The following is a 72089-nucleotide window of genomic DNA, read 5'->3' on the forward strand; positions in this document are numbered from 1 at the left end:
GTTAGGCCTCCATCAACCGAATGAAGGCTTGACTGAGCCTTTCGTATGGACCGATGGTTCACCCGTCAACTACGCCTCATGGGTTCCCGACTCACAACCTGATTACTCCGATCCACTTAGCAACTGTGTGCATATGCATACAAATACGGCCGAGTCATGGCATGATCTCTCGTGTGAGGGATCCACCAACCCTTATGTCTGCAAGCTTGTTTTCAGTCTGTAATAATTTCATATCATTTCATTTATTTAAGCGACACTGAAAGGATGAATTTTCTGCCTATTTAGCGTACAGTTTATTGCAGAGCGCCATCTCATGGTCAACTTCCCAACAGTGCGTTACCCAAAACCATTTCCCACTTTGCCGACCAAGGACTTGATGCGAGAACCAATAGCACAACTAGAGAGACAGCGAGTAGCGGGACCACACTGCTACGGCTGACCTGAGATGGTGCTGGAGAGGATTGGCGGTAGTGCTTCTAGTTCAGTATGGCTTTAATTTCCACATTTTAATAAGTAAAAATATGTACAAAAAAGTATTATGATGATACAAGAGCTACAGTATAATGAGTAATTATTATAATAGACAGTGAATGCAATAACATTCATGCCTTTTATTAGTATCGATATATTGTGTTATTGCTTGGTGTGCTTTATGTTGTCTTTAGACTTGTATAAATGCTTCTAAAAAGTACTGGATCATGTACATAAGTTTTCGCTTTCCGGGTTTTCGCCTCCTTCTGTGATCAGGTTATTTACTGACCGCTATGTTTACCATAGTGTATCAATAATGATAAGAAATTAAAGGTGAATTTGTATTTCAAATTTAAATTCTTTGTCCTGGTCTACGTATGTTATAAGATATAGAAAGATAAAGATATGTATATATATATATAGAGAGAGAGAGAGAGAGAGAGAGAGGGATAAAAAGAGAGACATTGAGTGTTACCATGGTTACGAATATGATATGAAAGGTCATGACCCTTTCTGTTGTATACAATTTACGGGGTAAAACTTGCAAAGGGGGTAATGTCCGATCAACTTTAGGCATAAAAAACAAACAATTGGATGCTAACAATTTCCCGCATTTTAAAGTAAATATTCGTTATTCTGACCCTATTGAGACAATAAGTCTCCCAAGCTGGGTTAAAAGAATACCAAACGTACGGTGGGACCCCAAGGTACTCTCATGCTTGGCAACATTTGCCCATTTTTAAACGATTATAGGTTATCAACTTGTAATTACTTTGGGTATAAACATACACATAAACCCCCACAAAAAAAAAAAAAAAAAAAAACGAAGCAAAAAAAAAAAAAGATTTCAAGTGGCGTTCACAGCTAGAGGACTGTATCCCGCACCCCTATTAATAACGCGTCATAGGTCTCAAAGAGAGAGAGAGAGACACACACACACACACACACATAACGAGAGAAGGGAGAGGGGGAGAGGAGAGAGAGGGTGATTAGGAGGAAAGAGAGACAGAGAGGGAGGATGAATATATATTTGTTAATTACTAATTAATACAATATTTATAAAAAAAAATATTACATTGTTGAAAAAATGACTTTAACTATAACCGACTAAGGATAAAAATAACTTGTTGACGTCAATCTAATAATGTCATGATTAATGTCTTTACCGACTAAAAACATGTAATCTTAATTATGATAAGGAGTATCCGCTTACGTTTTAATCGAACTGGTCATCGTTACTATGTCCGCACCGCGCCCTTTTAAAGTTTTAACGTGATTGTTATCATGTGTTTGCTATTGGCAACAGCGCAGATGACCAACTGACCAACGCAATAGACCAATTTGTATAATCAAAGCGATTAAAACCATAAAACGATCCTTCATCTACGGCTACAGTCATTCGAAGCATACACGCGATTCGACGATACACATCACATCCGATTGCTGGTCTAAGTCAGTATTTGATAACTTTGTGAATTCCCCCAAGTCAAGGTAAGTTTCCTCCATTTCGTGCCGTAATTGTAATTTTTTCGGTCCATGAATATTACTGAAGTGTTCTTACATTTGGACGTTTTTCAATTACTGCGAGAAAATGAAATTGTATTTCGAGAAATGCGAGAGTTCAATGTTGATCGAAATATGCGGGAAAACGAAACAAAACAAAATAGTTTAGTAGGTGATGATTCCAAGAAGGTAGGTATAGAATTATTATTTATATAATAGCCTAAACGCACTTCTTGATATTGGTATAAATAAATATTTATGCTACTTTTTACCCTGTTGTAACAAGGAAAGAAATCGTTTTATAAGATGTAGACGCAATGTTAAAGAAACCTTTACTTTTTATCACAATTTTATATTTTCGTTAGAAATTATAACTTCATAATTGTATAACATTTATTATTCTTGATTCTTAAACATATATGTTTAAGAAACAAAAATGATCAAGATATTTTCGTAAATTAGTTTTGAAAAAGATTTTAAGATGTCATATTTCATGCAATCTGCCTGATGAGATTGCTTTGTAGGTTGGCTAGTAGCATATTAACATGTACATGTACATCCCTACGTGCACACTTACATGTACATAAAACACTCGATACATATACATTTGCAAAGTTTTATGGTACGTTTGGTTTATAAGTTCATATTTGGTTTGGTATTTGTATGGTTAAGTATAGTTGATCTGGCGTCAAAGTGTCGTATCAATCATTCTTATCGAGGATGACCGAAGGCTTTTGCACGTCGACAAATTCAAGGGCTTTGAGCAAATATTGGACTCATGGCGCTATAAACTTTGGTTAAACCATTTTACAACGGAACAGCCACAGGGAAATGGGCATTAAGAAATACTTTGGGAAAGAAAATCACATCATTTATTAATTGGGTGTATAGGAAGCGGGGGATCATGAAAAGCACATAAATGGCTTGTTAAGTTGAGTATAATACGGAAAGATATGAAAACTAACAGAGAAATATGGCTGGGCTTAGACAAAATATAATGATAGGAGTGGTTAAAGATAGAAAGGCAAAATAAATAAAATAAATAGTTTAAAACATACGGGACAGAATTGAGAGAGTTTGTATATGATGATTACTTGTTAAGTTAGGTACAGTGCTGAGATGTAGTTTCGGAATTCGTTAAATAACAGGGTTAGGGTTGCAAATGTATGGTGGCCCTGAAGGGACATCGCGAATAGACTAAATCGTGAAAAATATGCGATAAAATTCACGATATCGTCAATTTTATCGCATATTTTTCACGAAGAAATTCACGAAATTGACGATATCGTGAACTTTATCGTGAACTTTTCACGATGAAATTGACGATATCGTCAATTTTATCGTGTACTCTATCGTGTACTCTATCGTGTACTCTCCTTCGTAAACAAAACCAGCCCTAGCTGGGAGCTCCTCTCCCTTCTCTTTCCCTTTATGGCGGGAGGGGGGAGGGGGGAGGGGGAGGTAAGAGCCTTTCGCCCTTCCCCCGTTTCCCTCTTTCCGTCTTCTTCTTCTTTCTTTCCTTTTATATTTTCTTTCCCTTTCCCTTTCCCTTCTCTCTATCTCTCTCTCTCTCTCCTATTTATTTGTTGGCGCGGGAGGGGGGAGGAGGCAAGAGCCCTTCGCCCTTCCCCTGTTTCCCTCTTATTCCTCTTCTTTTCCTTTTTTATTCTCTTTCACTTTCCCTTCTCTCTCTCTCTCTCTTATTTATTTTTTGGGCGGGGGGATGCAAGAGCCCTTCGCCCCCGTTTCCCTCTTTTCTTCTTCTTCTTCCTCTTCTTTCTTTCCTTTTATCTTCTCTTTCCCTTTCCCTTTCCCTTCTCTCTCTATCTCTTATTTATTTTTTTGGCGGGGGGTGTGGAGGGAGGAGGCAAGAGCCCTTCGCCCTTCCCCCGTTTCCCTCTTTCCTTCTTATTCCTTTTCTTTCTTTCCTTTTATATTTTCTTTCCCTTTCCCTTCTCTCTCTTATTTATTTTTGGCGGGGGGGGGGGAGGAGGCAAGAGCCCTTCGCCCTTCCCCTGTTTCCCTCTTATTCCTCTTCTTTCTTTCCCTTTCCCTTCTCTCTCTCTCTCTCTCTCTCTCTCTCTCTCTCTCTTATTTATTTTTTTGGCGGGGGGGGGGGGGGGGGGAGGTAAGAGCCTTTCGCCCTTCCCCCGTTTCCCTCTTTCCTTCATCCTCTTCTTTCTTTCCTTTTATATTTTCTTTCCCTTTCCCTTTCCCTTCTCTCTCTCCTTATTTATTTTTTGGCGGGGGGGAGTGAGGAGGAGGCAAGAGCCCTTCGCCCCCCCCCCCCCGTTTCCCTCTTTTCTTCTTATTATTCTTTCTTTCCTTTTATCTTCTCTTTCCCTTTCCCTTTTTTCCTTCTCTCTGTCTCCCCCAGCTAGGGCTGGTTTTGTTTACGAAGCGCCCGTCAGGAGAGTACACGATAGAGTACACGATAGAGTACACGATAAAATTGACGATATCGTGAACTTTATATCGTGAACTTTTCACGATAAAATTCACGATATCGTCAATTTCATCGTGAAAAGTTCACGATAAAGTTCACGATATCGTCAATTTCGTGAATTTCTTCGTGAAAAATATGCGATAAAATTGACGATATCGTGAATTTTATCGCATATTTTTCACGATTTAGTCTATTCGCGATGTCCCTTCAGGGCCACCATACAAATGGGTTTCATGATAGGGGTTGGGTCAAGTTTGGTAAAGTGCTGTGCTGTGAATTTAGGGAGCCGTTAAATATACAGTGCGTCCCAGAAAAAATGAAACCGATACTTATCGATGTTTTATCATAACTTAATCACATTTATAATTGATAAATGACACGTATTTGGAAAGCTTAGATCCTCCTCTTTCATTTGATGCAACTCATATAATATATTTATCACGCATGAGTCATTGAAATGAATTTGAAGAGAGGAAACCTAAAAGTCATTTGGCGGACGGTATCTGAATTTTAAAATCGATAACAAAGCCTTCACTTCCCAATAAGGAAACATCATAGGTGAGAAATTATAAATTATACTTGGTGAAGAATATATAACAGGGGAACAAGTGTAAGTAATTCATTAAAACATACTGAAATATAGCAATTGACAAATCTATTTCATTATGAGAAACCTTCGCCCAGAGAACAGCAGAAAATTATTTATGCAATTTGCGTTCTGGCAATTGTAGTACCGCACAAAGGATAATAGCAGGTGAATGAAATACTTCATCACCACACACACCTGGGAAGGAATCATCCATAAATTTGAATACATTTACTTGATAAACGACTAAAACGACTTTACATATAGTACGTCACGTGATCAATAAAATGGCGATGCCCGTGTCGTGCTGAGAAACTGTGCATTATTCATGCTTTCTGCCTCTCTCGTACACTTGGTGCATGGAGTCTTGTAGATTAATGTGTAAGAATATAATACATCTCTCAGCATGGGCGTAGATCTGTAATTGATACCTATTGTTCAGGGGGGGGGGTGATCTATTCATTCATCCCCCTGAACAATAGGTATTACGTAAGGATCGACGCCCATGTCTCTCAGAATAAGTAAAGTTATTTCTTGGGGTGAGGTGAGGCTTAGGTATACTGCTGTGAAGTTATGAATTCGGTTAGTGTAGGATGATGAACGCAAAGCACTTGTCAGCAGAGCATGTGTTGAAGAACGATCAGGCTTAAACAAAGAATACCAATCTAATTGGTAATCAACTGATAATGAAGCTTGGTTATTAATTAACATGCTTTGTTAATGAAGCATCATCGATAATCCCTCAAGAATACATGATCTTATTGACAGACAAGGATTGGTATTTGGTGATTACGTAATCTTACAAGGGCGTGGTATAGTCTAAATCCTGGTTACCAATCATACAATCCTTCGTCACAAAACATTTCAGATGAATTATTTTGGAAACATATGGCATTCTACCTTTTTGCTAATGATTTCAAATTCTCTGCAGAACACACTGTTTATAATGCGACCAAAAACTCTGCCTAAGGTTTACCCGACACACAGTAAACACGAAAGAACAATAACAAAAGCTTTTAATGTTCCAACCAAAGGACGTTACCAAACATAACAAGTGAAATAGATATAATTAAAAATGTTATGTTCAAGAATTAAATACAATTCACGAAATAATACGCATTTATACTCTAAGAAGAAAGAAAATGTCGTGAAAATGAAACCAAATTAATTGATTGTAAGGTATGAAAAATGTCATGATTAATGAGACAATGTTCATTTAACTTAATTTGTAAAGTTTCCATAAGATCAGTGAAGAAACAGTCCGTATTAAAAAATATACTTTGCCCAGCGGTCTGATTATGAAGTGCAATATACTGCATCAATCATAATAAGGATTATTTCCCAGTAAAATCACTATGACATCATCGTGTCGGGTAGAGCCTAATATTTGAGCCTGTAAGTAAAGCCATAAAAGACTCATATGACATTGAATTCATGTTAATTATTAACCAATGCAGAGCCTTGTTTGCCTGAAACCCCCTGATGACGTCATGATTATTCATCACTCAGGGTGTGTTCATATGAAAGCTTTCTGGTACACATTGTATACCAAACCTCCGCTCATATGAAGCTAGACTAGTATGTGGAAACGATTGCACATATAATTTTTGTGAAATAACCGCTGTATCTGTGTATTTCATTGTTCTTCTTCTTCTTCTAGAGAAATAATTCAAAATGGTGGCTGGTTGTGGACCAAAGATTGCGAAGCTTTTCCTGTTCATATTGAACTTCTGCGTGTGGGTAAGTCCTTCATCTGCACACAACATACCCTTTCAATCTCATATACTTTTTTAAAGCTAAATACGTAATTTTTAAAGTATCCATTCGGATCCGTTCAGATAGCAAGGTGAAGTCAAGTTCCATAATAATACAGTCAAACTCGTCTTAGTGATCACTTTTCTTAAAAGCCATCTGTCTATAATGACCATGTATTTTGCCCCCCCCCCCCGAAAGATAAATATGTGTTGTAGATTCTGTCTAGAAATTTCAACTGTCCAGAGTGGCCAATGTCTCTGTTTCCCGTTGGTGCACTCAATAGACAGGTTTGACTGTATATTACAAATTGTTATTTATTACATATGATGTACCGGCCTAATTCCATAGTAAACTGCTTTCTACAAACAAATGAATCATCGACAAATTAAAACACCTCTACTGTTTATCTTGTGCATGAGATGATCACGAGTAACACTCTGATGAAACGTTTGCTTCTCTTGAAATAGTAAAGATTAATACAACACAAAAATAGTAAAGGTTTTTGATGTGCACACTGCATCTAATGATGTTACGTATAAATACCTATTACCATATGCCAATCTTGTCTTGAATCAGAACAGATCGTGTGACATGCTGATGATTATTGTTAGGCCTCTGTAGTAGTAGTAGTAGTATTTATTTTCGTATAAAAAACATAGTAAAAATGCATAAAATACGATGGATAGCCCACATTCAGCTAACCCGACATGGGAAAGCTGGTCTTCCGTGGGGTCCGGAACAATTACATAAACAAAACAAAACATAAATACATTATATGAACAACAGTAAATACATTTTGAAGAAAGAACAAAAAGAACTAATATAAAATAAAGGGATTTAAAAAAAAAAAAAAAAAAAAAAAAAAAAAAAAAAACATTTCATAAAAAACAAGTAATCATAACAAAATAAGGAGGGGGACCATGTGCTACTGTAACAGTTCTGCAATCTTAGATTTGAATGTATTAACACTAGGGGAAGATTTGATATGAGGAGGAAGTGTGTTGTAGGCCTTTGCGTTTCTATACTTGAATGATCTTTTGAGGTAATTTGTTCTCGGTTTGGGTAATTTTATTTGAGCTCCAATTCGGGAAGGGTAGGAATGGGTTCTCAACTCAAATTCATTTCTTAAATACTCGGGGGTTAGATTATTCATTATTTTATACATAAGAACAAGGGAATGATGATTTCTTCTTTTGTCCAAGAGTTGCCAATTAAGAGCGTTATGCATTTCCAAAACAGAGACATGAGATTCAGGTTTTATTTTAAGTATAATCCGGCCTGCCCTATTTTGCAATTTTTGAAGGCGATCTGTATATTTCCTGAAAGCTGCACTGTAAATAACATCACCATAATCAAAATACGGAAGGATCAGTGAGCTATATATTAATTTCAGTACCGATTCACTTAGGAATCGCCTTAGTCTTCCTAGAAAGCCTACCATTTGACCAATTTTCTTCAACATATTGTCTATATGTAAATTCCAGTTTAACTTTTCATCAACTAAGACGCCAAGGTACTTGACATGATGAACTTGATCTATGAAGATGTCATTCAATGAAACTCGGAGGACATTCTTTTTAGATATCATGTGGTTGCTTCCAATGAGCATACAAACTGTTTTTTGACAGTTGACACTTAATTTGTTTTGGCACATCCAGTAATACATATTTTCTAGGTCTGAGTTCAAAGCTAATTCAATTCTATCTATAGAAGGATGTGAGAAGTATAAAACAGTATCATCAGCATACAACTGAACTTGACAGGTTTTTATACATTTTACTAAATCATTTATATATACGATGAAGAGCAGTGGCCCTAGAAGGGAACCTTGGGGCACACCACACTCAATAACTGATTCGAAAGAAAGCTCTGCATTAATAAGTGTCCTACTGACTCTGTCTGACATGTAGCTTTTAAACCATGTACATGGAGTGCCAGAAATTCCTATGTTATTGAGTTTCTTAATAAGAATATCACAATTCACGGTATCGAAGGCCTTTCTTAAGTCCACAAATACAACCCCCGTATACTCTTTCTTATCAGTTGCGTGAAGCCAGTCATCAGTTACTTTTAGGAGAGTGGTAATAGTTGAGTGACGTGGCCTGAATCCAGATTGGGCGGCTGACAAGATATTGTTCTCATGTAGAAACTCCAAAACTTGTCTTTGGACAACCCGTTCCAGTATTTTAGATACGCAGGGCAAAATTGAGATGGGCCGATAATTTGAAGGAGAGCTCTTATCGCCACTTTTGTGAATTGGGATAATCTTGGACCTTTTCCATTGTTGAGGAAATTTACCGCTCAACAAAGAGCGGTTGATCAGGTTAGCAATACTCTGTGAAATCTCGGTAGCACATGCTTTTAAAACAAAAACTGATATTTTATCTACACCTACAGATTTAGTATTTTTCAATTTGTTTATAACTCCCAACACATCATTTTCGGTTACAAGGGTAAACTCAAAACTCTTGATTAATGGTATATTGTTTTCTATAGGGAGAGGCGTATCAGGAATTTCTTTTGCTAAATTACTTCCTACTTCAGCAAAGAAGGTATTGAAAAGATTAGCAGTATCAACATTACTTTCTGAATTAAGCGCAACTATTGGCGTGTCACGTTTCTTATTTGGAATGATAGATTTTAATGTCTTCCAAGTCTGTTTTGGATTAGCACTAGAAAGTGAGAATTTATCAGAGTAGTATTTTCTCTTTGCTTTTCTTACATCAGTAGTAACTTTATTACGTAGTACTCTATATTCACACATGAGTTTTTCATCTTTAAGTTTACACGCTCTCCGTTTCAGTTTGTCACGCTTTTTCATGAGTTTATAAATACTTGCATTCATCCACGGAGAGCCCCTAGTACTTATTCTTTTTGAACGATATGGCATGTGTTTGTCAACAACTTGTAACAACAGATTTTGCCATAATTCAACAGCTTCATCAATTGAATTGCACTGATTTATATACTCCCATTTCTGGTTGCGAATATCATTTCTAAACTCATTACCATTAAGTTTGCTGCAACTTCTAAAGTTAATAAATCTGGGGTGTGATGAAACATTGGCATTCCAAATTAAAAAACTAATAGAATGGTCACTCATTCCATTATGAAGTACTCCATAACTCTTTACGTTTGGGGAGTTATTCGTTAAGAGATGATCAATCAATGTAGCAGAAGCATTTGTAATTCTGGTTGCTTCATTTGTGTTAACTTGAACTAGAGAATACATATCATTGATATCCATATATTTCTTACTCATACTCGATAAAGGTTTGGCCAGTAGGTCACAGTTTACATCTCCTACTAAAATTGTGTCACAGTTCGTTATGTCAATAAAGCTAAGAAACAGCTCATATAAATTAAAGATTCCAACGTCTGAAGAGGGCGGTCTATACCAAGTGCATATACTATTCTTTGAAAGAGAGGAAGGATTACAGACAGAAAAGGATGACTATTTTTAATTAAACGCTTATATAGTTGTTGTTGTCTATGTTTATAGGCGTTTATCATTCAGAGGTGAATATTTACGCCTTTTCTATTAAGATTGTTTCCTTTCAACATCAGATTTACTTTACAGGTTTGGGTAAATTGGATTTTTAAACTGATCACGTATTAGAGCTAGTCTCGTCTCCATGAGTTTTATGTGATTATTCTTGACTTACAGGCAGCAGGCATTGTGCTGATTTCTATAGGATCATGGATAACCGCCCGGCAACAAGAATACACGGATCTCTTCGCGGAGGATACCATATTGATTGTGACTGGTATAACGATAGGGGTGGGGTGCTTCATCTTCCTGGTAGGTTTCTGTGGATGCTGTGGCGCCCTCAAGGAAGGAACGTTCCTCCTCAAACTGGTGAGTAGGGAAGATGTCTCCATGGCAACCATTGTTTGGGGATGATGATGGTGCCTTTGATGATGATGATGATGATGATGACGATTATAGCGATTAAGCTGATGATGGTTATGATTTTGTTGATGGGATGGATGGTGATGATGGTGATGATGGTGATGATGATGGTGATGATGGTGATGATGGTGATGATGATGATGATGGTGATGATGATGATGGTGATGATGATGATGGTGATGATGATGATGGTGATGATGATGGTGATGATGATGATGGTGATGATGATGATGGTGATATTGATGGTGATGATGATGATGATGGTGATGGCGATGATGATGGCGATGATGATGGTGAAAGTGATGATAATGACGATGGTGATGATGATGATAATAATGATGGTAATGATGGTGATGATGATGGGGATGATGATTGCGGTGGTGATGGTGATGGCGATGATGATGACGATGGTAGTGATGATGATGATGATGATATTAATGGTGACGATTATAGCGATTAAAGCTGATGATGATGGTGATGGCGGTATTGATGATGATTATGATTTTGTTGATGGGAAAGATGATGATGATGGTAATGACGGTGACGATGGTGGTGATGGTGATGTTGATGGTGATGTTGATGGTGATGGTGATGATGATGGTGATGTTGATGGTGATGGCGATGGTAATTATAATGATGGTGATTATGATGAAAGTAATAATGATGATGGTAATAATGATGATTTTAATTACGATCGCGTCGATTATGATATTCCTGATAATGACCCTAATGATGATGTTGATACCAGACTAATGTCTAGTGATAAACTATGTTTTCCTTCTCTTACTAGTATTTCTTCTTCATGGTTCTGATCATCTTACTGGAGATCACCGCCGGCATTCTCGCTTTCGTCTTCGATGATGAGGTATGATAGAAGATAGATCAAAGATGTGTGTGTGGGAGAGAGAGAGAGAGAGAGAGATACAGAGAGGGAGAGAGAGAGGGAGAGAAAGAGATACAGAGAGGGAGAGAGGGGGAGGGAAGGAGAAGTAGAGAAAGAGAAAGAGAGACAGGAGTGGGGGTGGTGGGGAGAAACGAAAGAAGGAGAAAGGGATGAGTTGGTTGAGGTGGGGGTAATGGAATAGAAGGAGAGAGAAAGAGAGACAGAGAGAAAGAGAGATATGGGAGTGGAGACTGAGAAGGACGGTTTGAGAGAGATGACTAGAAGGAGTGACAAGACAGATGGATAGTAAAAGAGAAGAGAGAGAGAGATAGAGAGGAAGAGAGAGAGAGAGAGAGAGAGAGAGCGTTGTGTGAAAGTAGATAGGTCGGGATTTGTAAATGAACCAACATTACTGACGAATTCATCATTATTTTTGAAATTCGAATGTCAGAAAATATTTAAATCATAGAAATAAAAACCTCGCTTGAGGATAAGAAGAAGAAAAACGTCAGGAAAGATACATATATTTTGTATTCATGGTTGTCACTCTTCCAAACAAATAATAAAATCCCTTGCTTTGTTTCTTTTTTATTCTCTTTCTACCCAGCTTGAGGCCAGTATGATTGAAGGAATGACATACACCATCACCAACACTTACCCAACAACAGACGCCTCCAAGGAATCTGTAGATGGTATTCAAAATTCAGTAAGCTTTGATTTTACGTTTGCTTAGTTCCCTGTATCTTTGCCTGCTATCCCCCAATCACTCAGACGAGACCGACACAAGACCAATTCGCAAAGCAAATCAAACAACTCGCCAAAAATTGTTGTACTACTTGAATGAATATTTCGTTTTTTTTTCATGTTTTTATTGTTCTATTTTGTAGTGCATGTCAAACAATTTTCAACTACATTGTAATATATGAATATTCTTTTTATGTGTGTGTGATTTTGTGTTACCATGTCGAATTGTTTATGTCTGTTATTTTTTGATACAGCACTCATATGCCTTCTAAGGCCGCCCGTCTGATGACGGGTGTGACTTTTTGATAAAGAAATACACTAAACTTAACTAAAACAAGACCGAAACAGATCTAACGAGCAATTACGTTAGCCGATTGCCCCCACTCGGTCGGTTGGGAGTCAGTGGGGAGTCAGTGACTGAGGTATTAGGGACTTTTAGATTTGCGTGGACTAATACGTGTGACGTCCATTCAAGGCAGTGCTTTAAAAGGACGTCGAGCGTAGCATAGACCTATTGTCTTCGTGCGAATCTAAAAGTCCCTATTATTATACCCAAGGCATACTGACGAAACCGAGAACAGACCGCCAGCAGGCCGAGAACATACCGAGAACAAACCAAAGACAGGCTGAAAAGCAGACCGATTAAACAGATTTCTAACACACGGACAAAAGGCCGACAATGAAAAGAGGAAGAAGAAGAAGAAGAAGAAGAAGAAGAAGAAGAAGAAGAAGAAGAAGAAGAAGAAGAACGCTTCTTACTGATGGCTTTAAAAATTCAAACAAACATAATTCACTCTCTTCTTTTCTTAATTTTGGAATAATACTGAACACATCAAGAATTATTCGCATTTGTTATTATGATTACAGGTGTATTTACGTATTTTTTTTTATTTTAAAGAATAAAATGTCACTACGCAGAAAACATAAGTATGTGTGCTAAACTAAAGGGCAGTTGTTCTCAAATAGACATTGCTCTCGGGTATGGTAAAGAAAGACTTTTCGTTTCGAAGACTTGTCAACATTTTCCTTGATAAATGTAGGCTAGCGTCATAAACCACTTGCGCTTTAAACTATGTACAGTATGGCAAATTCCATATGATTATGAGCGGGAACAGACTTACAGCGAACTGTTGACTATAGTTTTAATAGAAGAATATAAATAAATTATCATCAAATATGCTTAGAACTGTTCAAACATGGGTACTTTTACAAACATCGTGATGTAACGGTAAAAGAAGGCAATGGGGGGGGGGGGCGTATATCCTTGGCGAATACTACCACAGTATCACGAGGTTAGTAAAATCTCGATGTGTTGGGGCCGCATAGTTCAAACTGGGCTCTTGGTCGGTTTAAGAGGTTCGGGTAATTTACTTACTTGCTATGATATGAAAAAGCAAAGATATATATATATAAACTGTATATTGCACGAGGAAGGTTAATATAATAAACGAAAAACTGCTTTGAGGGACATGGTTAAGAGAATTTATTTAACTTTAGCTTCATGCATATCTCAATCATTTAGAATAAAATTTTGTGTTTATCATAGTCAGGAATATATATATATATTCTCTTGCTGTGTTGACATGGTAGGCCTATAAAGTAAAATGATTGATCTTGCTAAGAAACAGACGTACAAATGTGGCATGAAATATCAAGTTTAAAACAAGTTCACTGAACTCTTTAAAGTTGTTTCAAAGTTTAATCATGATAATAACATTCGGGGTTTGTATATGCGTCGATGAGATCTCTAAGTGATTAAGATATATAGTACACAAGGCGAGCACATTCTCCACTCCCTGGGGAGTATTCCAGTAGGGCGCAATTTCAAACAACGCTGTTCCATGTAAAATGACTTTCACATCCTACCGGCTACCCATTTAATCATAATGCAGTCAAACCTGCCTTAGTGACCACCTTTCTACAAAGACCACCTGTCTACAAACACCACATTTTTTGTTTCCCAAGAAAATAGTTTCTCATTGGATACGCCCTCATCGATCATTTTCTCTCTCTCTCTCTCTCTCTCTCTCTCTCTCTCTCTCTCTATCTCTCTCTCTCTCCCCCTCTCTCTCCCTCTCTCTCTCTCGTCTAGTTTGACTGCTGTGGTGCTACGGGGTACGCAGACTATGCAAACTCGTTGAACTTCCCCAGTAACCTGGCCGTGCCTGAATCGTGCTGTGTGGACGGAGCGAGTGTTTCACAGTGCCAGACCGGTACCAAGGGCAATCCGACCTTCCCCACCCTCGTCAACAGCCAGGTAGGAAACAACTTAGTAGCAAGTTCAAAGTTGGAACGGGCGTTGGAAGCATTAGGGACTTTTAGATTTGCACAACGACAATTAACGTGGATTGCAACGGTCGACGTCCTTTAAATACACTGCCTTGAAAGGACATCACACGTATCAGTCCACGCAAATCTAAATGTCCCTATTATTGATCACAGAACCCCGTTCAGAATCAGCTCATTATCAGTATTGTTGTTCATCTCTCTCTCTCTCTCTCTCTCTCCCTCTCTCTCTCTCTCTCTCTCTCTCTCTCTTTCATCTCTCTCTTTCTGTCTATCTTTTACTCTCTCCTGTAATGTAGTCATGGACGTAGATCTGTAATTGATACCTATTGTTCAGGGAGGGGGGGGATGATCTATTCATTCATTCCCCCCTGAACAATAGGTATTACGTAAGGATTGACGCCCATGAATGTAGTAGCATGTTGAAAGTAGTAAGCATTATTGATCACAGAACCCCATTCAGAATAAGCTTATAATCATTTTGTATTTATTGCTTTATCCTTTTAGAATTTTCTTTCATCTCTCTCTCTCTCTCTCTCTCTCTACCTCTCTCTCTCTCTCTCTACCTCTCTCTCTCTCTCTCTCTCTCTCTACCTCTCTCTTTATGTCTATCTGTTATTCTATCCTGTAATGTATGCTTGACGAATAATATCAATCAATCAATCATTCAATCAGAAAAAATAAGTAAATTCATGTACATGAATGCTTGGTTAATTAATGGAGTTACTAAAGTTTTAGTAACACCATGATTAATTTGATATAAATATACGTTCATCTATATACAGTTAACAACTGAAGTATTCATTCTCCTTGTGAATTTGATTTTTTTTTTTTTAATTAAAAAATCAAATTAGAGCCTTTTGTGAATACTTATAGATAGATGTTAGCTTTATCATGTCACATTCCAAGAAACAAAAATCGGGACAAATCATTGTTTTCACAAACTTAACAAATTACGAAACATGGGTAAGGATATGAATAATTTAGTTGTATATAGACGGAGTGATGGAAAAGATAGGAAATAAAGAGGACCACAAATCTAAAAAAGGAAAGTCTAAGGAAATGGCGGTGTTCTTTTTTTCAATGCAAGTAATAAGTAGTGAATGACTTATTTCGATTATCCTTGTAGATATACTGTCCACCTTACTTTTGATCCCATATTTAGATTTATTTGTAATGATTGGTTTCAGGTTTTATTGTTCAGGCTCTCTGTAAAAGCATGTATTTGAATTTAATAGTATCATTCACATGGTCTTTATTTTACAGTAGATAGTGATAATAATTATTGCAAATAATATTATTTATGTAATTGATTTTTCAAATTTCCCTCCTTTTGATTTTCAGGGATGTGTCGATGCGTCGATTGATGATATTCAAGATAATTATCTTATCATCGGAGCCGTCTGTCTTGCTCTTCTTGTGTTCGAGGTAAGATATCGACCAAACAACAATTAATCAATAAATTAACAAAACAAAAATAAGTAATCCATCAGGCAATCTAATAATTAACCAGAAGAGATATAATTAAGAAATGTAACATCCAGTCTGTCAGTCAGTCCATCAATCAATCAATCATTCAATCCTCAAATCTGTCAATCAATAAATAAAGTAATACAAAAGCTAAGCAACCAATTCAAGTGGTCAGTCAATCAATCAAAAAAAAAAAAAAAATCTTTCAATCGATAAATCAAATAATACAAAAACTAAGCGACCAATTCAAGTGATCAAGCATTCAATACAAAATGTATCAATTTTGTCAATCAATAATATTAATAGTCGAAACTATCAATTATTCAACAAATCACTCGATGTAGTAATCATCCAACCAACTAAACAAGTAATCAACTAAGTAATTAATGAATCAAGTAAACAATTCTTAATCAATTATTCAATTCAACATTGACTCATTCATCGATCAATCATGCAACCTATTTCCAATTCACAGTTTTGCTTCAGGTATTAACTGCTTGTCCCCTTCCCCTCCATTATCCCCTCTTTCTGCTCATGAACATATATTTGTAGATAAAAATTTACGTGAAACCATGGAGTTTTGTTTATTTAAAAGGTACATTAGTTTGGTTAATTAATTCAATGTTCATGGGTGTTTCAACCACGAACCAGAATTTTGAAAGGCAGGTATTGCTGGGTTTGTGTGCGTGTGTGCGTGCGTTGCGCGCGCGTGCGTGTGTGTTTGTGGGAGGGGCATCCAGTCTTGAAAAATTAGAATGGTATCTATTTCATTTAATTACGGTATGTCCGTTATACCCCTTCTTAAATTTGTCAATTCAAATTCAAACTTTATTGATTTCAATCCAAACAGATAGAATCCTTCACAAATTGTGTACAAATGATTGCGATTGTAATTTGTGTAGCTACTAAGGTGATCATAAGCTCCCCAGTTATATACTGCATATTGAGCTCTTGCTCATCTGCCCCTGGAAATCCCAAGCATCATAATCTTCTCGAATTATTCCCACAGATTCTCACCCTGGTGTTTACATGCTGCGTTATTAGCGAGATAGGCAATCAAGTAGAACCTTTTTAGGAAGAAAAAATATCTCGGTCAAATAAAAGGCAAGCTTTTCTCCTATCAATGGAATCATTTAACCCAGTTGCAATCACATTCATGCGTTTGCAGTGCTTCCATATAACTGTGTATATACTGTTCATTTCAATTCAAAATTTTGTATGCCTTGTTCGTCATTACAATTTAACAATTTGCCACAGATCATATTTCATCCATCCTAGCCCGGTCCCAACGTTCTAATAATAATAACGATAATTTATACCTAATACAGGAGAGGATCCAGGGTTTTCCAAAGGGGGGGGGGGGGGGGGGGGGGATGTACGAAATTGAGAGCGCAAAGCCTTTACGGCGAGGGGTAGGGGAATATGTCGAACCTTTAAATGCTCTATGGTACATATTGAGGCAATACTGAATGCGTAAACTGAACATTTACGTGAATATTTACTTGTATGTTAAGCGCTTAGAAACATTGTATTAAGCGCTTTATAAATGCAATTTATTATTATTATTATTATTAATATTTTTAAGCCTTTGTCCTGCTTTTTACTATAAAAGCGCTCCCCACGCACCCCCGGGATCCGCCTCTGTATTAAACAATTTATAGCTCGAAATTGGCAGTGCACATGGTATAGGCATTGGTTTTTTATCGGTGTTAAATGGTTTTAGTTTTTACCAGACTACGAAGAAAACATGCCTATGCTTGTAACTAAACAACCACAAGACCAACAGCTTTGTATCCTCTCCGAGGGACTTTGTAATGAGCATTAATGTCTTACCAAAGGGTGCATCGGTTTGGTTCCGAACCCGGGACCTCCCGGTTTTGAGACCACTGCTCTTCCACTAAGCCAGCATGTTTCAAACCCCATCTTTATGATGATATTAAACTTCCACTTTTGTGAAGATGCATTTATTAGAAAGGTAGGACCGGAGCTTATGAGCACAATGTTTAATTTGCCTCGCGTTCTGAAGAGATAATTCAGAAGCCGTATCATTTCGAAAAAAATGTCATACTACAGCCAAACCTGGTTAGAAAGACTACCTGTTTACAAAGACCACATTTGTGTTTCCCGTAAAAATGGTTTCTCACTTAAACATGTATAAAGAAAACTATACATAAATACCACCTGCTTGTAAAGACCGCTTGTTTCCCTCGGTGGTCTTTTAGACAGGTTTCACTGTATATGGACATGTTCATACGATTAAATCCTTTTCGTCATGATTTAATTAATTCATTGACCCTCACAAATATCCCTTTTCTTTCTCTTCCCCTTTTCCTTTTCTTCTTCCTCCGTTCACAGATTTTCACGATGGTGTTTGCCTGCTGTGTCATTAGTGGCATTGACAAAGGAGAATATGCATAAACATTGAGCGAATGAGGCATGTTGGGTATTACCCCTTCCCTACTTTTTCTTCATATTCATATTCACTACACGTTTCACTCAGACCCATCTATACACAGAGTTTGGCCAACTTGATTTCACTGGGTCACAACATGGCGCATATTCTTTTGTTTTCAGCTTGCCCAACAAAGTAGTAGTCGCCATATTGGCCCGAATTCAAAAAGGAGGTTTGTCGACAAACCGAGGTTTATGTACGTCATATGACGCGTTTTTTTTTACAAACCAGGGGGGTGTTTCACAAACATCATAAGTTGAACTTATCTCTAAGTTGGACTTAAAAAATATGGAAAGCCATTAGCATCTTTGAAAATATTTTGTAAAAGTTATTTTGAAAGGCATTCATTGTTTATTGAAATCATTCATATTTTCTATCATCAAGGAGATTTCATGTTCTGGATGTGGAATTAATAAAAAGTCTAAAATACTTGAATTTCTGCTTTTGAATATATTTCATTTAAAGACTCCAATGGCTGTCCATAATTTTTAAGTCCAACTTAGGGTTACGTTCTACTTAGGATCTTTGTGAAACACCCTCCTGGTTTGTAAAAACGCGTCGTATGACGCACGAAAACCAAGGTTTGTCGACAAACCTCCTTTGTGAATTCGGGCCATTGTGTCCAACTCGAACCGGGTTGGCCATAATATCCTAATCAATGGTTCTGGTTTTACTTGGAACACGACCCCAACTACAGTCGCAAAATCAACTCAAGGGCAATTTCAAAACACGATTGTATGTCCCATAGAAATCATGTTCAGATTACGTAATACCTCTTTGTCACGTTCACACATTTTAAAAGGTGACGCATAAGGCTATTGGATTTGTCTTATGTTGATTTGAAAATTTTATTTCCAAAAGGGCTTCATCCATTTGTGTAACTTCAGATAATTTTTTTAAAACCAGTTTGTGTACTGGGGCCCGTTTTACAAAGCCTTTTTCAATGACAAATGACAAAAATCAGTAACAAATCTGTTGATAACCAATCAGAAGCAATGATTTCAGTAGCTTATAACAATGACTGTCATTTGTCACTGATGACAAGTTTTGTGAAACGCCCCCCCCCCCCCCCCCCAGGCGTCTGTGGAAAGTGATATTAGAAGGTGCATTTCTTCACAATTGCTCCCAAAATTTAGGTAAATAATTTTGTTGAAAGACGGGTACTAAGTGAATAATATTCTGATATCAATAACTCGATTGTGGATTTAGCTCCTTTTGGAATTAAGCTCTTCATTTTCGAAAGTAGTGGCGATTTTGTGTTTCATATTTTCATTTATATATTTTTTTACGTGAAATACTATAAGAAAAATCAACTTAAAAATAAGGCAATTTATCAATCACTTTTTGAAATGCGAACATTACATTGACTTATTACGTAATCCAAGCATGATGTATCTGGGCTGTTTGATAGCTAGGCTATGTTGACATTGCCCCTTAAGTTGATTTTTTCGAAAGTAATTGCGATTCTGTTGTGGATAATTGTTGAATGATATATTAAAGTCCGTTCGTGTACATTTTAAAAATTGTATTCGAATTTGCGCAGGACATTTCTTTTCTTCATCTTCCAATTGTTTCTCATATGTTTTTCTGTATTTTCATATCGCAATGAACTTCATAATAATTAACTGAGTAAGTAGTGAGCTTATTGTACGATTAAGGCAATAGTTATTGATACAAAATATAAATGGGAAACCTTTATTTATTCTAATCTGTATTCATTGTGGAATAATTGATGATATCTGGTCATTTTGTTTTACTATTTTAAGTCTGGTGCTGGTTTCTCTGTCTCCGTATTGTATCCAATGTTTAATACACTGTCTTCTGTGATGTTTCCACTCATTCTCATTATAATTGTGGTGACACCAATGATCCTAATTAGCACATGTTATTGAAGAAAATCGGATAAGCACACTAACTTTATCTCACAAATGTTGGCAACACAATGACATAAATGTTTATGAACCTCACATTTTACTATAAAGATTATTTATTGTAGAACTAGTGGGCCCCGTTTCACAAAACTCGTCATCGATGACTGTCACAGATGACAATACAAGACATATAAGGAGTATAGACATTGGTGATGTGGTAATTTTTAATAATAAACTTATTCGATATAAAGGAAGTTGTATATACGATAAGAGGTTGTATGACAAAGGAATTTACAAATTAAAACATATTCTGGAAAACGATGGTAAACTAAAATGTGACAGGCATTTTATCGATTTAGGTGTTGAAGTAAATGAAATTGAAGAGATCAAGCACTTTTATGCCTGTTTACCAGTTTGTTGGAAAAATAATGTTAGAAAGGGAGAAGAAAAAAATAATTCTGGAACTGATTTCACTTTGGGGAAGAAAACAACTAATATAGCTGATCTAAAATCAAAACAAATTTATGTACAATTAATAAAGAAAGATGATTTTAAACCTTTGGTTTTTGAGAGAATTGGAAGGAACTATTGTTTTTCCTGTAAGGAAATAGAAAACATATTTTTAAGACTAAGACAGTGTACACTTAACAGTCGATTAAGAGAGTTTCAGTTCAAACTTATACATAATATATTATATACAAACCATCACCTCTTCCGTTTTGGTCTTGTCTCGACTAAGTTATGCTCATTTTGCGAAAAAGATGAAGAAACATATAAACATTTATTCTATATTTGTGAATTTGCACAATCAGTGTGGGGAATGTGCACGAGATTTTTAGACTTTGAAATACATAACTGTAGTTTGGAGGAAATTCTGTATGGGAAAGAGGAGAGTAATAAAGGAAAATATCAATTAATGAATCATGTTTTAATTCTTGTTAAATATCTGATTTATAGAAATAGAGAACTTAAAAAACCACCCTCTTTTAATGAAATAAAGAATAGTATAATAGGGGATAAAGTAGAAGAAAGGAAATTGGCAGCAATGAGGGGAACTCTCACTATTCATTTTTCTAAATGGGAAAACCTGAGTATTAGACAACAGTTGGAACCCAGAGCCAGTCGTCCACCGGTTAAGAGGGGGGGGGGGGGGGGGAGGGGAATAAGGGAGAGGTCGGGTAGGGTAGAGTTAACAAAAAGAGAAAACTTTTTTCTCAGGACAACAGTATAAAAGAAGTATAAGTTGCTACATTGTTAAAACAAAAATGTTGGATTATATAACTGCATATGTTTTCTTTGAAAATATGAATTTTTGTGTCGAATATGATGTATAGGAACTAACTATGTAAGTTTTCTTTGAAGCCGTTTGTAAGACAAAAATTTATACTGATTTATAATGTCATCACATTTGCAGTGAGCGTTACATATGATGATTGTAACTTGTACTATGATTATAATTTGTTTCAAGAGAGAAAAGAATAAAAACTGACCATAAAAAAAAAAAAGATGACTGTTCTTGTTATAAGCTATATAGAAATTAAATATTATTATTATTATTATTATAAGCTAGTGAAGTCCTTGGTTCTGATTGGTTATCAGCAAATTTGTCACTGATTTTTGTCATTTGTCAATTGCTATTGAAAAACGGCTTGGTGAAACGGATCCCACTTGTGTTTTTTTCCTTCTTCTTTTTGATCATTTACAAGCCAAATTCCTAGTCAACAAAAGTGTTTGATGTTAAAAAGCTTGTTTTATGCGTCATGCCTGTCATAATTGTAGTGACTCCGTTACGTTAAGGGTGCATATTATGTCAATCTGACCCTACAAAATTAAACAACGCTGTCGGCATTATGATTTAAAATGTAATTCAAACAAATTTCACTGGAGACAGATTGCAAGGCTTATAATATCCTTTTCGATTTTTCTTCCTTTTCTTTTACAGATATTAGCCATGTGGGTCACGTGCTGCGTAATTAGTGCCATCGACGTTTATTAAATGAGCAAGTGGGAGTGTCTTCAATCTGGGATTCGACCAATCATAGAGTCGTACCGAGCCACTTATGGAAAATGACGTACAATCTTTAAAGAACTATTAAACATTGAACAACGGAAGCAACAATTCATAAGGAAATGATCATATTTTAAAATACATCTTGTATTATTCCCAATGATATGTAAAAAGTACTATACCCAAATAGTTGTTCTTAAATTTCCTTTGCAAATGAATACATGTAGATTGCTTAATTACATTTTGATTACAAAATGCCTAAACACATATTTTTACATTTGTAAATACATCTGCATGCACTTTTGATATAATATTCGTTTATTTGTTTTCCTTTTATCAAGTTGGTTATTGTAATAGCAAACAATAATTAGATTGGATTACATCTTCCCTAAAAAAAAAAATCAACATTTGGTGGGTTGCATTTATCATGCTAAACTGATTTTATTGTATGTTTGCATTATTTAATTTACTTGGAAGTACACGTGATATTGAACAATAAACCTTTTGATAAAATCCACGTGTTCCAGCTAGGTTTTAAAAAGTCAACATTTAGTGAAATGCAGTTGTCATGGAAATACAAGCTTATTAATTTTGTGGTTTCGTATCTTAGTTACCTGGAAGTAAAAATATATAAAGCAATAAAAACAACTTCAACGTAGGCCTAGTGTTTTGTTTTTTTATTGTAGCGATAAGTTGTGTCCACCTACCTTCTGGATGATTGGCGGTTTAATACGTCTTTCTCTGGTGGGGAGCGGGAAGAAGAGATTTGTTTGTTTTATAATGTTTGTAAACATTATTTTCACTTTGATTTGTAGTAGAATTTGTTTGATTAATGACTGACAAAGCTCATGTATCGAATCGTCTCTAATGTACCACAATGTACTAAAATGATAAATAAAATTGATTATGAAAAACAAAGTTTGATATTTCAGATATTGGATGAGATTGCCAAGAGAGACATAGGTATATAGCTGAGGGAAAAATGAGAAAGACATGTAGGGAGAGAGGAGGGAGGGGCGTGGAGTGGGAGGGGGAGGGGGAGGGGGAGGGGGAGGTGGAGATCTAGACAGAGATACTAATGTCAGGCACAAGACGGAGTGAGACGGAAGAGAGAGGGAGGGACAGAGAGAGAGAGAGAGGGAGAGAGAGAACAAGTGGTAGGGATGATAAAAATTACACCAAACAAAACCAGAACACGAATAAAAGACACAACCAAGCTTCACATGTATGCAGTACCATTAGTGCTTTTAATATTAAAATTGCAAGAATGTGACAAAAAGACACTTCGTTTCACGATTTTTTTTTCTCCAATTGCATGATTGGATTCCCACCATGCCAACCAATGTAAATAGCATCAACCAATTAATTACCATTCATAAATTTAGGAAGATAATTTCACTGCACGATAAGATAGCAAAGAACAACATACACCCCATAGATTCTTAATGCATAATATTAATTAGTCCTGCACACATGATAAAACGGTGGAAAATTGAAAATATCGAGGAGAGTGTAGAACTTTTCTCAATCAAAAGCCAATAAATTATGACACCTCAAAAATGTAGCTCTCCTCAAAATCACACACAGTTATCAATGAGAAGACAGAATATAAATGTAAAGAATGAAAAATGACATGAGAAGTTATGGAAGTTATAATAATAGCAACAATCTTGAGTTATATAGTGCTTTAATACAAAATACCATCTCTATAAAGCGCTTTACAGATATTATTACCCGGTCATCGGATTCATTCACGCACAATGTGCACCATCTCCACTCCCTGGTGAGTATTCTTACCATATGGTCACCGTGAGGGCATATGGCAATTACTAACACAAATGCTTTCGTCATCCTACCATGTCTTCATATCTCTTGGGTATTGGCTTGCAAGTGTAGATTAATGCCTTGCCAAAGGACATTAGTACAGTTTCAGGATCGAACCCAAGACCTTTGAATTTCAAGTCAAGTACTTAAACCACTCGAGTATGACAATTCTACGATAAGTTATGTTGAGATGTTGAGAAGTCGTGCCAAAATATTCTGATACACAAACAATTCTTACACATGATTGTGTGATTGAAACAAACATCTCAAAGGTTACATAAACCACATTTAAATATTAACAAATACATTATATATTTAGGTTTGTAACGTGCTTAGTACATCAATAATGTCTGTGAGTGCTTTCCAGTAAAGAGAGTACGCACATCCCCACTCCCTGGGGAGCATTCCAAAGCTAAGGTTGAGTTCAAGAAATGAAAAGATCATGGAAATGAGACTGGAAAAATACAATCTTACTTTGTCCTGCATCAGTGAATACAGTGATGTGCAAAATATTTAGATGCCAAAATATTGAGTGAATTTTAAAAGGACAAAGTAAATCATATCACAGATTTTCTTTACTAATCATACGAACCTTAAAGGTAAAGACCAGTATTGGAAACGCCCCAATTTCAAAAAATGAAATGGAAGCTCTCATTACCAATCATGTGAAAGAATATGTTTTGACTAATACATGATGATAAAAAATTTGCCGGGAAACCGCCTACTAATTTATATATTTGGTAAATTTGTTTCTCTCATGGTCTGTGAGAGATATAGGGTAGTCCCATATACATCTTTCTTTGTATAGTGCTTGTAACTTTGCGAAGAATGGGCCAAATTTCTTATCATTTTGATGATTCCAGAATCTTGCAGATGCTAGATGCTAGATGATCAACCTTTTCTGATCGATTCCACAACGTTTCTTTCACAATGCAAACGCATGACCATAACTGGTCTTTACCTTTAACTGTATTTAATCTTACCGAACATACAGCATGCTTCAAACAGGAAATTCTCTTACATAAATCTAACAAATTGGAAAGAATGTGCACCATTTTTCCTACCCGTTACAATAAGTCAACCTTCACTTTAAAGCCTGTCTGCACTAGTTTGGCCAGGGGGAATTAGACCTCCCTGCAAGGTCACTGGCAGGTGGTTATCTCATCAAATAAGCTCTAAATTAACATAAGAAAAAGAGGATCATGGGGGACCAACAGGCACCGGTTAGACATTGTTTGCTATATAGAGGGCACAAGTAGCTATAAGTAGTAGAGTGGGGCTTGAAAGGAATCACACACAGACTTGGCCCTCAGAGTAATCCAGCATCAGCATCCTTTGGCAAGACATTAATCCACATTTGCCACTCTCCACCCAGGTGTATATGGGTTGTGCCTGGTAAGTGCAGGGGTAATATTACCTGTAGGGCCCTCCGGAAGAACAGCATTGATTGGGCCAACAAACTACTAGTATTACACTATTACATTCGTTATGCTGGCCTAAGGCTGCTTCCACAATGCACTAGTAATGACATCATCATCTTTTCTATTGATTTAAATTCGCTGTTATAAACCAAAGCAGGGTTGATTCGTTCTTCAATAGTGGGTTCCTTAAAAGGGAATGGGTCGTTAGTTTCCATGTGCAGAAGGCCATAATTCGCTGACACCAGACTTGGTGGCAATACCGTTACTGGGAGTACAAGTCGGCACACAGCAAGTTAAACTCGTAGGCCAATCAAGAAATACCCCCTAGTCTCTCGGAGAGTCTTCGGGTGAGGGAAAACTAAAGCATTACATAAGGTCCAATGGTCATAATTGGTCATAAACTGAAGGCTAACCCTGGTGATTGACAACACCTGTTATTGGGTAATCACTCGAACGGTGTCAAATTCCCCATGAGAGCCGACTTCTATGCGTCTTTAGAATTTAGATGAGGAATTAAAAGCATAAATCACACAAGTCAGTAAAAATTGAAAATTAAGTATATTGCATTCATACAACAATAACAAGGATTACATACCCCAATACAAGAAAGATTGAACTTGAGAAACAGACATGCACCTTCCATACTATTGCATAACATCACAAAGTTGTTCTTTGGAAAGGTTTCCTGATGATACCAGAACTCATAATTGCCTAACATTTCAAATACAGTAGGCACTAAATAAAAAAACATGCTTTCACTAATTATTTCAATAAAAGATATCTATAAATTAAATAAATACATCCTTTACCCCAAAAGGGGAGGGGGGATTTTACTTCACTCCCATTAATTGTTTGCAATAATTTTGCAGAAATTTTTAAAGCCAGTGATGATGACACATAATTCATAAAATATCATGAATCCTTATCACATATATATATGAATAATTAATGAGTTGATCTTTTTAAAATGCTTTGAGCTAGGAATACAACATTTCATGTTAATATTCGCATTGAGTTACTCTATTCATATACCAATTTTCAAGATAATTTGTTACTCCATGTCTGACATGGGGGGGGGGGGGGGGGGGCATTTTCACAAATCGATGAGACAATAAATGATATTCAATCAAAGAGTTATGTTACTGCAATGTTTCATTCAACCAGTTAGTTTATCACAAAGTACAAGATAAGGCAACTATTCTGGCTAGCTCTACCGTTAAATTCTTTATACATACACCAATTTAGTACACCTCGTAACAACGTTAAAGCTAATCTTGAGCTCTGGTATGGGAATCCTATATTATATCATTCAGAGAAAATTGCTATGATTTGTTTTGGATTGTTTATCCTGCAGTAGATTGGATGTTTGAACCATCAAAATAAAAACAAATGCACAAAAACTTACTGGGCATCGTCTTCGATAAAAACCACAGCTCCCATTTGTACATAGCGACCTGTGTTAAGCAGATGGTGTCCCGGATTTCCTTATCTTTCTATGCTCATTACTCAGCCACTACCGGTATTCATTTCTACCAACATTGTTTGGCACATGTCATTTATTTGTAATCTTGAACATTCAGTGTAAGTTTTGTTGGATTCTGTGAATATATTTTCTATATTTACAAGAAGTCACATTTATCTTTAACCCTAATAGGACCGGGCTATTTGAAGTCTTAGTAGGGCCGGGGGGGGGGGCCATTATGGCCCCCCCTTAAGATCTCGGCCGCAAAGCGGCCGATCGCCGCAAAAATTTGCACACATGTCAAGTGAAGTGTAAAGAATAATATGATAATTTCAATTTTTTGAAAAATTCACTCATTTGCATATTTATGGTAATTTATGCAAATAAAGTCATAAAAATTACATTTTTACCCATAAATCATATATTATTCATATTTAAGCATTCTTTTTCACTAGATATATTCATTAGACCATTCTGAATAATAATACAACAAAAATTTTGGAAGAGCCAGCTTATTTCTTATGTTATCCCTTGTTTTGATAATTTCTTATGTATTTCATTGTTTTTTTAACTTATGTATTTCATTGTTTTTGTTGTTTTATTTCATCTTTTACTACAATTCAACTATTTTGACTCCCAAAACAACCACCTAAACTTTAAACAAGACCCAATAACCCATGTTTGATCTATTTTTTGGAAAAATGACTTTGCCATACGTTTTGTACACAAATCACGAAAATGAGCGATTTTCAGGCTGACATGCAAAGACAAAAGGTCACGTGACCTTGTAACCGTAGGTCCGATTTTCAAAAAAATTATTTCAAAAGTTGCGCAAGACTCGTAAGAAAAAAGTCAGCGAGCGGCGGGGCGCCATCCATATGCGTTCCCGAGCAATCAGAAAAATTGTGGAGGGGGGGGGCCATAATGGCCCCCCCCCCCCCCCCCCCCCCGGCCTTATTAGGGTTAACATAAGGATGAATCTAGTACACTGTACCACCAATGGTATTCTTAATTATTCTATTAATAACCCATGACATTGTCCCAAAAGTATATAAAATAATTATTGTCTGACAATAAGTGCTTCATGAACAAGGAAGAGTTACTTTGTTTCATTGTGCATAATCAACCATGCAACAATTAATAGTGCAGAGTGAAATTCACTATCATGTTAAAGTTACGGGTGTTCCTTAAAGGGAAAGATTTCAGAGAGAGAAAAAGGTGTAGAAAACGTTTAAAAATATATTTCACATCAGCACATAACAATGCCTATTGCATGTGTATGTGTTACATAATTTACTTTCAGAGATCACAATTTTATTTTCCATTGACCACCCCTTTTTTCGACCTTGTTGCATAAGGGCTGCCATGGTTGTCCAGACCATTGTCCACACCGTCTCCGTCTGGTCCTACGACGCGAGACGATGCGGAACTGCGCTTGGTGACCGAGCTGACCATCTTGGTGGTCTTGACCGTCCGAGTGACTTCCTTCTCCTCTCCGTCCAGTTGACCATTGCCATGGGTAGCGTCCTGGGGGTCAGGATGGCTGGAGCTGTGCCATCGGGTCGGAGACCAGATGCAGAATCGCCAGATGGTCCAGAGGACTAGGACTAAGAAAAAGATCAACCAGGCCATAGCGATGGGACGGGGTAAGGGCTTGGTGATCACCTCAAACTGGAACTTGACCGAGATGAGAGTCTCGCTGATGGTGATAGCAACCAAGACCCACGATTGCTGGCCAAACTTCTTGCAGTACCTGATAAGGAAAATAAGAACGGAAGAAATTTCAGTTTCTTTTCAGTTTCTTTTTGACAAGGAAAGTCTGAACAGTAAACAGTGTTTCAGATGACTGCAATGAGTGCTGGGGGTGTTTTATAAAGCTGTTCGTAAAGTTACCCATGACTTCATGAAGGACTTGAATATGAAGTGCCAGATAGGATGCCCAAAGTTTTTCCTGATGTTTTAACAAAGTGTGACTATATTTCCAATAACTTCAATCAAAATATGGCAAAAAATATACTTTGCATTATAAATGTTTTTTAAAACAAGAATGTTAATCTACATCTGCATAGTTCAACTTTAGTTGATGCAGTTAACAAGGGAAACGCTCTCGGCGCTCTCGCCTGCATTACGCAATTCGATATGATGAAAAATTGAGGTTGGAACATTATTTATAGGCAGGGTGGCCCATTAGCAGGCCCCAAAAAATGAAATTCTCTGAATATAATCAGCATTTTGAAGTGAATATTGATTAAGAATCATGAACAAATAAGAAAAATTTATTCATTTATTCTCATATTAAGTTGTGAAAACATAATCCAAGTCTACTGACCTAAAATGACCTTTGACCTTGTGACCTGGAATTTGTGTCATATGACTTGTGATACTTGATAACCCTTGGGTATAAGTTTCATGGAATTTAGACAAACACTTTTGAAAATATGCTAAAAATTCAAAATCTTGATGTTGATGCCACAAAAAAAGTCTAAGTTTGTTGACCTAAAATTACCTTTGACCTTAACTTAATGACCTGAATTCTGCTCACATGATTGGGGATACTTGATTAGCTATAGTCCAAGTGTCATTGACTAAGAACTTATACTTTCAAAATTATATCAAAAATTCAAAAACTTAACCTTAGGTTAAGTTTTTGATTTTGACGCCGCCGCCGTCACCGGAAAAACGCAGGCGAGACAAAAATGATTGAGCATCCCATTTGGCTTTTTCCTGATGTTTTAACAAAGTGTGACTATATTTCCAATAACTTCAATCAAAATATGGCAAAAAATGTTGATGTTGATGCCACAAAAAAAGTCTAAGTTTGTTGACCTAAAATGACCTTTGACCTTAACTTAATGACCTGAATTCTGCTCACATGATTGGGGATACTTGATTACCCTATAGTCCAAGTTTCATTGACTAAGAACTTATACTTTCAAAATTATATCAAAAATTCAAAAACTTAACCTTAGGTTAAGTTTTTGATTTTGACGCCGCCGCCGTCACCGGAAAAACGCAGGCGAGACAAAAATGATTGAGCATCCCATTTGGCTTTTCATATTTAAGTCATGCGTAACTTTACAAGTACCGTATTTGCCGTGATAAGGACGAACCCCTGCATAGGCTGCACCCCAACTTTGACATTTCAAAGAGGAAAAAAAAAAACCAACGGACAAAACAAAATAATCGTAATTTTCTCGTAAAACACTATTTTTTTTTTACAAACTGATACCAAATTCATCAATATTCTTATAATTTACCGGAAGTTTAGCTCAAAAAGTGATCGTGGGCAGATTTGGTGTCCGATATATACCCCTACCACAATGTACGGTGTAATGTGAAACTGCATGAAATGGAAAACAAAATGGCGACTTCGGATGGATGCTTCGCAGCAGCTCTGTTAAATGGTCCCTTCCTTTACTTTTGCAATGCATTGGCACGAATTTAGATCAAGATCTATCGGCAAATGTTAGTTTAGCAATTTATTTTCATATTCATGTCAACAATGCAAGATAAAATTGTTGGTAAGATGTGTTGAAATTTCCTGTACCATAGTGGTATAGTTATTTTACCGTTCGTAGTCCCATATGTGCATATTCGTGCTGGTTTTGACTTGATTTTATACTGTAGCTTTATGAAACACTCCCCAGACCAATCTTCCTGTACCTAGAGTATGTGTCTTCAACCTCACAGTAGAGGTTTCATGGTCTAGTGGATACGCAACCAGACCAATGATTCACATTGTTTGAAGTCTGGGTCTCTCTGAAGCACTAAAGTCCTGGGGCAAGACTCTAAATTTGCCACTCTCCACCTGGGTGTAGCACATGGTTACCTGTTAGGAAGATATTCCTTAAATGCTGTCTGATCTTACAGCAGCTGGGCTAAAGCCAGGGTAATAATACTACTTTGGGCATCCCTTTGGATGGATATGTTTGCAATGTTAATATACAGTCAAACCTGCTTTAGCGACCACCTGTGTAGAGAGACCACCTGACTATAAAGACCATGTTTTTTTTGTTTCACTTGAACATGGTTTCTCATTGAAACCTGAATTAAAGGAACCTGTACTTAAAGACAACGTGCCTACAAAGACCATTTTCCATGTTTCCCTCGAGTGATCTTTATATACAGGTTTCCCTGTAGTTGTAGAGTGGTGAAGTGTGACGCCGTCAAAAATCTTCTTTCTTTTTTTTTAATGTTGGAAATGAAGAACAAAATTGAGAAATTCTAAAAATAGATTTTTATGATATCACAGCTTCAGTACTCTATTGTTATCAAAGATAGGTCACTTACGGATCTTCGATGTATTGATATGTCTCCCTCAAGGCCACGGAGCCTACAGGGACGAGGATAAATAGCCGAGCCCAGTTGATGAAGTGAGGTGGAGGGATCCACAGCACAGTCTTGAGGTAGAAGGTATTGAGCTCAACCAGAGTCCACTGAAGAAAACAAAAATAGTACAGTCAAACCTAATGAATGGTGGTGGTTATTTTACCTGACTGCTAAGAAAGCACAAAGGCTTGTAGACGGCCCTCTCTGAGGGACTTGGTAATGAGGACTAATGTCTTACCAAAGGGCACTAGCGCATCGCCTTTGTTTCGAACCCCGGGTGACCGGATTACAAGACCACTGTTCTACCGACTGAGCTATCGTGCCTCCTTTTAACTATATATTTGTTTCTAATTATTGATTTTCTAAGTTTACTTTGTTTATGTTATATTGTAAAACAGCATTGGGGGGAAGAGAAGAAGAGAGGAAAGGTAAAACTGGAGGGTCAGAGAATATGGCACAAACATGGAATGGTGTTCATACCACTGTACAAATGACTAGCACAGCTATCCATCTCTTGAGATTCTCCGTCGGTCTCCATTCAAATCTAGTCCAGCTGTATGGAGTGAACTGAAGGATCATCCGCTTTAGCTTTCCTCTGATGGAAAAAAGAAAACAGAAAGAAAGTGGATTGAATTGAACAGTGGCTTTATTAATTGATCTTTATTTCATTCATTATACAAACATACAAAATATAAAACATAAGGCGGTGTCACACAGAGGCCAAAAATCTGGATTTTAGTTATCCAGATTTTAGTTATCCTCTTACTTGCTGTCTGTCATCAATATTATCCCTTCAAAAATCCTCTAACGAAGCAAGAAAATTCTCCCTTGAAAAATCTCTGATTTTTCAAGGGATTTTTCAAGGGATTTTTCTGTGCGACACCGCCTATAGTGTACAAGTTAAAGAAAAACATTACAATCGGATACAACAACGTCATATGAATGTGGAGACAGCTAGAAAGTGGATTGAATTGAACAGTCTTGTTCATTATGGTATTACGGTTAAACCTGCTTTACTGACCACCTGTCTACAAAGACCACATGGACAAGAATTGTAGAGGTATGGTTTCAGATGCATGTTGAAGACGACCTTTGATGATGACAATAAAGACTTACGATTGATCTAAATCAATCGCAAGTTTGCAGTGTCCTATCTCTTATGTACAGAGTTGTGTTTGCGATTGATATTCTGATTGATATCAACTCTATAAGACGGGGCCCAGTAATGATAGTAAAAACAATGAACTCACCCATAGGATGGTATATGATATAGTCCCCTCCAGCTGTATGTCTTAATGTTGAGATAGTTGAGGGTCAGCATACCAAGCCAGATACCAAGACCATTGCAGATAATGAAATCTAAGATCCACTAAACATTGAGAAACAGAGAGAGAGAGAGAGAGAGAGAGAGAGAGCGAGAAGTAAATATTTAAAAGAAATTACATATCTGTGCCAGCTTGACTGGTATGTAAACTCAAACAACATCAAAATACACCAGACACATCTAAGACTTAAGTTGAAGAAGAAGAAGAAAGAAAAAAACCTAACCGTGTATAACATATTTTTCTTAAATTTATATTGTTGGATTAAAAATCATTAATTGATGGACTAGATTTTATATGATGAGGTATATTATTTCACAATTGTGGCCCTTTAAAAAAATATTATTTTTAGCCCCATTTAGTCTTATTTTAGATAAAAGAAATTCAGAAGAATCTGCCATTTCAAAGAAGATGGCAGATATCTGGATTATTTACTTACATGGTCCCACCAACATTCCCCAAAGTTGTTGAGTTGATGTTCAAGGCTGTATTCCATGAGCTCAAACGCAATACTCAATATATTACACAACCAGTAATCTCGGATCATCAGCATCTACATTTAAGAATAATAAGGATAAATTCATTCATAAATTATATTTTCATATGATTAACAGTATTGTAATAAAACTAGATGGACCTTCGACTGCATGCAGTAAAAAATGATGCCTCCCCCATAGAGCAATTTAACGAACCAAAACAGAAGCCATTTTCTAAATTCAAGTTTGATTGTAATCCACTAACATTTTCTCAGAAAATCACGATTACAAAATATTTTTCATGTACATGTATGACCCTTGATCTTTGACATTATGACCCTATTAAATCTAATAAGTTCATTGGCTCTGCAAGATACAAACATGTCCTGAGTTTGATAGTAATCCATCTGTAGGTTTTAATGATAATGTGATCATAAGTTATTTTGTACGTGTTAAAGATACTAAGTCCCTTTTGCAGCCAACCTCAAATTCTGTAGAACTTTGCAAGGAATTTGAATAGGTCTTCTATGTCATGTAGATCTAGATCTAGAATCTATATCCTATCTGTGAAATTTAAACCTCAGCAGTGTCCTTATATTCAAATTATGCAAGAAAACTTGTTTACTTGCTAGACTTCACTGTCAGACACTATTGTCAGTATTGAGTGACTGACTGGCTTTTTCTTCTTCTTTGGTAATAACATGTACATAAAATGAGCTGTAAAGGATTTGTCTACTACAATAACCCACTTCTTGTAATGGCCAAAATTAAACTGATTGAATCTTTGCACAGCATGAAACGTACGACCATGCGGTACAATGGTCTGAAAATCAAGACTATTATTTATTGGCCCTATAGCTCCTAAGTCGATTTGACAACAAATAGTCATCAGTTTCAAGCCCCATTCTTTTAAGGGGAGTTCTAAATTAGTATTATCTTTCAAATGCCATTGGAATTTAACCTTTTTATTTTTTGGGCCTGCAAAAGGACATACATGTACCCGGTAGTACCTTTAATGTGGAGAAGAAAAAAAAAAAAAAACATGTTTTTGTCCCTAAGGAAGGAAACAGACACTTTTTATTTCTTAAATTCATGACAAATATGAAAAAAAGTGGAAAGGCCTCTGTTAATATGAGGAAAATCAATTTTAGCAAAAATCTTCTTCACCATTTTGTCATAGGTGTGTCGATTGACTCATTGCATGTGAACAGTGATATAATACATAAATAGATACATACATACCTTGAAGTACCAGCCTAGGACGTGAGCCAACACAAAGATGTCCATTTTTCCCTGGAGGTGAGGAAAATAATAAGCAGAAACCTCAATATTGGGCTGTAAGGCAGACAAAGGTTTTAAGCATTGTCCTGGTAATATTAAAAACATGCTTTTATAATTAGATCAACATAGCAGTATCACTTAGTTAAAGGCATCATTCAACAATGTTAAATCTGAGATGCATGGCCCTACAAGTTATCAGTGTCTGTGATGTGGTGTAATATTGAAGCCCTAAAAACATTGCCCTTCAAAATGATCATAAAGTACCTCAAAAAGTAAAAATCTTTGAGTGACCGGTTTTACCATACTCATCTTCCCCAATAGACTGTAGTGTTATTAAAACCGTTAATAAAAACAAAAAATGAAATTTTGATATCCATTGATTCACTTGTAAAATTCATGGGATTCCTGACTGACCTAAAGGTTTATAATTAGGATTGCAGCATAAGCTAAATCCAGGGTTTTGTTTCAGAATCTGAGGCAACGTTACCGAGGCATCAACTCACCCAGAAGTTATGGAAGGTTCCTTCCTGGTGTCCCGGAGTGTAGAAGCTGCAGTCCTCAGCGTACGTCTTCTCTGGAAGCTCCTTGCCAAGGTCTGGGTCGATGGAGCTCATCAGCTGTCGGGCATCATCAACAGACTGTACAAAGGTCATACAGTAGGAGATTGACATTTACAGCGTTAACACGTTTATGAATAGCATCATAGATAAGTTTCACAAAACAAGCTTTGAATCACATTACAATTTTTTCATTGATTGTTCATACAATTACAATACAATACAAGGAATGCCTCTACGTTACACCAGTCACCAGTGGAAAGTATCTTCTAGCAATTTCTCTACACCATGACGGCCCTCAAGTTTGGAACACATTACCACATTCTTTACAATCTATTCAGTTCACCAAACCATTTAAACGTAAACTTTAGCAGCTCTTCTTGTCATTGTATAGCTCTTCTTAAATGATATATTGTAAGCGTTGTTTATCCCTTTACTCTTCTCCAGCTGACTGAGCTTTTTATTGTTAATTATATTATGACGCGCTCAGGGTGCGCCCATTCATCAAGCCCCTGAGGCTTTTACGGATGCACCTTTTTCCATCCTATACTCTTAGTAGATGTAATCATGTCTTCTTTTTCTGTTATTTTTCAGATATTGTTTGACAACTCAACTTAAGTCTAATCAAATAAATACCTGGAATAATAAAAAGACAAGAAAAAGTTCATAGATGATGTTAAGGATGCTAAGGAGAGGGGGAGACAGGGGGAGAGAGACACACACAGACACACAGACACACAGACATACAGAGAGAGAGAGAGAGAGAGAGAGAGAGAGAGGCATATGTTTGATAACTCAACTCAAGTGTAATCAAATAAATACCTGGAATAATAAAAAGACAAGAAAAAGTTCATAGATGATGTTAAGGATGCTAAGGAGAGGGGGAGACAGGGGGAGAGAGACACACACAGACACACAGACACACAGACACACAGACATACAGAGAGAGAGAGAGAGAGAGAGATAGAGGCATATGTTTGACAACTCAACTCAAGTGTAATCAAATAAATACCTGGAATAATAAAAAGACAAGAAAAAGTTCATAGATGATGTTAAGGATGCTAAGGAGAGGGGGAGACAGGGGGAGAGAGACACACACACAGACACACAGACACACAGACACAAAGACATACAGAGACAGAGAGAGAGAGAGAGAGAGAGATAGAGGCATATGTTTGACGACTCAACTCAAGTGTAATCAAATAAATACCTGGAATAATAACAAGACAAGAAAAAGTTCATAGATGATGTTAAGGATGCTAAGGAGAGGGGAGAGGGAGAGAGCGACAGAGAGAGAGATAGAGAGAGAGAGAGAGATAGAGGCAGATAATGTTTGACAACTCAACTCAACTCAACTCAAGTCTAATACAAAATAAATACCTGGAATAATAAAAAGACAAGAAAGAGTTCATATATGATACTAAGGCACAGGAAGAACCTCCATATTGCTGGATGAGGTCGCTTGAACGGTCCGTCTTTAGCCTGGGTCATTCCAAACATACAGAACGCTATCACACACGCAGTCATACCTCTGCAATCAAGGAGAGAGAAAAAGACAAGGTAACTTGAGCCTTGGAACCTGTAACAGATCATCGGATCGGGGGCAGATCTTGAGCCAATCAGGTGAGATCGGATAATAATTTCTGATCGCCATCTTGGATTGTAATGCATGCCTACATTATAATCCAAGATGGCGGCCTGCATGTTTTGCCTCTTCTCTTAGACCAATATTATTAATATCAAAGTCATGAAAAGGCACTAAATATCAACAAACATGGTCTGAAAATATTCCCAGCTATGCATTTTTAAAGCAATTGATAGCCCAAGACTTTAACATTCTCGGCATTAAAAAAAAAAAAAATACTGATTTTTTTTCGCCGATACCGATCACAGGTGCGAGGGTGTCGCTCCGATCTTCCGATCGGATCAAAGCCCCAACTTACAGGGTTCATAGTAATCCCTTTCAGCAGCTCCTAGAAGCATTCTTGGGATAATGATGTGTTGTGGGTTAGTGCGAGGTGCCACAGTGAAGTAAATAAAAGCATAATCATTTTCAGCTTCATCTAGCTTTACCTAGAGTTAATGTGACCACAATATCGTATTCTTTTCTCTTTACTGACTGGTGTTCAATGTTGTTTTCAATGATTGACCACATGTTAAACAAAACCTAGAGTCGAATGTGAACAGCTACTCCTTGATATGAATGCTGAATCTAGTTTCATGCTTCCAAATAAATACTGTCAAATAATAATAAGAACGATAATAATATTCTGCGTTTATATAGCGCTTCATACATCAAGGATGGCTCTAAGGCCTTTACAGATATATTATTACCCTGGTCATCAGATTCAGGCTTGCCTGCACACAATGTATGCACACATTTTCCACTCCCTGGGGAGCATTCCAGCCAGGCGTCATCGAATAGACGCTCACAATGCTGAGCAAACTACATTAACGTTCGCATTCTACCGGGTACCCATTTCACACCTAGGTGGAGAGTGGCAAATGTAGATTAACATCATGCAAAAGGTCTGCCAGCCGGGCTGGGATTTGAACCCCGTACCTTGCAATCTACAGCCCCTTGGCTTATCCACTAGACCACAGGTCTTACCTCTTTATATTGAATGCTGTGTCTAATTTCACATCTTCAACGGCAGCAACATAAACCAGAGCTGCCAGCATTCCAACCAACACAGTGATTGAATGGGCCCGCCTGCAACATCAAAAACAGGATGAAAGACTGGATATTTATTTGAAATACATAGTTTGTATTAAAGATAAAGTTGAGTTCTGGTCATGCGATTGCATTGTGAAAGAAAACTTCAAAAGGTTTGGAATGATCAGAAAAAGTTGATCATGTAGCATGTAAGTATTGGTGTGTACTGCAAGGTTCTGGAGTCATCAAAATCATTATAGATTTGGCCCAGTCTTGGTAAAGTAACAAGCACTGTACACAGAAAGATGTACATGTATATGGGACTACAAATGGTGTCGGGGTTAACTTACCTTGATGTCCTTATCTTTCTATGCTCATTACTCAGCAAGTATACATTTTCCACCAAAATTGTTTGGCAAATGGCATTTATTTGTAATCTTGAACATGATTGAGTTTAAGTTTTGTTTGATTCTGTGTGAATTCATTTCCTTTTTTTTTTACCAGAACTCAAGTTTATCTTTAACCTGTCAACAACTGAGTTCTCTCATGCCCATACACATAACACAGGGACCACTCAATTACAGAAGGAAATTGGTTAATACAGACAAATTAAAATGTTTAAATATTCTACTGATTCATGTCCAGCTCTAGATTGTGTATGAATCACTGTAATTGATCAGTTCATAGTATTAGTAGGGTGTCTGAACGATTTTTCAATTTTCAATTTGGGATCGTTTTTCACCATTTTTGTTTGATATTTGAATAAAAAATGTAATCAGAATAAAACATTTCAAATTTCATGTCTCACCGATGTTTCTATAAAAAGATACAGCCCCTCCAAAACGCTGGTATATTCATATCATTTTGGTCAAAATCGACGAAAAAGACATCCGCGCAGAGTGATGTTGTTTTGCTAAATTCAGACAAACAGCTGTATCGCGCGATATGCAAGCATATGCATATAGTACGCATGTTGCTAAGCCAATGCGCGACTTGCAGCTTGAGCCACGCTGTCTCCGTGATATGTGCCATTGACAAGTATGGGTGGCCGTTCTCGCCATAGAACCCGGAAGTAAATACACGTTGTAGTCAATGGCAATATCTCGGAGACAACGTGCACGTTGTCTCCGCGATATTGCCATTGACTATAACGTGTATTCACTTCCGGGTTTATTGCGCGAATAGCTAGCCATACTTTCATTCACTATAATGTGTAATTGAATTTGGGGTTTCGTTCGTACGAGGAGATGTTACGCGATGTAACCATGGTTTGGACTGAGCGGAGCGCACGCCCCCTAATTAGCTGATCCACCAAATAGCGGGAAGGGTATTTTTAAAATGTTATCAGTTGTGATCCCTGGGGGCTAGCGAAAATAAAAGCACATAGAATTGTTCCTTAGGACTGGGACTACTTATCGATTGGGGCGTCATATCTCAAAAGTGACAAACCTCAGAGTTAGCCAGGACACAATGTTTAAATTGCTGTTTTGACCAAGATATTTTTAGAATTTTGGGGGCTACCCCCCTTTCGAAATATTGGAATTCACCTGCTCTTTCATATGACACCTCATTTATTGAGTATCACCTTCAGGATCACAACAGAAAAAGGTTTGAATCTCAAATTGAAAAAAAAAACTTGACTTTTTTTGCATGGTCGACTGCATGGGGATGCGTGTAATCTCTATGGGAAGAATTTTAGCACACAACATCGGGTGCGCGATCAGACACCCTAGTATTAGTAAGCTTTGGTGCAAATTAATGACCCCTAAAATATCCACAGATCTTTTACACCTTTTACTAAATCAATTTCAAAATAAAAAGTAATAAAAAAAAAAGACATTAAAAAAAAAACATTTATAAAAGGACAGTGGGAGAAAGAGAGAGGATTTGTTTTGTTTAAGAGGAGGGGAGGGGAGGGGAGGGGAGGGGAGGGGAGGGGAGCTGGAAGGGGAGGGGGGGGGGGGTTGGATAGGCTGTTGAATAATTATGAGACCAACCAGAAGAATGTGTTTGTTCCATCATCGTAAACGTCTGTCTGCTTGCTCGTGAATCTCGTGTTCTCTTCTTCTTCCTCTTCGTCTTGCAGAGGAGCAGTCGACGTCGGCTGCTGAAGTGGTTCCTCCAGCTCATCCATCATTTTCCGGACTCTCTGCAGAACATCTGACCGCTCATCTCTCACTCTTGACCGCTCCATCGTGGTCAATCAAGTCTTACCCTCAGCACACCTGCCAAGTTCCAGCTCTTACCCTGGTCTAAGTTAGGACAGACGTCTGCTAAGCTCAGCGCCAGTGCACTGATGGATGTCTGAAAACAAGAGCAGATCACATCAAAACATACAACATTTACTACAAGTGGGACTACAGCACGGTCTACAGTCAAAGGAGCGCTCCAGAACAAGTCGACAGTTGGACCAAAGCCCAGCTAACTTTACACTTCATCAATAGTTTGTTTAACCTTTATAATGTATCTATCGTTATAAAGATACAAATACAAAAATAAGACGGAAAAAAAGCTCTTAATCATGAAAATGCGTGTATAAATCAGCGCATACCCGAAATGTGTCCCCACGAAATAGTCTCAGTTCCAGTCTAGTCTACGGTCCGATCCGCTGTTAATAATGTTGTAAATGGATTCAAAATGGATTCACTCTTTAATTAAATATACTACTTTAGATTCTGCAAGATCATTGTTCAATATTTCATTAAATAGCACATATTATTCTTGCCATTGTACACTTTACAGAAACATCCATAGACAGCAACATTCATAATTATTCATCTGTGACTTTGCAAGTACATAGATCTAGGCCTTTATACTTCAATGTTAAAACCTATAAATGTATTTTAAAAGTCAACAGCCTCAATGCAGGCCTACGTTTAGTGTAGTGTAAATATAGTGTAAATAAATGTATATATATATATATATAATAAGAAAGAAAGAAATAAAGAAAGAGGGAAAGACCAACGAAATTGTGCACGATTTGCATGTTTGTCCTTGCAGATATAATAGTATAGGTGCGCCTGCGTACGTAATGTTTAGTTTAGTTTAATTTATAGTTAATTATTAACTCAATCAATCACCCCATCGGGGTAGGTCTAGCCAAATACAAATATTATTAACTTGACAATAAAGGTAATATAACAAAAACAATTACAAATTCTTCTTGAAAGACAAACAGTAAAACGTGATAAATGTGGAAGATCATCATTCATGTAACAATTATGTATACAGGCGCGTACGCAGGATTTTTTCAAGGGGGGGGGGGGGGGGGGGGGGGGGGTTAACATTTATAAATCGGGCCGAAAATTTCGCAACGACTCAGCCAGCCGCTGAATAAGCGGGGGGGGGGGGGGGGGGGGGTTGGGGGGTTAAACCCCCCCCTTTGGTAATTTTTTTTGTGTAAAACCCCCTTAATTTCTCTAAACCCCCCCCCCCCTTTTGGATTTTTTTTTTGTGTGTCCTCTTACCTCCCCCCCCCCCCCCTTGAAAAAAAGAAAAAATCCTGCGTACGCGCCTGTATACATATATTGTTACATGAATGATGATCTTCCACATTATCACATTTTACTGTTTGTCTTTCAAGAAGAATTTGTTTTGTTTTGTTATATTACCTTTATTGTCAAGTTAATAATATTTGTATTTGGCTAGACCTACCCCGATGGGGTGATTGATTGAGTTAATAATTAACTATAAATTAAACTAAACTAAACATTACGTACGCAGGCGCACCTATACTATTATATCTGCAAGGACAAACATGCAAATCGTGCACAATTTCGTTGGTCTTCCCCTCTTTCTTTATTTCTTTCTTTCTTATTATATATATATATATATACATTTCTTTACACTATTGTGGTAATTATCTCTCTCATATTCTCTCTCTCTCTCTCTCTCTCTCTCTCTCTCTCTCTCTATCTCTCCTCTTAATCCCCCCCCCCCTTTCTCGACTTTCCTTTCCTCTAAACCCAGCCCATCCCCACCCCCTCTGTCTGTCTCTCTGTCTCTCTCTCTCTCTCCTCTTAATTCCTCCCTCCCCCTTTCTCTGCATGCCCTCCCTTCCTCTAAACCCAGCCGCCCCCTTCTCTCTCTCTCTCTCTCTCTCTCTCTCTCTCTCAAATCGTTGGTCTCTATAAAAAGCAGTCATCCTTCATTTTTTTTCTTTTCTTTCTTTCTCATGTTATATATATATATATATATATATATATATGTGTGTATTTACACTATAGTGGTAATTAGCTCCCTCTCTCTCTCTTCCCTCTCTTCGTCCTCTCTCCTCTCTCTAAATCTCTCACTCTCACTATTTCCTCTCACCCCCCCCCTCCTCGGCCCTCCCTTCCTCTTAACCCAGCCGCCCCTTTTCTTTCTCTCCTTCTCTCTCTCTCTCTCTCTCTCCCTCTATCTCGGTCTTCTTTCTTACCCTTGTCAGATATAAACGATGATCAAATTAAAAATAAATATAATTATTATAAATCGCCCTCCCTCCCAGTAAGGTTTCTACTTCTGTCCCGCAACATCCCCCCGCCCCTCTCTCTCTCTCTCTCTCTTCGTCCTCTCTCCTCTCTCTAAATCTCTCACACTCACTATTTCCTCTCATCCCCCTCCCCCTCGGCCCTCCCTTCCTCTAAACCCAGCCGTCCCCTTTTCCTTCTCTCCTTCTCCCTCTCTCTCTCTCTCTCTCTGTCTGTCTGTCTTCTTACTTACCCATTGTCAGATATAAACGATGATCAAATTAAAAATGAATACAAATATTATTTATCTCCCTCCCTCTCCAGTAAGGCTTCTCCTTCTGCCCCGCACCATGCACCCCCCCCCCCACCCCTCTCTCTCTCTCTCTCTCTCTCTCTCTCTCTCTCTCTCTCTTTCTCGGTCTTCTTACTTTCCACTTGTCTGATATAAACGATGATCAAATTATAAATAAAAACACCATTGTTGCTGGGAAACCATTCATGTTTAATCAGTTGATTACAATCAGATAACATCAATATTATAGAGCCTCAAATACACTCTCACCTTTTTGCAGATGATGCTTCTCCAATTATCACGCTTTGTAACTAAAAATGAAAATACGTTCAATAACATTGCAAATCGGATATCAACACAGAATGACAATGGTATATTATTAGATTAATGTAGTTAGTTAAACAAAAGAAATTAGATGTACTGGCATGAAAAACAATAAACGTACACAGTTATAAAAAATGTATAACATTGAAAGGTCAAATAATTATGGCTGAACAACACCAATACTCAAAAGTGTTAAAGGTTCAAAATAATGTAATAGTTCAAAACAAATTTGTTTTAATGTTATCTAGCAATAATAACAGTATACGTTCTCACGACAGTTACAATGCATGCATATTGCGTTCCGATTGCCTCACATTTAGTTTACGTTGCGTTCATCCTGCTTCGACGCAGTTTCTCTATCGTCAGCTAAGCAAGTAGGCCCACGCGCCTCATTGCATGCATGAGGTAGAACCGATATGGTTCTATTTTTTTTCTCTCTTTATAGTCAACAACACCGTTTATTGAGTCTCCTCTTCAAGCAATTGGTCTGACGATTCTTGAACCGGAGTTTCCTTTTCTGCTGCTTGATGTGTTTCGGAGAAAGAAGACGCCGTTTGGTTGACGAAAAGCGATTCTTTGAACCAAGTGAAATTCCGACCTAGCATCTGGTAGAGTTGACGATCGTAACGGTGGTAGAAAGATCGTAATGTATTGACAGTGTTCTGATCTGGAGCAGGATATGATAACTTGGCGGGAGGGCATAATTGGAATGGTTTTATCAAGCAGTGTGTCTTAGCATCAGCATCGTATTTAATTGCCGTTGCGTTGAGGTATCGGGGCACACCGATAAAGTCTTCGACAGACTTCATTACCGGTATTGGATTATTTTCTAACCGATCACCGTCGATGATCATAACCTGTGAACTACCAAACCACTCAAACCATCTTCGGAGCTGGATCACATACATGCCCACATTGACGACGCCGTTCCAAACATTGACGTCGCCGTCGTCATTGATGACGGAACTTGCGAAGGAATCGCCGATGTGATGAAAGCTATCAAGATATGGATACTGGCCGGCACTTTTCACCAACCCGCTGCTAGGAGGATTCCCTTTCACCGATTGAACAGAGTAGTATTCTAAGAGGGCGCGCTTCACTGGATCCCGAAGAATGACGAGCAGCTTCGGTTTTGGTACGATGTCGTTTCGAATGCCATCGGGTGCAACGCGACTCGCGAAGTAGTCCGAGCCCATTGCGATCGTAACCTGATCAGGAGACGTGTAAGGCATTTTTTCCATGTACCACGCCATTCCCTTCAACTTGCGGAACGTTGGTCTATCGAAGTAACGGATTGTATCGGATGAAGGAAACATAACGGAAGGGTGTTTATCAAGAAAAAACCGAAGTATTCCTTCTCCACCTTCCTTCACTCCTACTATAATCACATTGGGTACTCGCTGTTTGCAGCCGATGCTACCCAGACTATCGATATCAAGGAGCTGGTTCCTCAGAGAACGCGATAGGTGATAGCATTGCCGCACCTCGGATGTTTTCTTAAAGCGGATGGCGGTGCGGTTGTAGAAGTATCGTCCACTACGCGCCTCCCGTAAGATATTCTCCGATCCAGAATTGCGTGTACCAAACGTAAGGACTGATGGTACCTTTCCATTGTGGATAAGGAGTAATAGTGCGCATGCGCTAATTAATGCGCATACTGGGATGATTCTGCGCGCGTTTGCTGTATCCCGTCTCATGAGGTTGTTCCTCAGCATGGTTAATGAATGACCTCCTGGGGTAAATCAGGGGGTTGAGTCGATGTGATTGTCACGTGATGCCAGGAGGGTACTCGTATTACCACTATAATGTCAGCTAGCTAGGCCTGTATAGTAGTACACCCATGAGTAATAAATTCACATCACGGCTGAAGAAAGCATCATCTGTAGTATAGAAAGAGAAAAAGGATTTTCTTAGTAAAGGCTCCTCCTTGGATCCTAATCAAATGACTGGTTGAAAGCGTACACGTGACAAGGCATTTATTTTGCCTAACGCGTAATTTGGAAAATGACCGGTCATTATCCAATTCTTATGACCGGTCATTATCCAAATCATGTTATAAAACATCATTTTATAAAACAAATAAAAACGTAATATTATAATAAAAAAAAATAATGCACATCATTTTCTTCGGGCATTAGTAAAATTACCCACACTCGGTACCTTCAAAACAGTCCTAACACCCTCGGCTACCGCCTCGAGCGGGTTAACTGTTCCAAAGGTACACTGTGTGGGTAACTTTTACAAATGCACTCACTGCTGTGTATTATTTGTATACTAACGAAGGATTGAGGCAATGATAAACAATAAAAGGGGGTTGGTAACTGCAGGCCTTTGAATTACTGCTGACTTCAGACTAGTTGCTTTTGCACTCTAGATCTAATGAAAGCCGATCCATTTGTTTCAATATAATACACAGCTATACTCGTCACTTTGACTACCATTCAAGACACCATCAAACATATCAAAATATGAATGACATCTATTCATTTTGAATAGGTACTCGTACGTGGCCCTCGTACAACATCTTACTATTCGAAATTGAATATATATGTTTGAGAATGTTAGAATAAACTCCATTGACCAACAGTGGCATTTATATAATTATTGAATATCCTGTTTCTTATTTTTATTATTTAAACTGATATCATTACATTTATATTTGAGTCTTAAATAGGCAATTTCGGAAATTGGAAATGTATCGTAGGCTTTCATTCGGAACATATTTCCCAATACATCAGTTCATCTTGTCTCACATTATCAATTCGTTTGGGTTACCAACTAAAATAGCTAAAAGGAGATATGTTTGACCGTCAAAGCATTCTTCCTCAGTGTAACAGAATAACTTTCACAATTTTTCACAGGGGTGGATATATCTAAAAGTTTAACTCCTATCTGCACTAGTTGGCCAGGAGGGATTAGACCTCCCTGCATGGTCACTGACAGGTGGTTATCTCATCAAATCAGGTCTCAATTAACATAAGAAAAAGGGGACCATGCATTGGGGGACCAATGGTCACCAATTAGACATTGTTTGCTATATAGAGGGCGCACGTAGCTATAGGTAGTGTAGTGGGGCTTTAAGAGGCACAATGGTTTATACACGCAATGCAACTATACAACATAGGCCTACCTTCCAGGCACCTACCGAACATATTCAAATAAACAAAGAATTGTTGATTAATGGAAAGAAAGTATGAAAATGAACTCACCAACTAAATCAAGAGACGTGGTGATTGTCATAACTTGAAGGTCTTCAGTTGAAATATGGAAGGAAAAGTTGCTCAAGGTGAATTTTAAAGGATTTTTACGTACAATGATCCCTTAAGATGCGCACACATGGATACCTGTATAGTATTATGCATTGCTCGGACTTGCAGTAGGCCTATATAGCATAAAGATTAAACAGATCAAAGGGGGCTAACAAAAATCAATACTCCGTGAGAAAGGGGTAGTGAAATTAATCAATAGTTAACACAAAAGTGCTCGTCTGTATAAGTCCCGCTAGTGGGGTCCAAAAAACAAACCCGATTATTTTTCAGGTCATGTATCCCAGTAAAGAGAAAGAAAGGCGTTTACTCTACACCATATAGTGTATAGTAGTATAACATATATATATATTTTTTTAAACAATTTTGTTTTATTTCTCCAGATGTGTAATACAAACCATGACATACAATTGAATAAAATAAACGTGTTCAATATTGATGCTTTTACATAAACATAATTAAACACAAACTTATTTGCAGTATAATATAACTTAGCAACAAAGTAAACGTATAAGTACCTAAACATAATATGTCAATTGTAAATGTTATTTACTTATATATTACAAAAAAAAACTTAAACAAATCTGGAGGTAATTTTACTGAAACAATCCTGCCCCCTCCCTGCCCCCTCCATCACACAAACATACTCACCCTCTATAACATATACACGCCTTCACACACGCACACACACACACACACAACACACACACCAAAAACAAACATTCTCTCTCCCTCTCCTTCCTCTCTCTAAATATCTTTCTCACTCTATTTTCTCTCTCTTTCTCTCTCTCTCTTTCTCTCTCTCTCTCTCGCTCTCTCTGTCTCTGTCTCTCTTTTTCGATCTCTCCCTCTCATCACATCATTCTCTATTATGTTACCTCCATTCTCTCTGTATCTGTTTTCCTCTCCACCATTAACCTCCTCTCTCTCATTCCCTTTCTCTCCCGATCAATTTCCCTTTTTCTTGATACCATGCTTTTATCTCTTCCACGTTACGCTGATAACATTCACGAAGTCATGTACGTACGTGTAACTAGAGGGGACGGGGTGGCGGGGTTCGAGGTTTCGAACATTCCCGCCCGCCTGATATAATTACATGTACAAAGAGCAGACATCCTTTCAAGGAGAAATTGAAATATCTAGCACAGAGTAATGCTATGAATCATTTCGATCAAGAAATCAAGGAATATATATTTGTATGTGGACAGTAGCTAGCATGACTAAAACAAACGAAATAAAAATCGCCATGGCTCTATACAGGCCTAAAAAGAAGGGGGTGGTGATGTCAATGCCATTTGACGTAGTACAAAGCGTTTTCACTATCTCTCCCCCTCCCCTTTCTAGTGTATGAGACGCTTTCTTCGTTGTATGACTACATTTCAACGGGCTTTCAGGAGGACACCCTTGACAGTTACACTCGTTTTTATGTTCATATTTCCGGGTAAAAATAATGTCCTAAATTTACCTGGCTGTAAGAAGAAAATCACTCCACGACTCCATTCCATGACTATTTTATTTAAGTTCAATTCAATTCAATTCATTTTATTTTCACATTTTGCTAAAAATCACAATAACAAACATTTACAAGACAAAGTCAATTCCATCAAATAACAAAAGTAGAACAGTATCAAAATGTGGGGGGGGGGGGGGGCAAACAAACGCCAACGGCATATCAAAGGCCTGTCCCCAAATTATTTTATAAATAATTCGATTGCTACAAGTCCTCGCATTTCTCATCACTCCTCATCATGTTTAAAAGTGCTCAAATTGGACGGGGACACCCCATCCTCCTCCTTTCTTGCTCCGTACGTCCATAGTTGTGACCTTTCGTCCAAATTGTGAGAAACACGGGTACACATACATTTCGCTGTAATACTATATAATATTCCTTTGACACAGCGTTTTACAATGAAAAGGTGAACTATTATTACAACATGTGATGATATGTGTGAAGTATTAAAAATGCTAATAAAAACAAGCGAAATGTTGTTGTGACTGGCATAATTTACAGAATGTACATAAACATAATTATATATACATGTAATTATAAAGCATTAAGCTATTCCACAGTCATGTTCGATATGTTCGATGGCGAGAATTTCTATATTTTCAGAAATTGGTATTCTTGAGGAAATCTCATTTACACCGAGAGATTTGAGATAGAATTTTGCATTAAAAAAAGACAATGATAAAAAAACCCTGAATTTTACCTCGAATTATCAATATAACTTCTCGTCTTATGTTCCAAACTGTAGTCTACAGAAAAGTTCGTCGTTAAAGAGGTTTTATGGACATGGGATTTTGGTTATCTTGGTGAGATTCACTTCTCCATAAAATAATAATTACACTAACACTTACCGGCGCACACTACACGATCCGGCTGCATTCTGATTATTGAAGAAGTAAGCTTGAAATCTCCTAAAAGTTAGATTTTATTAATTCCATGAGGAAACAGATCCTGAATCATACAAGATTTTACATGTTGAAATTTTGATATAAAATGCTGTTGTAGATTCTTCCAAAATCGGATCGCAGTCAGATCTTGTAGTGTGCGCTGAGCTTAGAGTAAGAGGAATCAGTAAGTATAAACCTGTAGATGCAAATTCTCTTATTCAGCAAATGGTGATTGTAACTCTAATATTGAAAAATAGAAAAAAAAACTGCCGATAGAAGCATTATAAAGATTTGCATCCAACCATGTCATATAGCCATCATACCACGATTGTACTAGCGACTTCAATGGAGACGGACGTACTGCTGTAACTCTCTTGCTTTTCGGTCACCGCCCTTCCTCAAACAGCAATCTAAAGATTCCGACGGCATTCGAAGTGCATTCCAATCATTCGAGCAGCATTCGAGCAGCAATCTAAAGATTCCGACGGCATTCGAAGTGCATTCCAATCATTCGAGCAGCATTCGAGCAGCAATCTAAAGATTCCGACGGCATTCGAAGTGCATTCCAATCATTCGAGCCGCATTCGAGCAACAATCTAAAGATTCCGACGGCATTCGAAGTGCATTCCAATCATTCGAGCCGCATTCGAGCAGCAATCTAAAGATTCCGACGGCATTCGAAGTGCATTCCAATCATTCGAGCAGCATTCGAGCAGCAATCTAAAGATTCCGACGGCATTCGAAGTGCATTCCAATCATTCGAGCCGCATTCGAGCAGCAATCTAAAGATTCCGACGGCATTCGAAGTGCATTCCAATCATTCGAGCCGCATTCGAGCAACAATCTAAAGATTCCGACGGCATTCGGAGTGCATTCCAATCATTCGAGCCGCATTCGAGCAGCAATCTAAAGATTCCGACGGCATTCGAAGTGCATTCCAATCATTCGAGCAGCATTCGACCAGCAATCTAAAGATTCCGACGGCATTCGAAGTGCATTCCAATCATTCGAGCCGCATTCGAGCCGCATTCGAGCAGCAATCTAAGTTCCGACGGCATTCGAAGTGTACTCCGAACCTTCGAGCCGCATTCGAGCAGCAATCTAAGTTCCGACGGTATTCGAAGTGCATTCCAATCATTCGAGCCGCATTCGAGCAGCAATCTAAGTTCCGACGGCATTCGAAGTGCACTCCAAACATTCGAGCCGCATTCGAGCAGCAATCTAAAGATTCCGACGGCATTCGAAGTGCATTCCAATCATTCGAGCCGCATTCGAGCAGCAATCTAAAGACTCCGACGGCATTCGAAGTGCATTACAATCATTCGAGCCGCATTCGAGCAGCAATCTAAAGATTCCGACGGCATTCGAAGTGTATTCCAATCATTCGAGCCGCATTCGAGCAGCAATCTAAAGATTCCGACGGCATTCGAAGTGTATTTCAATCATTCGAGCCGCATTCGAGCAGCAATCTAAGTTCCGACGGCATTCGAAGTGCATTCCAATCATTCGAGCTGCATTCGAGCAGCAATCTAAAGATTCCGACGGCATTCGAAGTGCATTCCAATCATTCGAGCCGCATTCGAGCAGCAATCTGAAGATTCCGACGGCATTCGAAGTGCATTCCAATCATTCGAGCCGCATTCGAACAGCAATCTGAAGATTCCGACGGCATTCGAAGTGCATTCCAATCATTCGAGCCGCATTCGAGCCGCATTCGAGCCGCATTCGAGCAGCAATCTAAAGACTCCGACGGCATTCGAAGTGCATTCCAAACATTCGAGCTGCATTCGAGCAGCAATCTAAAGACTCCGACGGCATTCGAAGTGCACTCCAAACATTCGAGCCGCATTCGAGCAGCAATCTAAAGACTCCGACGGCATTCGAAGTGCATTCCAATCATTCGAGCCGCATTCGAGCCGCATTCGAGCCGCATTCGAGCAGCAATCTAAATATTCCGACGGCATTCAAAGTGCATACATATAGTGCGTCCCCCAAAAACGAAACCCGAAAAGAAACGGTTATTGTAAGCAAAGATAAAGCTGTATAGAAATAGCTTCTTGCTTTTCCTTAGGTAAAAGTAAGATTCTTGTAACTGATACTGCGATTACATTAACGTATACACGTTTCACAAGCAACATTTGGAAATAGCATGTGAACATCTGTTTTGTGCCAGATTTGGGTAAAACAGTGAAATTGGTATGCGAACGTGCCAGATTTCCATTGTGTGGCGATATGTTTGTTAAATAAGCAATACCCATTTCCAGAATGACAGGGGCATACACCCTTAGTTTTCCACAAAAATCTATTCCTCACCTTAAAGCAATGAAAATGTGTCTCTTTTGTTATTAAAAGGGGTACCCATCCGATAGAGAAAAAACATATTCCGATAGTGTACGTTGTGCCTACATGTGCCCATTGGAATATACCTTCCCCTTTATCCAAATATAAGGCCCTTGCTGAACATTCACCTGACTGAATGCCTTGCTCTTCTGAAAAAGTTACTATTCTTCTGAAAAATGCAGAAAATAATGTCTAATCATAACAGTTAATGCCCTCATGATTTAAATAAACGTATGAAAACTCCCTACTCATTAGGTTATAAAGTATTCATTTTATTCAATTCAAGCTTGTATGTAATCATAACATTTTCAGAAATCTGGCAGAAATGGATGTGTACATGCCATGTCCAATACAATGGTGTTCAGTGAAGCTTGTTATGGATGGCTGTGATAAATAGTTCACATGAAAGCGACCCGGTTTCGTGGCGTTATGTGTCTTAGACTTAAATAGCGAAATCACGTCACAACTAATTAACATTTTCATTGTTTAGCGCTGGTCTTTACACGATCTGTTCTCTATCTTTTTTTTTTTAGTTTTCGTACTTTGAAACGAACCTTTGCTCACGCTGGACCGTCATTATGGAATACTCTCCATCGATGGATTAAAAATAGCAGTTCTTGTGCAGTGTTATAAATAATATTAAGAAATATCTGTTTAATTTAGCCTATGGTTGTTAACCATTACCTTTCGTGTCCGTATCTCTCACATTTTTTTTTTGTGTCTATGTATCATGTATTTCATCTTTTGCACAAGTTGCGCCTTGAGCATTTGATTGTCAAGTGAATTTGGCGCCTTACAAATCTTATGTCTTATTATTATTATTATTATTATCAGTCAGAGTTTCCAATGTTTATTTTGTCATGAAAGTAACATGCCGCCCTCTTGTGGAGTTGATTAAGAATGTCATAGGTTGTATCATTTCTCCCTGTCAATACATTACAGAAAAACAGCATGTGGGGCATGAATAACCCAGTATACCTTGGATAATTGAAAGAAAGAAAAGAAGGTGAAAAAGGGAATATAGCTTTAAAAAATGAATCTATAGTTATTCCTAACGATGTGGATATTGAAAATAAAACTTGAACCAGAGGGATTTTGATTTATTTAGGCCCTTCTTACTCTCGTCATGGTCATTGAATCCACTCAAGGAAACAAGTCTGCACACAAGATCGCGTGATTTTACATGATTTTTTTCTCAAGGGGGGGGGGGGGCGTCTGGCCCCCCCCCCTGGATCCGCCACTGACAAATGTATACATTATATGTGTTATAGAGACTAGCAAGGATTTGTGTCTGCAAGCTATCAGGACATCTGCTTAACATATTCGTGGACTTTGCCCAGGCCTAGGCTGAATACGAGGTGGGTGTTATTTCCTGTTATCATGATCTTTCTTTCCTCATCCGGAAGCAGAGGTCACCTCAGATGATTTTGTGATCAACAGAGTCTATGAAAATACTAGAGAGCTATTGCAAATGTCAGGGGCGGATCCAGGATTTCTTAGGGGAGGGGGCCCAATTTTTTTTTTTTTGCTCCCGAAAATTTGAAAATTGCGCCGGCCGAAAAGTCGCGGGGGGGGGGGGGGGGGGGGAGGGGGGGGGGGGGGTAGTGAGCACATTTTTTTTTTTTTTGGTCCTCGAAAATTTTAAAATTTGCACCCCCCCCCCTTGAGCGCCAGGGGGGGGGGGGCCCAACCCCCAAAAAGGTAAAAATCGCGTGATTTTACATGATTTTTTTCTCAAGGGGGGGGGGGGGGCGTCTGGGCCCCCCCCCCCCCCTGGATCCGCCACTGACAAATGTATACATTATATGTGTTATAGAGAGAGATTGATTGAGAGAGGGAGTGGGAGACGGGGAGGGTGAAAGATTGGGGAGAGGGGAATTAGATAGTAGGGGGAGGAGGTGAGAGGGAGAAAGAGAGAGAGAGAGAGAGAGTGTTAGAGAGGGGTAGATAGAGAGAGGGTCAGAGAGAGAGAGAGAGAGATAGTAAGGAAATATTGCCTCTGACAAAGTTTACGTAGTCAGAACAAATTAATATTGGTCGTATTTCTCAAAATTAAATGGAATGATAATTCAATTTATTTGGCATCATACAAAACATTACAACTCATAAATACAGAATTAATAATAATGGGCCAGGACATGTTTGTGCTTGTACATGAGACCCCTATCAAGGTAAACACAATATTAATTTAAATAACGAAAATGAATAAAAATTAGTAGCTAAATATACGTACATTAAGAAGAACAAAGAAATGAAAGACCAACCATTAACTATCAGCAGGTATCACGCATGTATATGCATACACCCACAATCACACTCAAACATGAAAATGCTTAAGGTCATCATGTTGGAGACCTTCGGTTTTATCAACACTTGTTGGTTGGCTGCACCACCCACCCGTTTTGGTTCTTTTGTTTATAAAAGTGAACAAAAAATGAAAAATCAATTCGCTCTGTATAGGGCTACTACTACTACTATTACTACTACTATTACAATATAGTTACATTCCTTGGTGCTATTGCTCCGAATGGGGCCATTTTCTTGTTATTCATACTATGGGGAAGGAGGGCCTCTGATGATTTCATCACTAGAGAATCAGGTTTTTAAATTTGATTGATGCTGGTGATGTATTTCTAACAGATATAGGCTTCATCATTAAAGAAGATCTTTTGCGGCATGTAAGTCTAGAAATCCCACCACCAAGCAAGGGGAAAAAGCAACACACCACAGCAAGTTGCTAAAACCAAAGTAATTACCAATGCACGCATCCACGTTGAACGGGCTACAGGGAGAATGAAGACTTTTCTTATCTTAGGGGAACAATTGCCAGTTTCAACGATTCCTTTGGTTGATGATATAATCGTGGTTTTGCAGCACTTGTAAATTTACGGCCACTACTTGTAAAACAGTTTAAGAAGTTCATATTGTTTACACTGTGAAAGTGTTGATTGTGTCTCTATCCGTTGATCATCATGTTACAGCTACAGTGTGGGGTTTTCTGGGGTTTTAAAGTGAGCTGGTAACATCGTGGAGGCTAAACAAAATCTGAGCTGCAGGGCCCTATAATATATGCTATCAGTGTATGTAATATGTTGTAAAATGTGAATCCTGAAAGTGGCACTTCAAAAGCATCATCATGTGCTTCACAAAAAGTGAGCATATGTAAGTGACGAAAATTGACTCCTTTTCCCCCATTAGACTGCCTTCACAAAGTTACAATGTCTGATATAGATATGTTCCATTTTTGCTTTTAAATCATCAATACCTTCATAACTGAATGACAAAACAGATATTGAAAGCATCAAACATTTCTGTATGGCCACAAAGTTTGTAATTATCAATGTTGTACCAATACAAATAAAAATCGTTTTTTTAGACCAGAAACGATGTGACCAGTTTACTTTAATGTAAGTGGGAGTAGATAAGTCAACCTTGCATGAACTTGCAGAAGTCAAAACGTTGCATTAGTCGAAGGTACTGAAATAATTTTCCAGTGTTATTTTACCAATGTACATTTCAATCAAATTCTGTCCCAGTAGATTCAACATAGTATGCAAAGTTGAATGTATTAGGAATTTTTTCTCCAACAAAATATATTTCACCCCTTCCACTAAATATTTTTTTCTTTCCATATACACATTTGTTTAAACATGCTTGATGCTTCTGTTATGCCAGAAATTTGTTTCTTGTTGATCATAAGTTTGTTTTTCATGAAGATATGTAAACAAAATTTAAAAATGAAATGAAATAGGTGTGTAGTTATCTCTTTATCAGACTTTACCTGTACCTACATGTAGTACACTCTTGTTATAAAATAGGTGTTTTTGTTGAGAGGGGTTAGGATTTATTGGATTGTTCTAACAATCAATATTTAGTTGAAAACATTTACTTTTAATTTAAGGTGTTTAGACGTATTTATTGAAACATTTGATACAGTACTGTTTACGATCCTTTTATAACAAGAGTGTATTACATGTACTATATCGCAACTCCCCATGTTTACAGTATCTTCTCACAATCATGATCATAAGATTTGCTTAATCAACCACGATGCACTATACTGTATTGTCCTCCATCAACATTCACTCACATTCATCTATCGCTACTGCTATACTATACACCCAGTTTCACTCACATTACAAACAAGGAAATTACTCTGACCATGAAAATTACTTTGAAAACAGTTATTATCTATTTCAACATTATTAAAAACCTCATCAACATATCTTCTTACAAATTTTGTACTGTATACCATCAGGAAAACAATTCAATATACAATTCACACAGGATTTAAAACAAAGATTTTGTAGATTTTTCAGATTGGCTGGTGTTTGTTTTTGTTGTCCCATATCAATTGAAATATGTGCTCTGTTTGTGGATAATGGTGTGTTAAATATCACTGTGATCCCATTTAACTAGAAATTTTAAACACATTACAGTTCTTTACAAAAAAGTTTAACATTAAAATCTGCTCATATTAGTGACTTGCAATGACTTGCAACCAGTTGTCATGAGTATTTAAACAATTTAATTCATACATGCACACATGTACATTTACATTAAAATCTTCGTGATAAAACAACTGGAGTCACTGCACTTTAATTTTTTAATATATATACACGTACATGTAGCTCAGCTAATGTTTGGGTGATCAACATTTTGTGAATGTAAAGTAATACAAATTCAAATTGTTACATCATGTGAACATCAGAACACTTTCATCATTTGTCATTGATATACTATTGTTAGACTTGGGGAGATCTCGATCCAAAATATAATCGAGTTTTACTGGAAGAAAAAAATGTACAGTATGAATGGATAACACTCCAGTGTAAACGTTTTTATTTTCCATATATTACTTTGACATGAATCTGCAAATAAACTGTACATGTAAAATACAAATCATTAAATTGAAGTTAAAAAACACAGCTCCATACAGTGATGAAGGTAAAGCACATGTATAAACACATGTGCAGGAGCAATGAAATAAATAAATCAGAGGAAGAAGAAATATTGAGACAAATTATACAAATTATAACATGCCTTTACTTAATTATGAAACATGTAATAATCTAGTAAAGGTAGGTACTGTACACACGATTAACAAGTATTACTTGAATTAAAAAAAATATGTAACTCAAAGATCTTGATTTTAACAAATATATTACAAAATATGGACTACAGATCCGGCCTTCATTTCACAGCACATGATGCTTTTTCAAGTACTTTATACATTGAATCACAATCGAGTTTGTATGTTGTGTCTATAGTCCAGACAAGTTTTTATTTCAGTGTCAATATTCATTCATTATTTTCTTCTCGACAATCTCTTTTGCAACACAATCTTTAAAAAAGGTTGCACTCCTCTTCACCAACTCCTGTCATCTCTTATCACCGGCTTAGACAGTACCGTCACCTGCCCCTTCCTAGAGTAAACAAAAAAAAACAGTATCTGGTCTTTGTTACTCCCATTTCGAGCTGGACTTGATAGTAGTAGGGATGAGTTGACTTAAGCTCAATTTTCCTATCCTTCTGTATCAAGTACGAGACATTCTCTGGTGTGGCTTAGTGTGTGCCACACTATAAGGGCACTTGATCTCCAAAACTCCACGCCCACTACAATTGCATTCAACAATTCCATCATGACTGGCATCGATGTGTGGATTCTCGTTTTCTACAAACATAACACATTCTTGTACCGAGTGTCGACTATGATATTCTTTGTTTTCGCTCATGAAGGCCCTTCTTGCCACCTCTTCCATCTTGCAGCCGTCTGTATCGGGTTTCAGTTCCCTGGTTTTATCCTTCGTCGGGACTGCATGGGCAACAGAGCCGATGTGCAAACCATGTTGGATTTGTTGCTCTTTCCAGTGCCTCCACAGATACAGCAGAATGTGATATGGGAACTGCTTCCAAGAACTCTGCGACAGTTGATGAGCTCCAGCCGACAGCTAGCAGTGTCACTGGAGACTCTGAGGCGATAACATTCTCCTCATGTTGAACGTTGATGTCTGCCTGTACTGCTGTACTGCATGAAGCACACAGGCATCTTGAAATTTTGACATTAGGGAAGCACTAAGTTCGCTGATGGTTGCTGGTTGGTCCTCTGATCGGGATCCGACTGAAGAAAACAGCTGTCTTGCAGCAGGGTTAATTCCTTTGCGCTTTTCCAATCCAGCTGTTTAGATATTTAAGAGAAATAAAATAAGATTGTGATACAAAATTAGAATACATTTGTGTTATTACCGGATACTTTCAATAATGGAAAACGGTTGTCACCCCTTAAAGGTTCTCGGGCATTTATATTGTGAGACGCAATGCCTCCTGTATACAAAAGTTTGATGAAAAACTGCCATTTTTTTTGGGGGGGGGGGTGGGGAATATTTTCCCATTTTCTTAATACTTTCTCATCTTGTCAGATTTGTCTTATTAAAACCATTAATTATCTAATCTGGATACTAGCCTTACAAAACCCAAGGATTTTGGTTTGTCAAGTTTGGGAGCCTAAAAATCATCATTAGAATGTTTGGAACATCTTATCAGACGAATTGAAAGGAGAAAAATGGAACGATGAAATGATATTTTTATACAATATATAGTTACTGTTAATTTCCTGTAGAGGCACCTTCATATATTTACTGAAACTTGCATACCTTGGGCTGATAATTGAGACTCTACAACTGCTTCGGTTCTACGGTCGTCCGTCAACTGAATGTTGACCATTCACATTCCCTTGATGTGCAGGCAGGATTCGTAAGACCTTGTCTCCATGCGTCGTAGCTCAATACGACTTATGAGTTGGGATCGGGCAAAGTACAAGTTGGTGATTTCAACAGGTCAGCGTACGCTGTCGTCTTTTCTATAGCAGCTTCGGCCGGAGTGGTGACTACCGGAACAAGGTTTGGTGACACTTTGGCTGCATAGTTCTTCAATTGTTGCATATTCCAACGTCTAATATCATCAATAGACACCTTCGATTCGACATTCATATTTTCACAAGTTCAGCGCAAAAAAAAAATGAAAATAATACTTGAAACTCGAACAGAAATACAGCAACCGTTAAACAAAGAGATATCAATAGAGATTACACACGTTTTATACGCATGGCGTCCGAAATCCGGGTACAGCTGACCCCTGGCACTATGACGTCACAGACGTCCGGTCGATAACTGTAAAACCCCCATAGAGATATATATAAACAAAATTATCAGCTGAGAAAACAAAACACCCGCCACGCTGAACCGGTGACAATAGAATGAGAGGCAAGGACTACTGTCACCGGTTCAGCGTTGCGGGCAGGGGCGGATCCACGTAGCAATTATTCCGGCCCGCCCCCCCCCCCCCCTAGCCCCCCCCCCAAAAAAAAAACGATAAAAAAATAGGATAAACGTAAAGTTAACCTTTATAACACAAACAACAAAAGCGCCCACCCCCCCCCCCCCCCGCTGATTCACCGGCCGGCTGAGTCGCAACTAATATTTTCTCACGGATTGCCCCCCCCCCCCTCTTCCCGCCGGCTGGATCCGCCACTGGTTGCGGGTGTGTTGATTTCTCAGCTGATTGAGCGCGCGACCACAAAACTGAATTTTACAGTTCTGCGCGCGCGACACGGAAACAGTGGACTATCATGCTGATTATGTTCTACAAAACAACGTGCGTAATTCTCACAAAATGATCCGCCATTTTCTTCATGACTGTTCTATCGTTTAGTTTGATCGGGAAACTGTAGGCACACACAAATGAATTATTTAACTCTTACCTTTGTGTAATATACCATCAAACACAAGGTAAATTCTTTGGATAGAGATTAGGGAGCTAAATTTTAAGAAAATAATTCTAGCGTTTTATTGTGGAACAATTTTATGCACTGATTTGTGAACTGATTGGACAATCTACAATTTCATTTCGAAGGAACATACCTTCGATGGATGGGCCGTAGCACGTTGGTTTATATGTAGGAAATCAGACGAATAACGTGGATATATCAAACTTGTACTGACAGCGCCAGGACTGTCCGAGACGGATTCTTTAATTATAGAATTTGAATTATGCTCGCAAGTATTACGTTATCAAATTAGAATCATTCCTCTTACGTAGTTTTCAATGCATAATCATTAGTAGGTTCCAATAGTTTAAATCTGGAGGGTTACAGAGAACCTCTCAGGCTGTTATAGAGCGGGTAACTTCTTTGACGTGTTTAATCTCTTCCAAGAACGATTTATAGAGCGCAAAGGTGACTCTGACAAACACGAAATATTTGGTCTAGAACGAAGAAGTATTCATAGGATTTGATTGACAATTGGGTCCACGGACATATCAAAACATGGCTGAAAGAGCAGCAAATGAGCCTGCTAGGATCGATAAAAACCTTCTGACGGCAGCTTTAGATGGCTGTGTTGAAGACGTTCAGCATTTTCTCCGTCAAGGAGCACAGATTCATACGTTTGATAGTAGTGGTTCGACACCTCTTCACTGTGCATCACGCAATGGTCACCTCGATGTAGTTCGGTTCCTCGTTAGTCGAAGAGCACAGGTTGAGAGGGGTGATAACAACGGTGGGACACCACTTCATATTGCGTCAGACAATGGTCATCTTGATGTATTTAAGTATCTCATAAGTAAAAGAGCACAGATTGATAAGCATGATAAAGATGATATGACGGCTCTTCTCTTTGCATCAGCTAAAGGTCACCTCGACGTCGTTCAGTACCTCGTTGGTCAAAGCGCACAGGTTGAGGGGAGTAATAATAAGGGTATTACACCACTTCATATTGCATCAATCAATGGTCGCCTTGATGTAGTTCAGTATCTCGTTAGGCAAGGAGCACAAGTACAGAGGGTTGATAATTTTGATCAGACACCACTTTTTACTGCATCAGTTAAAGGTCATGTTGACGTAGTACAGTTCCTCGTTAGTCAAGGAGCACAGGTAAACAGGGCCAGGGTCCATCATGGTACGACACCTCTTCACTCTGCATCACAGAACGGTCATCTTGCTGTAGTTAAGTATCTCGTTGGTCAAGGAGCACAGGTTGATAGGGGTAGTAATAATAATTCAACTCCACTTCACTCTGCATCACGTTTCGGTCATCTTGCTGTAGTTAAGTATCTAATTGATGAAGGAGCACAGGTTGGCACGTTTAATACGGCTGGTCAGACACCTCTTCACTCTGCATCAATTGGGGGTCATCCTGCATCATACGAAGGTCAACTTGATGTAGTTCAGTATCTCGTTGGTCAAGGAGCACATGTAAATAGGGGTGATAAAAATGGTTCAACACCATTTCATTTTGCATCAAGTAGTGGTCATCTTGGTGTAGTAAAGTATCTCGTTAGTCGAGGAGCACAGGTTGAGAGATGCAATAATGACGGTTCAACGGCTCTTTTCGCTGCATCAGCTAAAGGTCATATTGACGTAGTTCAGTACCTCGTTAGTCAAGGATCACATGTTGAGAGAGGCAGTAATGACGGTCGGACGCCACTTCTTGAGGCATCAGGCAGTGGTCATCTCGACGTAGTTCAGTACCTCGTTAGTCAAGGAGCACAGGTTCAGAGGGGTAATAATGGTGGTCAGACGCCACTTATTGTTGCATCATGCCATTGGCATTTTGATGTAGTTCAGTACCTCATTGGTCAAGGAGCAGAGTTAGAGAGGGGCGATAATGATGGCCAGACGCCACTTTTTTTGCATCAGCCAATGGTCATCTTGACGTAGTTCAATACCTCGTTGATCAAGGAGCAAAGTTAGAGAGCGGCAACAATGATGGCCAGACGCCACTTTTTCTTCCATCACGCAATGGTTATCTTGACGTAGTTCAATACCTTGTTGATCAAGGAGCACAGGTTGAGAGGGGCGATAAGGGTGGTAAGACGCCTCTTCATGATGCATCAATGTGTGGTCGTCTTGATGTAGTTAAGTATCTCATTGATAAAGGAGCACAGACTGGCACGTGTGATAATGTTGGTCAGACACCTCTTTACTATGCATCAATGTGTGGTCAACTTGAAACAGTTCAGTACCTAGTTGGTCAAGCAGGAGCACAGTTTGAGAGGGGCAATAATGATGGCGAGACCCCACGTCTTGTTGCATTTCGAAAAGGTCATCTTGATGTAGTTCGGTATCTCAAGAGAGAACAAGCACAGAGGAAAGCAGCATCACCTGAAGGTATGATTCGCAATTTAACAGTGTTCATGGGTGATTATATCATGTCAAAATTTGATGTTTTTATAGGGTCAATAGCTGTCATAATACTTTAGTTTTAATTTGTTGTTATCCAAACTTTTTGGCCTAATCATCATTCGGTCATATTTTTTTTTTTTTTTATAATATCCGATTGGTCTATTTTTTACCAGTTTTATGTATTACGTATTACCGTTAAGCCCATGTCCGAATGCCGTTTAGTCTTGGATTTTAGTCAGGATCATACAGTTTCACATTATTCTCTTATTATATTCGGATAACTTTCTGTGTTCTTTCTGGTTATTCCCGTGTATCCGGAATTGGGGGAGGGGTAGATCATGCCAAATAGTCAACATGTTCTAACAACAAATCCTGGGCCCTGTTTCATAAAACGTGTTAGCAATAACAAATGCCTATGACAATGTTAAACAAGACGGTACAAAATCTGTAATTCGCTTAAATTTAGTCTAAAAAACACTAGATTATCAATGACAAGATATCTGAAGGTACAGAAGACATTTTAATAAAAATGTGAATGTATAATTCTAGCAGTAAAGTCTTATTTTAAAAGTCTATAAAACTCAATTTTTCATAGCGTACTGAGAGAGATAGTTGTGAGATGCACACAAGTACGCACTCAAGGTTTAAGTCATTGAACGCTGAAGTAGTTCCCTTCCACATTATTGTATGTGGGAGGAAACTAATTTGAGCTCCATGAAAAGAGCTTTGAAAATTCTTTTATTCAATAACAATGCAGTATACAAATGATCAAATTTATTAATCTCAGTTTCTTTTATCATTCTTATTACTTATCATTGTTAACAAGTTTTATGAGAGAGGGCCATGTTAAGTTTTTTTTTTTTTATAAATGTAATTGTGTAATTTATATAGTACCGTATTCAACAGGGTAAACCCGTCAGTAGTTGAAATACTATCACACTTGGGGGTCCTGCATAACATAAACCTTTTGAGGAAATTTTTAACAGAAATAAATGTGAGATTAATTCACCATAACCTACAAAGAAATCATGAAGATATACTATTTTTTTATTAGTAAATACTTTTCTTATACGACCACTATCGTATGGTTGTATTAATTGTGGATTTAACCACTGAATTATGAGCAATTGAAGAAAAGAAATATCAATCAGTAATCAGAAGAAACAAATATTCTGTACATGTACAGAAGATATAAAGTTACATTATTACAAATGCATATACAGTATCCTGGGCAGCGTCTCACGAAACCGCCTCGTTGTCCATTTATAATCATTAAGTTACTGCAATGTATATTATCAGGTGGGCTGTATCTAATACAGACCACCTTATAATTTTGTTACAATTGCTTTTATTATTTGTTTATTTATTTATTTATCAGGTAGGCTGTATAACGTACAGACAACCTTATAATTTCGTTAGAATTTCCTTTATTTATTTTTTATTAAATATTTTTCTTATTTCTAACCACTTTTTTGTTGGCAAGATAACTTAGAAATGGCTTAATCAAATGCCTTGAAATTTGGCACACGTATGTATAGGCATATGTACAAGGCAAAATAACGTTTTCAAGATTGACCTTCAATGATGACGTCATCTAGGCGCCATTTTGTAAAATTTTACGAAAATCTACTTATGATCATATCTTCATAACCAAAACGTATTTCTCATTCATATTTATCATGATCAAGGTCAATATCCGTCCGGTCAAATTCAGGTCAAATAACGCGCGCGTGCACGTACGCCCGTGCGTCAATGCGCGCGCAAAATTTTGAAAAGCTCAAAATTGTCTCAAAATTATTTTGCATACGTTTTAGGCCATTCTAAGCATTTTATAAAATATCGCGCACACGCGCATGCGTGCGCGTTTTCGCGCGAAAAACTATTGCACAACATCGAATCGCCATTTTTTTTTCTTTCATAATATTCCACATATATTTACAAACAAATTGATACCATGTTTGTCTCTTTATGACTATTAATAACGGAATGATCGACCGTTTAACAAAAATTTCCGTGCGCGCGAGCTCTTGTAATACATAGCATATATGGGCAAAAACATGCCTATACAAAATCCATTGTAGCCCTTTAGGATGCAAGGTGACCCCAATTTTGTTTCATATTTTAATAGAGTATGATTCGGAAATAATTTTTGATGTCTCATTTGACCCTCAAGTAACTCATGACGTCATCATAATGGCCTCCTAACTCAAAATTCCAATTTGCATATTATGACGTCAGCATATTTTTGGAAAATTGATTGTATCTCTGTAAATATTGCTCGATTTTCTTCCGAATTTTGATATGTACTAGCTGATACAATTTTCTACAAATGCAGTTTTTACTATCCATCATTTTGACAAAGGCATCAAGGCATATTTTTGCGATTAAAGGAGGCATGTCAATTGTTCACATTTTGCGTGTATTCTCTATGGGACATGACTTTTTCTCAAAACTCGATTCTACATTCCCGTCTTTCGCGAGCAATATCTACGTCGTTTAGCTTAATTTACGCTGAACTTCGAGTATGTTGTAGCTGAGACAAAAAGCTATCTCAAATGTACCCTTTATTTTGTCTCAATTTTTTGTTGGATCAGCCCACCTATACTTGTTCCAAACAAGTATTACAAATCTAGTTTATTTATATCTTTTTCTTATTTTTAACCACTTTTTTGTAAGCACGATTACTTGAAAATGGCTAAATCAAATGCCTTCAAATTTGGCACACATATGTATATGCATATGTACAAAGCACAGTAACGTTTTCAACATTGACCTTTACTGATGACATCATCTAGGCGCCATTTTGTAAAACTTTACGAAAATCAACACATGATCATATTTTCATAACCAAATGGTATTTCTCATTCATATTTATCATGATCAAGATCAATATCCGTCCGGTCAATTCCAGGTGAAATAACGCGCGCGTGCGCGTACGTCTGCGCGTCAATGCGCGCGCAAAATTCTAAAATGCTCAAAATCGTCTCAAAAAAAATTTGCATACGTTTTAGGCCATTCTAAGCATTTTATAAAAAAATCGCGCACACGCGCACACGCGCATGCGCGCGCGTATTTTCGCGTAAAACTATTACACAACATAGGATCGCCATTTGTTTTTCCATCATAATATTTCACATATTTTTACTAACAAATTGATACAAGTTTGTCACTTTATGACTATTAATAACGGAATGATCGACCGTTTAACAAAAATTTCTGTGCGCGCTAGCTCTTGTTATACATAGTATATATGGGCAAAAATATGCCTATACAAAATCCATTGTAGCTCTTTAGGCTGCAAGGTGACCCCAATTTTGTTTTCATATTTTGATAGAAAATAAATTGGAGATATGATTTCATGTTTCATTTGACCCTCAATTAACTCATGACGTCATCATAATGGCCTCCGAACTCAAAATTTCAATTTGCATATTATGATGTCAGCATATATTTTGAAAATTGATTGTATCTCTAAAAATGTTGATCAATTTTCTTCCAAATTTTGATATGTTCTAGCTGAGACAATATTCTACAAATGTAGCTGCCACACTTTTTCATTTTGACTAAGGCATCATGGTGTATTTGTGCGATTAAAGGAGGCATGTCAATTTTTCACATTTTGCGTGCATTCTCTATGGGACATGACTTTTCTCAAAACTGAATTCTACATTCCCGTCTTTCGCGAGCAATATCTCCGTCGAAACAATTAGCTATCTCAAATATGCCCTTGATTTTGTCTCAAAATTTAGGTGGATCAGCCCACCTATACTTGTTCCAATCAAGTATTACAAATCTAGTTTTTCTTATTTCGCCCTACATTTTTGTTAGCAAGATAAGTTGAAAATGGCTCAATCAAATGATTTGATGTTTATCAGACATGTGTATAGCCATATGGACAAAACAAAGTAAGGTTTTCAACCTTGACCTTGACTGATGACGTCATCTAGGCGCCATTTTGTGAAATTTTCTGGAAATTTACTTATGATCATATTTTCATAACGGTAAGTCATTTCTCATTCATATTTTCCATGATCAAGGTCAATATCAGTCCGGTTATTTTCAGGTCAAAATACGTGCGCGTGGCGTAAGTGCGCGCGCAAAATTTGTAAATGCTCAAAATCGTCTCAAATTAATTTTGCATACGTTTCAGGTCATTTTAAGGATTTTATAAAAGATCGCGCACACGCGCATGCGCGCGCGTTTTCGCGCGTTACACCATGACAAAACATAGAATAGCCATTTTTTTTCTTTCATGATATTTCTCATAGTATTTTTTTGAACAATTTGATACCATGTTTATCTCTTTATGACCATTATTAATAAGATGAGCGTCCATTCAAGATAAACGTCCGTGCGCGCGAGCTCCTTTAATACATAGCATATATGGGCAAAAACATGCCTATACAAAATCCATTATAGCTCTTTGGAATGAATCGGAACCTTCAATTTTTTTTTCATAATTAGATAGAGTATAGGTCGGAAATATGATTTAATGTCTCATTTGGCTATTACAAATATTTTTACATCTTTATAATGGCCTTCGAACTAAAAATAGGAATTTGCAAATTATGACGTCAGCATATTTATGGAAAATTGAATATCTCTGTATATATTAATTGATTTTCTTCAAGATTTCGATATGTTGTAGCTAAGATAATTCTCTACAAGTTCAATATTAACTATTTTTCATTTTGATGACGTCATCAGAGTGAAAATTTCGAATAAAGGCCTCATGTCAGAAATTTCATAATTTGCGTGTTATGACTATAGAAGGTGAATTTCGTTCACGCAATGAATCTACATGATAGTGTTTTTTAAGAATTTTAAAGCAGTATCTCGCTTAATTTTGATCTATTTTGTTTTCAAATTTTAGTTGACCAGCCCACCTATACTTGTTCCAAACAAGTATTATATGTCTAGTTTGATATGATTCGTTCCAAGGGCCCGTCACTCTTTTTTTTGTGGTTGGTCCAGGTCAGTTTTTGTCACTTCGACTGCTTTTAATACATGTATATATACACTGTTGGTCATAATGGTGGAATAATTATTTTTACCCCAGTTTAGGGAAGGATTTTAAAAAATGATTTATTTCTAAAAGATCTAGATAATGGCATACATTCTCATATTTTATTGAATATTAATTTGCGAGTGTTTGTTTTGCGTGACTGCTAAATCATATGTGTGCTACTATGCTAATCAGCTAGGGAACCTACGTCCTTAAGTCATAATTGACAGTAATGAGGAATAATGCCTCACAAAAGGGCACTAATATATAGCTGATCGACACGATTTTTATCCTGGGGCCTCACAGTAACGAGGCCATTGCTTAGCCCCTGAATTATGACTGTACGCAGTGGTTGCTAGTGTACGCGGCCGCCCCCACAAATCCCCCAAAACGAAGAAAATGCAATAAATTGTCAAAAATTCATTGCATTTCCTCCCAGCCCCCAACAGGAAAAATTCCTCTGTAGGGTCATGCATTATGGTTCAAGGCATGGCCACACAGAGGAATTTTTCCTGTTGGGGGCCGGGGGGAAATGCAATGAATTTTTGACAATTTATTGCATTTTCTTCGTTTTGGGGGATTTGTGGGGGCGGCCGCGTACACTAGCAACCACTGCGTACAGTCATAATTCAGGGGCTAAGCAATGGCCTCGTTACTGTGAGGCCCCAGGATAAAAATCGTATCGATCAGCTATATATTAGTGCCCTTTTTTTAGGCATTAATCCTCATTACTGTCAATTATGACTTAAGTACGTAGGTCCCTTAGCTGATTAGCATAGTAGCCCACGTATGATTTAGCAGTCACGCAAAAAAAACACTCGCAAATTAATATTCAATAAAATCTGAGAATGTATGCCATTATCTAGATCTTTTAGAAATAAATCATGTTTTAAAATCCTTCCCTAAACTGGGGTAAAAATAATTATTCCACCATTATGACCAACAGTGTATATATATATATATATATGAGTAGGGGACTGACTTGCACCAGTCACAACTGACTGGGCTGCGAATCCTGACCCCCCCCCCCCCCCCCCCCCTGTGTGATTCATTGTATGCGTTGATGTGTGTGGTGATTTGCCAGTTTATACAGTGTAAATGTAACCTAGGAATATTTTTTCTTACTTTTCATTTATGCACACAGTTTGATTATAATAATGTACTGAGTGCACCTTCCAAAACACAAGCTTCTGCTTTTTTGGGGTTCCCCTTTTTTCTTATCTATTATGTTACTGTGCATGAATTGTATTTGTAACTGTATTTGATGTTAATTACAGTAAATGTTTTTAATGATTTGGAAAACTAAAACAATTGAATTGAATTAAGTACAAGTTCACCGACATCCCATTGAAACGCGTGTTAAACTTAATACACGCATTTCAATGGGATGTCTGTAAACTTTTCTTATGACGGTTTCGTGAGACGCTGCCCAGGACATACGTTAGCTGGACGATGCTTGTAAACGGTCTTGACTATTGTCATATTATGACTGCCAAGTATTTTGTTTTCACTTTGATTTTGAAATGCCATTAGGAGAGGATGTCCAGAAAAATGATCCAGTGTCTGTTCATCAACTGGAAGTAAAGCTTGATCAAATCGACATGGTGGACCTCAATGTTAAAGACTCCAGTGGGGTTGAATTTGCGTTCCATGAGAAGAATGCAAGGGAGCTTGAAGGCTGTCATTTGGGTGGAGGCTCTTTTGGGGAGGTCTTCAAGGCTGTACATAAAGTACATGGTGATGTAGCAGTGAAGCTTGCTAAACCTGGTAAAGGGTAAGTAAAACGAATTGTTGAAAGTAATATTGAGCCATAGAGGAATACAATTGTTCAAATATTTGGGGTAGTATTCTGAAAACTATGTTAACTGCCTTGTGTCCCACACAGGGACGGCGATTTCTTGTTTTGAAATTGACAATAATTTACAAGCCCCTGCTGTAAAACATAGAAACCTCACAACTCCAATTTCATAGACATATCTCTAAATAGAGCACACTCTGTGGTAAAACTGGCTTGAGGACGATAATCACATACCTCTTGTTAATTTCAGGTGGAACTCGCAACATAGTATAGTATTACATAAAAACTATAATTTGGCTTTGAGTTGTTTCCTATGTCACAATATATGATTGCACTAGGAGACCAAGAAGTTTTGCAGCTTATGACCATATGTTCTAAGGAAAAGTCTTCACACTTGTTGGTAAGATATCATTTTTTTTTTTATCAATGTTTTCCCACTATCCCACATAGAGATCAATTAAAGATGTACCAGAAGGAGGCTCGAAAGCATGGACTTTCCCTGACATGTGATTATATTGTCGCCATCAAAGGGTTTGTGAAGTGTGAAGAGGATACATGTCGATGTGGCCTTCTTGGTATCGTCACGCAATACATGGAGAATGGATCTCTCTGGGACTTCCGCATTAGTGAATGGCAACATTCCCCTGATCTCTGGCCTCTGACCAACAGGATGGTCTATCAAATCTCGTGCGGAATGCATTTTCTCCACTCAAAGAATATCATTCACCGGGATCTGAAGCTGGAGAACGTTCTAGTAGATGGTGATCTTCATGTCAAGGTAACATTCTTCACCTGTAATCTATGCAGCGTTTTATTAAACCATCATAAGTACTTAAGATATCCAATTGAAACATGTGTATTTCAACGTCTTTCGGATTGTGACGTAAAAGGTCGGTCCCCAGACGTAAATAATCATATCTGATTGATATACATTGAACGATGCCGTGCTCTTTATTTTAATTCAGAAGAAAAAAAACATTGCTATACTGTAATAACAAACGAATTCCTGTTCACTCATACATAAAATGTTAATCCCATGAACCACAAATTTCACTCAGCAAACCCAAACTCATCACAATTGATCATAAATTGGTCATATTATCCTCAATTTACCTCTCACAAATTGGAAGGCGAATTCATGTGCAACCTAAATTTCATACCCTTTACAAAAGTGAGCAGTGCTCACCCAAGCATGAATTATTTTCAGACTTTTTGGTGTCATATGAAAGTTGAGTTTATGAGCTTTCCATACATATAAAACATTTCCCCCCCAGAATATTTTTTTTTCTATTCGGCAGCCATTTCAAAAGTGTATAGTTTTTTTGGGACGCACTGTATATATGAATGAGGAAACCGGCAAGAAAGAACATTGAAGTCGTATGTGAGGTCACCCAGACCAGACCTTATCATACATCGATGACCTTATGCTGACAAGGTTTCCAGGAGAAACGTAGCGACTCTATCGTGTTTGATGGTGCCCTTGTCTGGCTTATACCTACATGTAGATTTGTCACTAAAGCTACAACAAAGAATATTCAATTAATCTTTTTTTAAATATTGATTTGTAAATTAAAAAGTGTAATATTCTTTTGAAAGATAGGTAGTTTCATATCTCACATCATGATGGGGCTTGCAGCTGAACTTATTAATGGAAGATGGGAAAGCATGTACGATTCCCAAGAATTATCATTCATGAAATCAAAAAAAGATCACATGAGCTTTCCTGTCAAACAAGATATTCATTACCTTCAATGTTAGGGACAAATCAGTCTAGAATAGTGTGATAAGAATGTTATGGTTTTTCTCTCTCTCAATGGCATGAACAGATTGCAGATCTTGGCCTTGCAACCAATCTCCAAACTTCATTTGGTGATAGGTGTTGGGGCACGGACAGCCACAAGCCTCCAGAAGCTTTTAGAACAGACTTACCCAACTCAACCAAGGTTGTTACTCCAAAGTATGATGTCTACAGGTGAGAAAAAATAATTCATGTAAACAATCCTCAGAAGGCCATTACATGAGCAAAGAATTAAGCAGTGGAGATATGCCCAATCAATGTATATTCTAATTCTCGAAGGAATTCTTGAAGGAATTTCGGGTACTGTATACTTTAATCGTCCTACACATTCAAGTATTTGAAGGGGATATTAATACAGGTAAAGTTCGAATTTTGATCATCAATATGTGGGTAAAGTACATGAAGTTTTCTATTGGCTTCTCCCTCAAACCTTAGTTCATACACTAATTCATTTTGGATCATTATTTTTTCCTTCTTCCTTTCCACCCCTTTCTCTTTTTTTGTCTTCATTTTTTTTTTGCGGCCCTTTAATGGCCGTCTGGGGCACATGTCTCCTGTGCCCCAACAGAAACGCCACTGAGTAAGACGCTCATAATGGGGCCTTTAATGTCATTAATATCTCTTTTGGATCAGGTGTTGAACCACTGATTAAATATGTTTAAATTAAAATTGAAAAACAATTAACATTACGGAAAATGGTTAAAGAAATGTTTGAAGAAAAACAAAATTGTGAAAGCTTACCCTGTCAGACGTTATTCTCTAGGCCCTGGACATCATGTACACAGAGAAAAATAGGTTTGAATTTACTCCCTATAGGGAGTAAATGCTTGTCGCAGAAGTGACAATTTAATCCCAAATTTAGGGAGTAAATTTACAACCCACAGGAAGGTGTAAATTTTTACCCCAAGGTTATTATTTTACTCCCTTTAAGGAGTGAAATTTGCAACCGAGGGTGCTTAATTAACACCTTTTGGTTCCATTTTCATGAAAAATGGGCTAAAATTTACACCCGTAGGGTTGAATTTGATACCATATATGATTAATTCCACACCCGGTGGGTAGTAAATATACACCCTTCTTATGCACAGCATCAACCAATTGAACATCCCTCGAGCAATCAATCATCCATGCTTCGTAATCACCTAACCGTCACTGATTCTTACCCTTTTGTCTACGTTTCACTGCTCTTAAGAAATCAAACCAGAATCTCGAACTTTATGACGAAAGGCTTTAATGCTTACCTAAAACAACAGTTACTTTGAACTCAACACAAGTGCAGGCTGTAAGAACCAACTTAATGTTAGCCTCGGTGAGGCTGGCCTGGATGGACGTATCGGATCAAATGTAGTGGAAATTCTTTCACACAATACTGCCTTCCCGAATGTCTTCCCTTTACTTATTATACGTATAAGAAGGCAATTATGTACTAGTTAGTAAAACAACACTTCTGCTAATTTCATTACATTATCGAATATAAATTTCGGTACAACCCCTTATTCTTGATCAGATAACTTTCACACAAATTATATGCCCAAATGAAACATGATAATTTTCCACAACATGACTAAAATATGTAAATTATGCTAATTTTCCTTCATTTGGCAGTATCTATATCGACACGATGCGCCGTTGCTGTAGCGCATGCGAATATGCACTCAAAACAACAAAATGCTTAACTTCCCAATGCCAAATCCCTGATTTGTTACAATATATTGACCAATCAGAGCTCGTCTGACTAAAATAGGGTGTAAAATTACACCCCTCAAATGACTATTGTTTACACCCTTGCGTATTTCCATGTTTTACTCCCTAAAAGATGTAATATAACATCTCTATGCTTTACCGTAATCTGGATGCTGAACAGGCGTCGATGAGTATGAGTATGAGTAGAATAGGGGGCGCCCTATTTTTTTCCAATTTCGTTTTACTCCCCCAAAACACCTTTTACTTTTATGTATGTACAGTCAATCTAGAACCCTCAGATAACTATTTAGAAGACCCAACAGGAAAGTGGCAGGGCAGAGAAAAACTTTTACTTCACTGGTCTTTTAATAAGTAAGAAAATAATAACACATTAAAAAAAAAATGCATGCAACATTTAAATACACATGTCTATGGGGGCATTTTAAATCGTGTTTTTTATGTTTAAAAAAAAGAAGAAAAAAGGGGCGATTTAAAACGTATTTTTGTAAAGTGAACCGGTAACATTGTTGAAGGTTGATGGAAAAACTGCGTAATTTTTGTATGAAATGTTACTTATTATATACCTCACTTAAGAAATCCAGATATCTGATTGGTTGAAATTGCATTCATAAACTTTAACTGTTCCTGTAAAATTCCCGGTAACCATGGTTTTATTTTTTAGTCTATTTTTTTCGGCATATAAAAGTATTAATGACTGCTTTAATATTCGAGAAATAGTTATTTTTATACGCTCTCGGGAAGGTTACAATTGGGCTATTGCCCTCGGCACGCCTCGGGCAATAGCACACTTGTAACCTTCCCTTGAGCGTATAAAAACAACTATT

At 37.6% G+C, this 72089-nt stretch overlaps 4 protein-coding genes across 7 annotated transcripts; 2 read left to right on the forward strand and 2 right to left on the reverse strand.

Moving 5' to 3' along the window:
* Nucleotides 1–1758: 1758 nt before the first annotated feature.
* On the forward strand, nt 1759–23046 carry LOC592232 (CD151 antigen). Of its 4 annotated transcripts, none has more exons than XM_030989706.1 (9): nt 1770–1962; nt 6667–6746; nt 10429–10620; nt 11465–11539; nt 12165–12263; nt 14394–14558; nt 15932–16015; nt 18413–18500; nt 22323–23046. In XM_030989706.1, the coding sequence occupies exons 2-8, from the start codon at nt 6681–6683 to the stop codon at nt 18473–18475; spliced, it is 744 nt and encodes a 247-aa protein (XP_030845566.1). In that variant the 5' UTR covers nt 1770–1962; nt 6667–6680; the 3' UTR covers nt 18476–18500; nt 22323–23046. The 4 variants fall into 4 exon arrangements, with proteins under 4 accessions (XP_030845565.1, XP_030845567.1, XP_030845566.1 ...); XM_011665777.2 differs by having other exon boundaries at nt 1774–1962; nt 18413–18491; XM_030989705.1 differs by lacking the exons at nt 18413–18500; nt 22323–23046 and adding an exon at nt 17067–17167 and having other exon boundaries at nt 1759–1962.
* A 5017-nt stretch (nt 23047–28063) lies between these two features.
* Nucleotides 28064–40355, reverse strand: LOC100890899 (phosphatidylserine synthase 2). Its single transcript, XM_030989709.1, has 11 exons — nt 40268–40355; nt 39714–40020; nt 37672–37773; nt 36441–36591; nt 35007–35141; nt 34465–34515; nt 33186–33299; nt 32675–32793; nt 31905–32019; nt 31386–31531; nt 28064–28848 (listed from the first exon to the last, which is right to left on the reverse strand). Exons 2-11 carry the CDS (start codon nt 39908–39910, stop codon nt 28410–28412), a joined length of 1569 nt encoding a protein of 522 aa, XP_030845569.1. The 5' UTR covers nt 39911–40020; nt 40268–40355; the 3' UTR covers nt 28064–28409.
* Nucleotides 40356–42645: 2290 nt separating this feature from the next.
* Nucleotides 42646–46160, reverse strand: LOC100890970 (heparan sulfate glucosamine 3-O-sulfotransferase 1). Its single transcript, XM_011665780.2, has 2 exons — nt 45990–46160; nt 42646–44660 (listed from the first exon to the last, which is right to left on the reverse strand). Exon 2 carries the CDS (start codon nt 44493–44495, stop codon nt 43239–43241), a length of 1257 nt encoding a protein of 418 aa, XP_011664082.2. The 5' UTR covers nt 44496–44660; nt 45990–46160; the 3' UTR covers nt 42646–43238.
* A 12166-nt stretch (nt 46161–58326) lies between these two features.
* Nucleotides 58327–70201, forward strand: LOC100893452 (ankyrin repeat, PH and SEC7 domain containing protein secG-like). The gene is made up of 6 exons (XM_030988931.1): nt 58327–59734; nt 60619–60945; nt 67463–67739; nt 68214–68541; nt 69590–69735; nt 70195–70201. The coding sequence occupies exons 1-6, from the start codon at nt 59104–59106 to the stop codon at nt 70199–70201; spliced, it is 1716 nt and encodes a 571-aa protein (XP_030844791.1). The 5' UTR covers nt 58327–59103.
* The last annotated feature ends 1888 nt before the right edge of the window (nt 70202–72089 follow it).

Source organism: Strongylocentrotus purpuratus, unplaced genomic scaffold (assembly GCF_000002235.5).
Source record: "Strongylocentrotus purpuratus isolate Spur 01 unplaced genomic scaffold, Spur_5.0 spur5_scaffold_18, whole genome shotgun sequence".
Taxonomy (NCBI): domain Eukaryota; kingdom Metazoa; phylum Echinodermata; class Echinoidea; order Camarodonta; family Strongylocentrotidae; genus Strongylocentrotus; species Strongylocentrotus purpuratus.

Bases quoted from the DNA above. Each gene is read 5' to 3' on its own strand.
- LOC100890970 (XM_011665780.2), bottom strand. From the start codon at position 44,495: ATGCTGAGGAACAACCTCATGAGACGGGATACAGCAAACGCGCGCAGA.
- LOC100890899 (XM_030989709.1), bottom strand. From the start codon at position 39,910: ATGGAGCGGTCAAGAGTGAGAGATGAGCGGTCAGATGTTCTGCAGAGA. The intron at 37,774-39,713 runs GTTGGTCTCATA...TTGATGTTGCAG, and splicing joins GGAACAAACACATTCTTCTG to GCGGGCCCATTCAATCACTG. The intron at 34,516-35,006 runs GTGAGTTGATGC...CCTCACCTCCAG, and splicing joins GAACCTTCCATAACTTCTGG to GGAAAAATGGACATCTTTGT.
- LOC100893452 (XM_030988931.1), top strand. From the start codon at position 59,104: ATGGCTGAAAGAGCAGCAAATGAGCCTGCTAGGATCGATAAAAACCTT. The intron at 60,946-67,462 runs GTATGATTCGCA...ATGACTGCCAAG, and splicing joins GAAAGCAGCATCACCTGAAG to TATTTTGTTTTCACTTTGAT. The intron at 67,740-68,213 runs GTAAGTAAAACG...TATCCCACATAG, and splicing joins CTTGCTAAACCTGGTAAAGG to AGATCAATTAAAGATGTACC.
- LOC592232 (XM_030989705.1), top strand. From the start codon at position 6,681: ATGGTGGCTGGTTGTGGACCAAAGATTGCGAAGCTTTTCCTGTTCATA. The intron at 11,540-12,164 runs GTATGATAGAAG...CTTTCTACCCAG, and splicing joins CTTTCGTCTTCGATGATGAG to CTTGAGGCCAGTATGATTGA. The intron at 14,559-15,931 runs GTAGGAAACAAC...TTTGATTTTCAG, and splicing joins CCACCCTCGTCAACAGCCAG to GGATGTGTCGATGCGTCGAT.